The sequence below is a fragment of the Ictalurus punctatus genome, chromosome 9, assembly GCF_001660625.3.
Source record: "Ictalurus punctatus breed USDA103 chromosome 9, Coco_2.0, whole genome shotgun sequence".
In the NCBI taxonomy this organism is placed as follows: domain Eukaryota; kingdom Metazoa; phylum Chordata; class Actinopteri; order Siluriformes; family Ictaluridae; genus Ictalurus; species Ictalurus punctatus.
The window spans coordinates 30384109-30456197 of record NC_030424.2 but is presented as its reverse complement, the minus strand read 5'-3'; the positions used below and the strand labels follow the sequence as shown (position 1 = coordinate 30456197).

Below are 72089 nucleotides of genomic sequence, written 5' to 3'. Positions count from 1 at the left end.
AAAAAATATATTTGTTTTCATAAAGTAGACTCTGAAGTACAGTGGCTATTAAAAGTCTACACACCCCTGTTACAATGGCAGTTTTTTATGATGAAAAGCAAATGAAACCAGGATAAATCATGTTAGAACTTTTTCCACCCTCAATGTGAAATTATGATGTATAAAAACCTGAATGAAAAACAATCAGAAACATTTTAGGGATTTTCTTCACAACCCACTACTGAAGCCATGGTCCACAAAAAGCTTACAAGACACGCACAGTGTCGATCAGGAGTGGGGTTATTAAAGAATTTCTAAAACATTAAATGTACCATGGAACACCATTAAAGGCCATCATCAGCATGTGGAGAAAATGGAACACTGCAGTGACATCACCCCAGCACATCCCTCCAACATTTATAAAAGGACAAGACAAAAGCTTACCAGGGAGGCTGCCAAAACACCAACAGCAACATTAAAGGAGCTGCAGGAATATCTGACAAGTACTGATTACACTCTGCACATGACAACAATCTCTCATTCTTCACATGTCTGGGCTGTGGGGTATGGCGCCTAGACGGAAGCGCTTTCTCACAAAAAAACATCCAAGCTCAACTAAATCCCCCATACCAAGTGGCAAAAATGTATGTATGGCCTGATGAGACCAATTCCAAAAGGTATATTTGGTGCAAACAAAAGGCACATCACCAAAAGAGCACCGTAGCTACGGTGAAGCACGGTGGTGGCAGCATCATGCATTACGGCTGTTTTTCTTCAGCCAGAAGCAGGGCATTTATCAAGGTGGAGGGAATCATGAATAGCTACAAATACCGGCCGATCTTAGATAGATGCAAAACCTTCAGGTGTCTGCTAGTAAGCTGAACATGAAAAGGAATTTCACCTTTCAGCAGGACAATGACCCAAAGTATACATCCAAATCAAAAATGTTGTTGTTTTGTGTTGACTCGCCGTGTTAGCCGTTATTTTTGCGCTGTTCACAATAAAATTCTGCACTTGCATCCATCTTCACCTCCGTAACTTGACAATGGGAGAGCTCTATTTTTCGTCATTTTTGGCTGTTTCGCTGAATTCGGCCCTGTTATTTAAAAGGTATGTCTTTGAATTTAGATGTGTACATGCCACGGACAGTCCTTAAAGCGTGTAGCAAAGATTTAGCAGGTTAGCAGGTGGAGAGGGTGGCCCGACATGGACGGCCTAAAGATCAATGAGATTACTGAGGATGGTACCACTTAAAAACCATAAGGAAGGCTTTGGACTACTATTGATATGAGCAGGTCATATATGACCTGTGACAGCTCTCTGACCAGAGAAGGCTGAAAACGTGGAATGGCCTTGGCCAGGGCAGGCCCTACAGTAGCACTGGGGGCTAAGTGCCCTAACAACCTCATGTCCCCTGATACGTCCCTCCACGGCCCCTCAGGACCGTTCCTTCCTTGCCTGCTTTGCTTTTATGATCATTCTTAGATCAGGCCTCTTAGCAGGCTGTGGCCGCCCGGTCCCCCTGGCTCTCTGCGCAGGGGAGGCAGCCCGCCACACTCGCCTTCTGTGCCTCCCTCACACAAACAACAGACATGCAGTCCCGCTGAAGATAATAAGGCTGGTGGCGTGGTTCAGAGGTGCCACATATATATATATATATATATATATATATATATGTCATGCGATGCGCTTAATTGCCACGTCACCTGATCATGGCAGGCCTATAAGTAGAGGCATGATTTTACACAAGCTTCAGATACCGGTCACGCGCACAAGGCGTTCCCATACTGTTATGCTAAACGCAACGTCAAAGTTCCCTTTGAAAGGGAACACAGTATCAGTGTTATAAACACAGTAAAAGTGTGAAAGTTTCATTTGGTTTGAGAAAATATCATAATGTATTTTAAAGATCAATACGTTACTAAAAAGTTACTCCTCAGACGGGGGAACAGTTCTGTTCATCATTTTACACACTTTCTTTTTCACTCTTCTGAACAAAATGACGGTCTCCTTCGCTGTGACCTGTTTTCTGTGATGGATTTTGAAATGTATTCATCCTGAATCAGAACCCTGAGAAGAAAGTTCTCCTAATGCTACAGTCTTCAACAGACCATTGAAGTGGCGTTGCTGTTACCACCCCGAAGTTGATTATTTTCCTTTTAACCGCATGTTCGGTAGTGGTTTCTACCACGGCCATTGGTAAATGCATATTATTTATTTATTTATTGATTGATTTTTATCACATTTATTTTTATCACTTTTTCACTGAACTGTCCATAAACAAAATGAATGGAGTTGAAATGAGATTAAATAACACTTACCTATGAAAGCCCATTGTGCTCGAAAACCTTGTGGAGTCACGCTGCCATCACTGGAGAAAACGACGGTCATGTATCTGCTGCTGGAGTTGAAGGTAGCTCTCTGATTTCCACTCAAAGTACCCAAACTTGAATGCTGAGCAGTCGGACCGTTGTACACGCGGATAAAGTCCCAGCCTGACTCCAAACTGAAGAAAGTGTAACGAAACTAGCCTTACAGACTAACCACAAACAAATATTCTTAAATAATAAAGATATAAAAATAAATAAATAAATAAATAAAAGTCAGGTATGATTTATCAGCAGGTGAGGAACAGGAAGGTGATTTCTTACGCAACGAACGTGAAGTTTAACGAAACCACCTGCAGTTCTCCAGCCAGCAGGCTCCATGTGCAGTGTGCATTATTGGGATAATTATTGGGATAATTGGGGCTGAAAAATTCCCCACGTGACTGAGTCAGATTTCCACCACATGGAGCTCCACCTGAAAAACACCACGGTTTTAAACACTATCACACATATAAGTACCCCTATAAGATGGCTAACGTAATCTAAAAAAAAAAAAAAAAAAAAAAAAAAGGCAAATCAAATGAAATAAATTAAACTAAACAAATCTGACATTTAATAATAGATCAACTCAAAATCAATTCATTCCTTTAATATTCATGATTGCTGATTCAGTACATCAGTATTCGGTACTGAAACATTACCTGCTGTCAGTGAGCTTTCTGTCGTCGTGGAGTCTTAAACAGAGTGAGAAAATATTCAGTTCCCTTTCAAAGGGAACTTCGTCGTTGCGTTTAGCATAACACTCTGGGAACGCCTTGCGCGCATGACCGGTATCTGAAGCTTGTGTAAAATCATACCTCTACTTATAGGCCTGCCATGATCAGGTGACGTGGCAGTTAGGCGCGTCGCATGATATATATATGGCACCTGTGAACCACGCCATCAGCCTTATTATCTTCAGCGAGACTGCATGTCTGTTTGTGTGACAAAAACGCTTCATTCCTAATCGATATTTTCTCAAAATCTCTTAACTTTTCTATCCTTTTTAGAGTAAAAGAGAGGTAAGTAATGAATTCGAGAAGTGTGTTACGGCTTGCTCCCGTTTCATCACGGGGAAAAGTGCACACTTTCTGGGTGAAGTGTTAGCGGTGTAGTATGCGATGGCAGCCTCGAGAGGCTGTGCATGTTAATGCCTACATTAAGCAGCGCGGCTCGCGACTCGCACTCTTCAAGAAAAAAAACGGAAGCCGAAGCGAGCTGGGTTTCAGAGCCTCGCAGATCTGGGCCGGCCGCTGCTGAGTTAGCTAGCCGTCTCGGGTTCGGGGGATCTCTTACAGATCCGGAAGAGGAGCCGGAGACGAGCGCTGCTCTATCTCTTGCTCGGTCTTCCAGGTTCGGCTCTCCGCTGGATTTTGGAGCTCGCGTCACCACTCCTCCTTCCGCTATAGAAAGCCAAAAGGTAATAATTCCTCTCTGACTCCGAGGAGTTAGAAGGATGTGTTAAAAACTGAGAGCAGCATATAAAGAGTTGCTTGAAGTGATTACCCAGTGAAAGTGAATCCCTCACACTGCAGAAACTCCCCTGTCTTCCAGAAGTACATGACAAAATCTCAGGCTTCTGGGGGAAAACCACGCATAAGCCATATTCATAACCCCACGATGTTGGATTATTCGGCCATTGTGGGAATGAACGGCATGGCTATTTAGCTATGCTCAAGGTGGAGGAGGCGCTTGCGAGCTACCTCTCTCCACCGACGGCAGGTAATTACGGGGGCCGGCTAGCATCCAAGCCATGTAAGGCCACCGTGGCATTGGTGGGCAAGCCTATGCAGTAGTATTCTTGCTTGTGGGTCACTGCAGACAATGACAGGTTTGCAGGCCTACCAAGCAGACCTGCTGAGTGAGCTCGACATATGGCGGCATTCAAAAAAAAGCCAGTTCCTTCCCTGTTGTCTCGAGCTCACCTGGGCGTCCACGAGTGGAGCCTGGGCCAGCACTAATGGGAGGGAGACCCAGAAGGCGAGTATGGCAGCCGGCCAACCCCCGCAGACAGCCAGGGAAACCGGGCAGCCACAGTCGCGGTCTGCTACTAGGCCTGATCTGAGAATGGTCATAAAGGCCAAGCAGGCAAAGAAGAGCGGTCCTGAGGGGCCGTGGAGGGATGTATCTGGGGACATGAGGTTGTTAGGGCAGGTAGCCCCCAGTGCTACTGTAGGGCCTCCCCTAGCCAAGGCAGTCCCCAAGTTTTCAGTGTTCTATGGTCAGCGAGCTGTCACAGGGCAAGGAAAATCTGATGCTTTCCCTCCAATAGAATGCGGAATAGTTAACGTCACCAAAAGACCATCGGGCAGCATGCAAACTACTGCCAAATGTGTCTCCGTGGGTTCTGTCTACCGTAGAAAGGGTTACCGGGTCCAGTTTATAGCTCGACGCCCCCCCGCCCCCGCCCCATTCACAGGTGTGCTCACCACAGCAGTCAGCACATACCAGAGCCCGACGTTAGCGCAGGAAGTAAGTTCCCTTTTGGACAGTGGGGCTATAGAACATGTACCCCGTTCCTGAAGGGAGGGAGGTTTACAGACATTATTTCCTGTTCCGTAAAAAAGTGGGAGTATGCGACCAATTTTAGATCTGCGTCATCTGAACCGTACTCTTCGGACATGACGGGTTCAGAGGCTGACGCTCAAACTTATCGTGCCACAGATTCAGTTCCAGAACTGGTTTGTGGCGATAGATCTAAAAGGTGCATATTTCCACATAGGAATATCGCTAGCTTTATCCCCTCGCACCCTCACAAAGTGCATGGATGTCACTCTGGCTCCATTGGGACTCCAGGGCATCTGTGTACCAAACTACCTGGACGACTGGTTAATTCTAGCACGATCCAGGGAGCTGGCAGTTCAACATCGAGATGTTGTTCTCGCCCACATGAAGAGCTTGGGGCTCAGGTTGAATCTCAGAAAAGTTTGCTTTCCCCGGTGCAGTGGACAACTTTTCTAGGGGTTATAGGATTGTACTTCGATGAGGGCGTTTCTATCCCCAACATGCGTAGTGTCAATCCAGTCAACACTGAGCAAGATAAACTTGGATCTTGGGAGACTTTTGGGGTGGAGTCCACACATGTGGCCGAGGTCGCATCTGTATGCTGCTCCCCCATCGCTCTGCTCCCACAAGCTCTAGCGAGAGTTCGCCAAAACAGTCTGCTAGTAGCACCTTTTTGGCAACTCGAACATGGCTCTGAGGGATAATATCCCTGCGAGATGGCACTCCTTGGGAGATTCCCATCCGCAGGGATCACACTGTAGACCCAGTAAACTGCGCAATAGCTACAGTCCTGGAGCTCCTACAAAAACATTTCTCAGCAGGGTGGGCTCCTTCTACAATCAGGGTTACAAGGCCACCATTTTGGCCAGCCACACCCCGGTTGAGGGAGCCTCTGTGGGGCAACGTCCTCTAACTTCGAGGTTCATGCGTGGTGTCAGACAGCTGAGGCCCTGGTGCCCCATTTGAGCCCTTAGAGTCAGCCTCTGAGAAGCTTCTGACTCTAAAGGTAGCTCTTTTACTGGCCCTGACATCTCTCAAGCGAGTGGGAGGTCTACAAGCTCTCTCTGTTACCCCTGGACTAGCCAAGGCCTTCCTGTATCCTAGGCCGGATTATAATCCTAAAGTGCCTACATCGGCTGCCCACCCTGTGGTGTTGCAGGCTTTCTGCCCTCCTCTGTTCCTCACACCGGAACAAGAGAGGATGCACCTGCTGTGTCCAGTAAGGGCTCTCTGTACTTACGTCCTCCGCTCCGGCCAGCGGCGTAAGTCGGAGCAGCTACTGGTCTGCTTTGGCAGCGCAGGAAAGGTGATGCTGTGTCAAAGCAGCGCATCTCTAATTGGATAGTGGAAGCAATCTCTAGGGCTTACGACACGCGCTCTCGCCACGCCTCTGGGCATAAGAGCTCATTCCACTAGGGCGGTCGCCTCCTCGGAGGCTTTGTCCAAAGGGGTATCCTTGCAGGATTTGTGTGCGGCTGCAGGGTGGTCTACACCACACACATTCATTTGTTATTACAGCCTGGATATTCGTTCCACCCCGGGCTCGAGTGTCTTGCAGTGACCCTCGGGCTTGGGTATTCTTGAACAGGCCGTACCCTCGGTATGACGGAGTGGGTATTCCCGTTCCCATACTGTTATGCTAAATGCAACGTCTCGTTCCCTTCTCAGGGAACAGGGTTACGCATGTAACCCTGACGTTAGAGACATTTAAGTAAATAGGAAACTAAAGAATGGAAGAAGTTCTAGAATGGAGAAACAGAAACGATTTCTAGATCCAAATAAAGAGAAATAATGGAGGAGACAGAGCAGTTTTACTGAGAATACACCGGTTAAAGAGAACTACATTTTTACCTTGTGTTGTTGTTGTTGTTGCTGTTGTTGTTGTTGTTGTGGTGGTGGTGGTGGTGTTGGTGGGGAAACAATAATCTATATGAAAAATGGTAAAAAGTTCACACTGTATGTATTAAACATCACATGTCTGTGAGTCTGCATTTTTTTAAAAACATTACTACTGATTTCACACTGTCACTAGTTCTTTCCATCTGTTTATAACTCTGCATCCTATCAACAAGGGAAAGAACGCAAAGAAAAAAAAAATGAATACAAAAGTAAAAGTAAAATCTTTTTTTTTTAATTTACCGATTGAAACATTTCATTATAAATAGTAATGTTAATTTAGGACTAAAAAATTACACATATCTTACATTAAATAGATTTTTTCTTAAACTATTACATTAACTAGATTTTTAAAAAATAGTTCTCACCGTAATAATCATTGCAGCAGTTTCCATAGGACTGACAGGAGCTGGTGCAGGAACAGAGCGTACCGTTATAACCACAATGATCCCTGCAGCTAATGAAATCTAAAAAAAAAAAAAAAAAAGTCAAATCAAATGAAATAAATTAAACTAAACAAATCTGACAATTAATAATATATCAATTCAAAATCAATTCATTCATTTAACATTAATATGATTGCTGATTCATTACGTCATACAGACCATCATATACATTCACATAATCACAGTTGAAGCAACGGTCCAGACTACACACACACACACACACACACACACACACACACACACAGGCTGTAGGAGTTAGTTTTTTGTTATTAAGTCATTTAAAAAATGTTAACTTTATGTGCTGTCATCTGTATTTAGATAGAACGCCTTATACAACATCATTTTGAAAAAATATATTTGTTTTCATAAAGTAGACTCTGAAGTACAGTGGCTATTAAAAGTCTACACACCCCTGTTACAATGGCAGTTTTTTATGATGAAAAGCAAATGAAACCAGGATAAATCATGTTAGAACTTTTTCCACCCTCAATGTGAAATTATGATGTATAAAAACCTGAATGAAAAACAATCAGAAACATTTTAGGGATTTTCTTCACAACCCACTACTGAAGCCATGGTCCACAAAAAGCTTACAAGACACGCACAGTGTCGATCAGGAGTGGGGTTATTAAAGAATTTCTAAAACATTAAATGTACCATGGAACACCATTAAAGGCCATCATCAGCATGTGGAGAAAATGGAACACTGCAGTGACATCACCCCAGCACATCCCTCCAACATTTATAAAAGGACAAGACAAAAGCTTACCAGGGAGGCTGCCAAAACACCAACAGCAACATTAAAGGAGCTGCAGGAATATCTGACAAGTACTGATTACACTCTGCACATGACAACAATCTCTCATTCTTCACATGTCTGGGCTGTGGGGTATGGCGCCTAGACGGAAGCGCTTTCTCACAAAAAAACATCCAAGCTCAACTAAATCCCCCATACCAAGTGGCAAAAATGTATGTATGGCCTGATGAGACCAATTCCAAAAGGTATATTTGGTGCAAACAAAAGGCACATCACCAAAAGAGCACCGTAGCTACGGTGAAGCACGGTGGTGGCAGCATCATGCATTACGGCTGTTTTTCTTCAGCCAGAAGCAGGGCATTTATCAAGGTGGAGGGAATCATGAATAGCTACAAATACCGGCCGATCTTAGATAGATGCAAAACCTTCAGGTGTCTGCTAGTAAGCTGAACATGAAAAGGAATTTCACCTTTCAGCAGGACAATGACCCAAAGTATACATCCAAATCAAAAATGTTGTTGTTTTGTGTTGACTCGCCGTGTTAGCCGTTATTTTTGCGCTGTTCACAATAAAATTCTGCACTTGCATCCATCTTCACCTCCGTAACTTGACAATGGGAGAGCTCTATTTTTCGTCATTTTTGGCTGTTTCGCTGAATTCGGCCCTGTTATTTAAAAGGTATGTCTTTGAATTTAGATGTGTACATGCCACGGACAGTCCTTAAAGCGTGTAGCAAAGATTTAGCAGGTTAGCAGGTGGAGAGGGTGGCCCGACATGGACGGCCTAAAGATCAATGAGATTACTGAGGATGGTACCACTTAAAAACCATAAGGAAGGCTTTGGACTACTATTGATATGAGCAGGTCATATATGACCTGTGACAGCTCTCTGACCAGAGAAGGCTGAAAACGTGGAATGGCCTTGGCCAGGGCAGGCCCTACAGTAGCACTGGGGGCTAAGTGCCCTAACAACCTCATGTCCCCTGATACGTCCCTCCACGGCCCCTCAGGACCGTTCCTTCCTTGCCTGCTTTGCTTTTATGATCATTCTTAGATCAGGCCTCTTAGCAGGCTGTGGCCGCCCGGTCCCCCTGGCTCTCTGCGCAGGGGAGGCAGCCCGCCACACTCGCCTTCTGTGCCTCCCTCACACAAACAACAGACATGCAGTCCCGCTGAAGATAATAAGGCTGGTGGCGTGGTTCAGAGGTGCCACATATATATATATATATATATATATGTCATGCGATGCGCTTAATTGCCACGTCACCTGATCATGGCAGGCCTATAAGTAGAGGCATGATTTTACACAAGCTTCAGATACCGGTCACGCGCACAAGGCGTTCCCATACTGTTATGCTAAACGCAACGTCAAAGTTCCCTTTGAAAGGGAACACAGTATCAGTGTTATAAACACAGTAAAAGTGTGAAAGTTTCATTTGGTTTGAGAAAATATCATAATGTATTTTAAAGATCAATACGTTACTAAAAAGTTACTCCTCAGACGGGGGAACAGTTCTGTTCATCATTTTACACACTTTCTTTTTCACTCTTCTGAACAAAATGACGGTCTCCTTCGCTGTGACCTGTTTTCTGTGATGGATTTTGAAATGTATTCATCCTGAATCAGAACCCTGAGAAGAAAGTTCTCCTAATGCTACAGTCTTCAACAGACCATTGAAGTGGCGTTGCTGTTACCACCCCGAAGTTGATTATTTTCCTTTTAACCGCATGTTCGGTAGTGGTTTCTACCACGGCCATTGGTAAATGCATATTATTTATTTATTTATTGATTGATTTTTATCACATTTATTTTTATCACTTTTTCACTGAACTGTCCATAAACAAAATGAATGGAGTTGAAATGAGATTAAATAACACTTACCTATGAAAGCCCATTGTGCTCGAAAACCTTGTGGAGTCACGCTGCCATCACTGGAGAAAACGACGGTCATGTATCTGCTGCTGGAGTTGAAGGTAGCTCTCTGATTTCCACTCAAAGTACCCAAACTTGAATGCTGAGCAGTCGGACCGTTGTACACGCGGATAAAGTCCCAGCCTGACTCCAAACTGAAGAAAGTGTAACGAAACTAGCCTTACAGACTAACCACAAACAAATATTCTTAAATAATAAAGATATAAAAATAAATAAATAAATAAATAAAAGTCAGGTATGATTTATCAGCAGGTGAGGAACAGGAAGGTGATTTCTTACGCAACGAACGTGAAGTTTAACGAAACCACCTGCAGTTCTCCAGCCAGCAGGCTCCATGTGCAGTGTGCATTATTGGGATAATTATTGGGATAATTGGGGCTGAAAAATTCCCCACGTGACTGAGTCAGATTTCCACCACATGGAGCTCCACCTGAAAAACACCACGGTTTTAAACACTATCACACATATAAGTACCCCTATAAGATGGCTAACGTAATCTAAAAAAAAAAAAAAAAAAAAAAAAAAGGCAAATCAAATGAAATAAATTAAACTAAACAAATCTGACATTTAATAACAGATCAACTCAAAATCAATTCATTCCTTTAATATTCATGATTGCTGATTCAGTACATCAGTATTCGGTACTGAAACATTACCTGCTGTCAGTGAGCTTTCTGTCGTCGTGGAGTCTTAAACAGAGTGAGAAAATATTCAGTTCCCTTTCAAAGGGAACTTCGTCGTTGCGTTTAGCATAACACTCTGGGAACGCCTTGCGCGCATGACCGGTATCTGAAGCTTGTGTAAAATCATACCTCTACTTATAGGCCTGCCATGATCAGGTGACGTGGCAGTTAGGCGCGTCGCATGATATATATATGGCACCTGTGAACCACGCCATCAGCCTTATTATCTTCAGCGAGACTGCATGTCTGTTTGTGTGACAAAAACGCTTCATTCCTAATCGATATTTTCTCAAAATCTCTTAACTTTTCTATCCTTTTTAGAGTAAAAGAGAGGTAAGTAATGAATTCGAGAAGTGTGTTACGGCTTGCTCCCGTTTCATCACGGGGAAAAGTGCACACTTTCTGGGTGAAGTGTTAGCGGTGTAGTATGCGATGGCAGCCTCGAGAGGCTGTGCATGTTAATGCCTACATTAAGCAGCGCGGCTCGCGACTCGCACTCTTCAAGAAAAAAAACGGAAGCCGAAGCGAGCTGGGTTTCAGAGCCTCGCAGATCTGGGCCGGCCGCTGCTGAGTTAGCTAGCCGTCTCGGGTTCGGGGGATCTCTTACAGATCCGGAAGAGGAGCCGGAGACGAGCGCTGCTCTATCTCTTGCTCGGTCTTCCAGGTTCGGCTCTCCGCTGGATTTTGGAGCTCGCGTCACCACTCCTCCTTCCGCTATAGAAAGCCAAAAGGTAATAATTCCTCTCTGACTCCGAGGAGTTAGAAGGATGTGTTAAAAACTGAGAGCAGCATATAAAGAGTTGCTTGAAGTGATTACCCAGTGAAAGTGAATCCCTCACACTGCAGAAACTCCCCTGTCTTCCAGAAGTACATGACAAAATCTCAGGCTTCTGGGGGAAAACCACGCATAAGCCATATTCATAACCCCACGATGTTGGATTATTCGGCCATTGTGGGAATGAACGGCATGGCTATTTAGCTATGCTCAAGGTGGAGGAGGCGCTTGCGAGCTACCTCTCTCCACCGACGGCAGGTAATTACGGGGGCCGGCTAGCATCCAAGCCATGTAAGGCCACCGTGGCATTGGTGGGCAAGCCTATGCAGTAGTATTCTTGCTTGTGGGTCACTGCAGACAATGACAGGTTTGCAGGCCTACCAAGCAGACCTGCTGAGTGAGCTCGACATATGGCGGCATTCAAAAAAAAGCCAGTTCCTTCCCTGTTGTCTCGAGCTCACCTGGGCGTCCACGAGTGGAGCCTGGGCCAGCACTAATGGGAGGGAGACCCAGAAGGCGAGTATGGCAGCCGGCCAACCCCCGCAGACAGCCAGGGAAACCGGGCAGCCACAGTCGCGGTCTGCTACTAGGCCTGATCTGAGAATGGTCATAAAGGCCAAGCAGGCAAAGAAGAGCGGTCCTGAGGGGCCGTGGAGGGATGTATCTGGGGACATGAGGTTGTTAGGGCAGGTAGCCCCCAGTGCTACTGTAGGGCCTCCCCTAGCCAAGGCAGTCCCCAAGTTTTCAGTGTTCTATGGTCAGCGAGCTGTCACAGGGCAAGGAAAATCTGATGCTTTCCCTCCAATAGAATGCGGAATAGTTAACGTCACCAAAAGACCATCGGGCAGCATGCAAACTACTGCCAAATGTGTCTCCGTGGGTTCTGTCTACCGTAGAAAGGGTTACCGGGTCCAGTTTATAGCTTGACGCCCCCCCGCCCCCGCCCCATTCACAGGTGTGCTCACCACAGCAGTCAGCACATACCAGAGCCCGACGTTAGCGCAGGAAGTAAGTTCCCTTTTGGACAGTGGGGCTATAGAACATGTACCCCGTTCCTGAAGGGAGGGAGGTTTACAGACATTATTTCCTGTTCCGTAAAAAAGTGGGAGTATGCGACCAATTTTAGATCTGCGTCATCTGAACCGTACTCTTCGGACATGACGGGTTCAGAGGCTGACGCTCAAACTTATCGTGCCACAGATTCAGTTCGAGAACTGGTTTGTGGCGATAGATCTAAAAGGTGCATGTTTCCACATAGGAATATCGCTAGCTTTATCCCCTCGCACCCTCACAAAGTGCATGGATGTCACTCTGGCTCCATTGGGACTCCAGGGCATCTGTGTACCAAACTACCTGGACGACTGGTTAATTCTAGCACGATCCAGGGAGCTGGCAGTTCAACATCGAGATGTTGTTCTCGCCCACATGAAGAGCTTGGGGCTCAGGTTGAATCTCAGAAAAGTTTGCTTTCCCCGGTGCAGTGGACAACTTTTCTAGGGGTTATAGGATTGTACTTCGATGAGGGCGTTTCTATCCCCAACATGCGTAGTGTCAATCCAGTCAACACTGAGCAAGATAAACTTGGATCTTGGGAGACTTTTGGGGTGGAGTCCACACATGTGGCCGAGGTCGCATCTGTATGCTGCTCCCCCATCGCTCTGCTCCCACAAGCTCTAGCGAGAGTTCGCCAAAACAGTCTGCTAGTAGCACCTTTTTGGCAACTCGAACATGGCTCTGAGGGATAATATCCCTGCGAGATGGCACTCCTTGGGAGATTCCCATCCGCAGGGATCACACTGTAGACCCAGTAAACTGCGCAATAGCTACAGTCCTGGAGCTCCTACAAAAACATTTCTCAGCAGGGTGGGCTCCTTCTACAATCAGGGTTACAAGGCCACCATTTTGGCCAGCCACACCCCGGTTGAGGGAGCCTCTGTGGGGCAACGTCCTCTAACTTCGAGGTTCATGCGTGGTGTCAGACAGCTGAGGCCCTGGTGCCCCATTTGAGCCCTTAGAGTCAGCCTCTGAGAAGCTTCTGACTCTAAAGGTAGCTCTTTTACTGGCCCTGACATCTCTCAAGCGAGTGGGAGGTCTACAAGCTCTCTCTGTTACCCCTGGACTAGCCAAGGCCTTCCTGTATCCTAGGCCGGATTATAATCCTAAAGTGCCTACATCGGCTGCCCACCCTGTGGTGTTGCAGGCTTTCTGCCCTCCTCTGTTCCTCACACCGGAACAAGAGAGGATGCACCTGCTGTGTCCAGTAAGGGCTCTCTGTACTTACGTCCACCGCTCCGGCCAGCGGCGTAAGTCGGAGCAGCTACTGGTCTGCTTTGGCAGCGACAGGAAAGGTGATGCTGTGTCAAAGCAGCGCATCTCTAATTGGATAGTGGAAGCAATCTCTAGGGCTTACGACACGCGCTCTCGCCACGCCTCTGGGCATAAGAGCTCATTCCACTAGGGCGGTCGCCTCCTCGGAGGCTTTGTCCAAAGGGGTATCCTTGCAGGATTTGTGTGCGGCTGCAGGGTGGTCTACACCACACACATTCATTTGTTATTACAGCCTGGATATTCGTTCCACCCCGGGCTCGAGTGTCTTGCAGTGACCCTCGGGCTTGGGTATTCTTGAACAGGCCGTACCCTCGGTATGACGGAGTGGGTATTCCCGTTCCCATACTGTTATGCTAAATGCAACGTCTCGTTCCCTTCTCAGGGAACAGGGTTACGCATGTAACCCTGACGTTAGAGACATTTAAGTAAATAGGAAACTAAAGAATGGAAGAAGTTCTAGAATGGAGAAACAGAAACGATTTCTAGATCCAAATAAAGAGAAATAATGGAGGAGACAGAGCAGTTTTACTGAGAATACACCGGTTAAAGAGAACTACATTTTTACCTTGTGTTGTTGTTGTTGTTGTTGCTGTTGTTGATGTTGTTGTGGTGGTGGTGGTGGTGTTGGTGGGGAAACAATAATCTATATGAAAAATGGTAAAAAGTTCACACTGTATGTATTAAACATCACATGTCTGTGAGTCTGCATTTTTTTAAAAACATTACTACTGATTTCACACTGTCACTAGTTCTTTCCATCTGTTTATAACTCTGCATCCTATCAACAAGGGAAAGAACGCAAAGAAAAAAAAATGAATACAAAAGTAAAAGTAAAATCTTTTTTTTTTAATTTACCGATTGAAACATTTCATTATAAATAGTAATGTTAATTTAGGACTAAAAAATTACACATATCTTACATTAAATAGATTTTTTCTTAAACTATTACATTAACTAGATTTTTTAAAAATAGTTCTCACCGTAATAATCATTGCAGCAGTTTCCATAGGACTGACAGGAGCTGGTGCAGGAACAGAGCGTACCGTTATAACCACAATGATCCCTGCAGCTAATGAAATCTATAAAAAAAAAAGTCAAATCAAATGAAATAAATTAAACTAAACAAATCTGACATATAATAATATATCAATTCAAAATCAATTCATTCATTTAACATTAATATGATTGCTGATTCATTACGTCATACAGACCATCATATACATTCACATAATCACAGTTGAAGCAACGGTCCAGACTACACACACACACACACACACACACACACACACACACAGGCTGTAGGAGTTAGTTTTTTGTTATTAAGTCATTTAAAAAATGTTAACTTTATGTGCTGTCATCTGTATTTAGATAGAACGCCTTATACAACATCATTTTGAAAAAATATATTTGTTTTCATAAAGTAGACTCTGAAGTACAGTGGCTATTAAAAGTCTACACACCCCTGTTACAATGGCAGTTTTTTATGATGAAAAGCAAATGAAACCAGGATAAATCATGTTAGAACTTTTTCCACCCTCAATGTGAAATTATGATGTATAAAAACCTGAATGAAAAACAATCAGAAACATTTTAGGGATTTTCTTCACAACCCACTACTGAAGCCATGGTCCACAAAGAGCTTACAAGACACGCACAGTGTCGATCAGGAGTGGGGTTATTAAAGAATTTCTAAAACATTAAATGTACCATGGAACACCATTAAAGGCCATCATCAGCATGTGGAGAAAATGGAACACTGCAGTGACATCACCCCAGCACATCCCTCCAACATTTATAAAAGGACAAGACAAAAGCTTACCAGGGAGGCTGCCAAAACACCAACAGCAACATTAAAGGAGCTGCAGGAATATCTGACAAGTACTGATTACACTCTGCACATGACAACAATCTCTCATTCTTCACATGTCTGGGCTGTGGGGTATGGCGCCTAGACGGAAGCGCTTTCTCACAAAAAAACATCCAAGCTCAACTAAATCCCCCATACCAAGTGGCAAAAATGTATGTATGGCCTGATGAGACCAATTCCAAAAGGTATATTTGGTGCAAACAAAAGGCACATCACCAAAAGAGCACCGTAGCTACGGTGAAGCACGGTGGTGGCAGCATCATGCATTACGGCTGTTTTTCATCAGCCAGAAGCAGGGCATTTATCAAGGTGGAGGGAATCATGAATAGCTACAAATACCGGCCGATTTTAGATAGATGCAAAACCTTCAGGTGTCTGCTAGTAAGCTGAAGATGAAAAGAAATTTCACCTTTCAGCAGGACAATGACCCAAAGCATACATCCAAATCAAAAATGTTGTTGTTTTGTGTTGACTCGCCGTGTTAGCCGTTATTTTTGCGCTGTTCACAATAAAATTCTGCACTTGCATCCATCTTCACCTCCGTAACTTGACAATGGGAGAGCTCTATTTTTCGTCATTTTTGGCTGTTTCGCTGAATTCGGCCCTGTTATTTAAAAGGTATGTCTTTGAATTTAGATGTGTACATGCCACGGACAGTCCTTAAAGCGTGTAGCAAAGATTTAGCAGGTTAGCAGGTGGAGAGGGTGGCCCGACATGGACGGCCTAAAGATCAATGAGATTACTGAGGATGGTACCACTTAAAAACCATAAGGAAGGCTTTGGACTACTATTGATATGAGCAGGTCATATATGACCTGTGACAGCTCTCTGACCAGAGAAGGCTGAAAACGTGGAATGGCCTTGGCCAGGGCAGGCCCTACAGTAGCACTGGGGGCTAAGTGCCCTAACAACCTCATGTCCCCTGATACGTCCCTCCACGGCCCCTCAGGACCGTTCCTTCCTTGCCTGCTTTGCTTTTATGATCATTCTTAGATCAGGCCTCTTAGCAGGCTGTGGCCGCCCGGTCCCCCTGGCTCTCTGCGCAGGGGAGGCAGCCCGCCACACTCGCCTTCTGTGCCTCCCTCGCACAAACAACAGACATGCAGTCCCGCTGAAGATAATAAGGCTGGTGGCGTGGTTCAGAGATGCCATATATATATATATATATATATATATATATATATGTCATGCGATGCGCTTAATTGCCACGTCACCTGATCATGGCAGGCCTATAAGTAGAGGCATGATTTTACACAAGCTTCAGATACCGGTCACGCGCACAAGGCGTTCCCATACTGTTATGCTAAACGCAACGTCAAAGTTCCCTTTGAAAGGGAACACAGTATCAGTGTTATAAACACAGTAAAAGTGTGAAAGTTTCATTTGGTTTGAGAAAATATCATAATGTATTTTAAAGATCAATACGTTACTAAAAAGTTACTCCTCAGACGGGGGAACAGTTCTGTTCATCATTTTACACACTTTCTTTTTCACTCTTCTGAACAAAATGACGGTCTCCTTCGCTGTGACCTGTTTTCTGTGATGGATTTTGAAATGTATTCATCCTGAATCAGAACCCTGAGAAGAAAGTTCTCCTAATGCTACAGTCTTCAACAGACCATTGAAGTGGCGTTGCTGTTACCACCCCGAAGTTGATTATTTTCCTTTTAACCGCATGTTCGGTAGTGGTTTCTACCACGGCCGTTGGTAAATGCATATTATTTATTTATTTATTGATTGATTTTTATCACATTTATTTTTATCACTTTTTCACTGAACTGTCCATAAACAAAATGAATGGAGTTGAAATGAGATTAAATAACACTTACCTATGAAAGCCCATTCTGCTCGAAAACCTTGTGGAGTCACGCTGCCATCACTGGAGAAAACGACGGTCATGTATCTGCTGCTGGAGTTGAAGGTAGCTCTCTGATTTCCACTCAAAGTACCCAAACTTGAATGCTGAGCAGTCGGACCGTTGTACACGCGGATAAAGTCCCAGCCTGACTCCAAACTGAAGAAAGTGTAACGAAACTAGCCTTACAGACTAACCACAAACAAATATTCTTAAATAATAAAGATATATAAATAAATAAATAAATAAATAAAAGTCAGGTATGATTTATCAGCAGGTGAGGAACAGGAAGGTGATTTCTTACGCAACGAACGTGAAGTTTAACGAAACCACCTGCAGTTCTCTGGCCAGCAGGCTCCATGTGCAGCGTGCATTATTGGGATAATTATTGGGATAATTGGGGCTGAAAAATTCCCCACGTGACTGAGTCAGATTTCCACCACATGGAGCTCCACCTGAAAAACACCACGGTTTTAAACACTATCACACATATAAGTACCCCTATAAGATGGCTAACGTAATCTAAAAAAAAAAAAAAAAAAAAAAAAAAGGCAAATCAAATGAAATAAATTAAACTAAACAAATCTGACATTTAATAATAGATCAACTCAAAATCAATTCATTCCTTTAATATTCATGATTGCTGATTCAGTACATCAGTATTCGGTACTGAAACATTACCTGCTGTCAGTGAGCTTTCTGTCGTCGTGGAGTCTTAAACAGAGTGAGAAAATATTCAGTTCCCTTTCAAAGGGAACTTCGTCGTTGCGTTTAGCATAACACTCTGGGAACGCCTTGCGCGCATGACCGGTATCTGAAGCTTGTGTAAAATCATACCTCTACTTATAGGCCTGCCATGATCAGGTGACGTGGCAGTTAGGCGCGTCGCATGATATATATATGGCACCTGTGAACCACGCCATCAGCCTTATTATCTTCAGCGAGACTGCATGTCTGTTTGTGTGACAAAAACGCTTCATTCCTAATCGATATTTTCTCAAAATCTCTTAACTTTTCTATCCTTTTTAGAGTAAAAGAGAGGTAAGTAATGAATTCGAGAAGTGTGTTACGGCTTGCTCCCGTTTCATCACGGGGAAAAGTGCACACTTTCTGGGTGAAGTGTTAGCGGTGTAGTATGCGATGGCAGCCTCGAGAGGCTGTGCATGTTAATGCCTACATTAAGCAGCGCGGCTCGCGACTCGCACTCTTCAAGAAAAAAAACGGAAGCCGAAGCGAGCTGGGTTTCAGAGCCTCGCAGATCTGGGCCGGCCGCTGCTGAGTTAGCTAGCCGTCTCGGGTTCGGGGGATCTCTTACAGATCCGGAAGAGGAGCCGGAGACGAGCGCTGCTCTATCTCTTGCTCGGTCTTCCAGGTTCGGCTCTCCGCTGGATTTTGGAGCTCGCGTCACCACTCCTCCTTCCGCTATAGAAAGCCAAAAGGTAATAATTCCTCTCTGACTCCGAGGAGTTAGAAGGATGTGTTAAAAACTGAGAGCAGCATATAAAGAGTTGCTTGAAGTGATTACCCAGTGAAAGTGAATCCCTCACACTGCAGAAGCTCCCCTGTCTTCCAGAAGTGCATGACAAAATCTCAGGCTTCTGGGGGAAAACCACGCATAAGCCATATTCATAACCCCACGATGTTGGATTATTCGCCCATTGTGGGAATGAACGGCATGGCTATTTAGCTATGCTCAAGGTGGAGGAGGCGCTTGCGAGCTACCTCTCTCCACCGACGGCAGGTAATTACGGGGGCCGGCTAGCATCCAAGCCATGTAAGGCCACCGTGGCATTGGTGGGCAAGCCTATGCAGTAGTATTCTTGCTTGTGGGTCACTGCAGACAATGACAGGGTTGCAGGCCTACCAAGCAGACCTGCTGAGTGAGCTCGACATATGGCGGCATTCAAAAAAAAGCCAGTTCCTTCCCTGTTGTCTCGAGCTCACCTGGGCATCCACGAGTGGAGCCTGGGCCAGCACTAATGGGAGGGAGACCCAGAAGGCGAGTATGGCAGCCGGCCAACCCCCGCAGACAGCCAGGGAAACCGGGCAGCCACAGTCGCGGTCTGCTACTAGGCCTGATCTGAGAATGGTCATAAAGGCCAAGCAGGCAAAGAAGAGCGGTCCTGAGGGGCCGTGGAGGGATGTATCTGGGGACATGAGGTTGTTAGGGCAGGTAGCCCCCAGTGCTACTGTAGGGCCTCCCCTAGCCAAGGCAGTCCCCAAGTTTTCAGTGTTCTATGGTCAGCGAGCTGTCACAGGGCAAGGAAAATCTGATGCTTTCCCTCCAATAGAATGTGGAATAGTTAACGTCACCAAAAGACCATCGGGCAGCATGCAAACTACTGCCAAATGTGTCTCCGTGGGTTCCGTCTACCGTAGAAAGGGTTACCGGGTCCAGTTTATAGCTCGACGCCCCCCCGCCCCCGCCCCATTCACAGGTGTGCTCACCACAGCAGTCAGCACATACCAGAGCCCGACGTTAGCGCAGGAAGTAAGTTCCCTTTTGGACAGTGGGGCTATAGAACATGTACCCCGTTCCTGAAGGGAGGGAGGTTTACAGACATTATTTCCTGTTCCGTAAAAAAGTGGGAGTATGCGACCAATTTTAGATCTGCGTCATCTGAACCGTACTCTTCGGACATGACGGGTTCAGAGGCTGACGCTCAAACTTATCGTGCCACAGATTCAGTTCGAGAACTGGTTTGTGGCGATAGATCTAAAAGGTGCATATTTCCACATAGGAATATCGCTAGCTTTATCCCCTCGCACCCTCACAAAGTGCATGGATGTCACTCTGGCTCCATTGGGACTCCAGGGCATCTGTGTACCAAACTACCTGGACGACTGGTTAATTCTAGCACGATCCAGGGAGCTGGCAGTTCAACATCGAGATGTTGTTCTCGCCCACATGAAGAGCTTGGGGCTCAGGTTGAATCTCAGAAAAGTTTGCTTTCCCCGGTGCAGTGGACAACTTTTCTAGGGGTTATAGGATTGTACTTCGATGAGGGCGTTTCTATCCCCAACATGCGTAGTGTCAATCCAGTCAACACTGAGCAAGATAAACTTGGATCTTGGGAGACTTTTGGGGTGGAGTCCACACATGTGGCCGAGGTCGCATCTGTATGCTGCTCCCCCATCGCTCTGCTCCCACAAGCTCTAGCGAGAGTTCGCCAAAACAGTCTGCTAGTAGCACCTTTTTGGCAACTCGAACATGGCTCTGAGGGATAATATCCCTGCGAGATGGCACTCCTTGGGAGATTCCCATCCGCAGGGATCACACTGTAGACCCAGTAAACTGCGCAATAGCTACAGTCCTGGAGCTCCTACAAAAACATTTCTCAGCAGGGTGGGCTCCTTCTACAATCAGGGTTACAAGGCCACCATTTTGGCCAGCCACACCCCGGTTGAGGGAGCCTCTGTGGGGCAACGTCCTCTAACTTCGAGGTTCATGCGTGGTGTCAGACAGCTGAGGCCCTGGTGCCCCATTTGAGCCCTTAGAGTCAGCCTCTGAGAAGCTTCTGACTCTAAAGGTAGCTCTTTTACTGGCCCTGACATCTCTCAAGCGAGTGGGAGGTCTACAAGCTCTCTCTGTTACCCCTGGACTAGCCAAGGCCTTCCTGTATCCTAGGCCGGATTATAATCCTAAAGTGCCTACATCGGCTGCCCACCCTGTGGTGTTGCAGGCTTTCTGCCCTCCTCTGTTCCTCACACCGGAACAAGAGAGGATGCACCTGCTGTGTCCAGTAAGGGCTCTCTGTACTTACGTCCTCCGCTCCGGCCAGCGGCGTAAGTCGGAGCAGCTACTGGTCTGCTTTGGCAGCGCAGGAAAGGTGATGCTGTGTCAAAGCAGCGCATCTCTAATTGGATAGTGGAAGCAATCTCTAGGGCTTACGACACGCGCTCTCGCCACGCCTCTGGGCATAAGAGCTCATTCCACTAGGGCGGTCGCCTCCTCGGAGGCTTTGTCCAAAGGGGTATCCTTGCAGGATTTGTGTGCGGCTGCAGGGTGGTCTACACCACACACATTCATTTGTTATTACAGCCTGGATATTCATTCCACCCCGGGCTCGAGTGTCTTGCAGTGACCCTCGGGCTTGGGTATTCTTGAACAGGCCGTACCCTCGGTATGACGGAGTGGGTATTCCCGTTCCCATACTGTTATGCTAAATGCAACGTCTCGTTCCCTTCTCAGGGAACAGGGTTACGCATGTAACCCTGACGTTAGAGACATTTAAGTAAATAGGAAACTAAAGAATGGAAGAAGTTCTAGAATGGAGAAACAGAAACGATTTCTAGATCCAAATAAAGAGAAATAATGGAGGAGACAGAGCAGTTTTACTGAGAATACACCGGTTAAAGAGAACTACATTTTTACCTTGTGTTGTTGTTGTTGTTGTTGCTGTTGTTGTTGTTGTTGTGGTGGTGGTGGTGGTGTTGGTGGGGAAACAATAATCTATATGAAAAATGGTAAAAAGTTCACACTGTATGTATTAAACATCACATGTCTGTGAGTCTGCATTTTTTTAAAAACATTACTACTGATTTCACACTGTCACTAGTTCTTTCCATCTGTTTATAACTCTGCATCCTATCAACAAGGGAAAGAACGCAAAGAAAAAAAAAATGAATACAAAAGTAAAAGTAAAATCTTTTTTTTTTAATTTACCGATTGAAACATTTCATTATAAATAGTAATGTTAATTTAGGACTAAAAAATTACACATATCTTACATTAAATAGATTTTTTCTTAAACTATTACATTAACTAGATTTTTTAAAAATAGTTCTCACCGTAATAATCATTGCAGCAGTTTCCATAGGACTGACAGGAGCTGGTGCAGGAACAGAGCGTACCGTTATAACCACAATGATCCCTGCAGCTAATGAAATCTATAAAAAAAAAAAGTCAAATCAAATGAAATAAATTAAACTAAACAAATCTGACATATAATAATATATCAATTCAAAATCAATTCATTCATTTAACATTAATATGAGTGCTGATTCATTACGTCATACAGACCATCATATACATTCACATAATCACAGTTGAAGCAACGGTCCAGACTACACACACACACACACACACACACACACACACACACACACACACACAGGCTGTAGGAGTTAGTTTTTTGTTATTAAGTCATTTAAAAAATGTTAACTTTATGTGCTGTCATCTGTATTTAGATAGAACGCCTTATACAACATCATTTTGAAAAAATATATTTGTTTTCATAAAGTAGACTCTGAAGTACAGTGGCTATTAAAAGTCTACACACCCCTGTTACAATGGCAGTTTTTTATGATGAAAAGCAAATGAAACCAGGATAAATCATGTTAGAACTTTTTCCACCCTCAATGTGAAATTATGATGTATAAAAACCTGAATGAAAAACAATCAGAAACATTTTAGGGATTTTCTTCACAACCCACTACTGAAGCCATGGTCCACAAAAAGCTTACAAGACACGCACAGTGTCGATCAGGAGTGGGGTTATTAAAGAATTTCTAAAACATTAAATGCACCATGGAACACCATTAAAGGCCATCATCAGCATGTGGAGAAAATGGAACACTGCAGTGACATCACCCCAGCACATCCCTCCAACATTTATAAAAGGACAAGACAAAAGCTTACCAGGGAGGCTGCCAAAACACCAACAGCAACATTAAAGGAGCTGCAGGAATATCTGACAAGTACTGATTACACTCTGCACATGACAACAATCTCTCATTCTTCATATGTCTGGGCTGTGGGGTATGGCGCCTAGACGGAAGCGCTTTCTCACAAAAAAACATCCAAGCTCAACTAAATCCCCCAAACCATGTGGCAAAAATGTATGTATGGCCTGATGAGACCAATTCCAAAAGGTATATTTGGTGCAAACAAAAGGCACATCACCAAAAGAGCACCGTAGCTACGGTGAAGCACGGTGGTGGCAGCATCATGCATTACGGCTGATTTTCTTCAGCCAGAAGCAGGGCATTTATCAAGGTGGAGGGAATCATGAATAGCTACAAATACCGGCCGATTTTAGATAGATGCAAAACCTTCAGGTGTCTGCTAGTAAGCTGAACATGAAAAGGAATTTCACCTTTCAGCAGGACAATGACCCAAAGTATACATCCAAATCAAAAATGTTGTTGTTTTGTGTTGACTCGCCGTGTTAGCCGTTATTTTTGTGCTGTTCACAATAAAATTCTGCACTTGCATCCATCTTCACCTCCGTAACTTGACAATGGGAGAGCTCTATTTTTCGTCATTTTTGGCTGTTTTGCTGAATTCGGCCCTGTTATTTAAAAGGTATGTCTTTGAATTTAGATGTGTACATGCCACGGACAGTCCTTAAAGCGTGTAGCAAAGATTTAGCAGGTTAGCAGGTGGAGAGGGTGGCCCGACATGGACGGCCTAAAGATCAATGAGATTACTGAGGATGGTACCACTTAAAAACCATAAGGAAGGCTTTGGACTACTATTGATATGAGCAGGTCATATATGACCTGTGACAGCTCTCTGACCAGAGAAGGCTGAAAACGTGGAATGGCCTTGGCCAGGGCAGGCCCTACAGTAGCACTGGGGGCTAAGTGCCCTAACAACCTCATGTCCCCTGATACGTCCCTCCACGGCCCCTCAGGACCGTTCCTTCCTTGCCTGCTTTGCTTTTATGATCATTCTTAGATCAGGCCTCTTAGCAGGCTGTGGCCGCCCGGTCCCCCTGGCTCTCTGCGCAGGGGAGGCAGCCCGCCACACTCGCCTTCTGTGCCTCCCTCGCACAAACAACAGACATGCAGTCCCGCTGAAGATAATAAGGCTGGTGGCGTGGTTCAGAGGTGCCACATATATATATATATATATATATATATGTCATGCGATGCGCTTAATTGCCACGTCACCTGATCATGGCAGGCCTATAAGTAGAGGCATGATTTTACACAAGCTTCAGATACCGGTCACGCGCACAAGGCGTTCCCATACTGTTATGCTAAACGCAACGTCAAAGTTCCCTTTGAAAGGGAACACAGTATCAGTGTTATAAACACAGTAAAAGTGTGAAAGTTTCATTTGGTTTGAGAAAATATCATAATGTATTTTAAAGATCAATACGTTACTAAAAAGTTACTCCTCAGACGGGGGAACAGTTCTGTTCATCATTTTGCACACTTTCTTTTTCACTCTTCTGAACAAAATGACGGTCTCCTTCGCTGTGACCTGTTTTCTGTGATGGATTTTGAAATGTATTCATCCTGAATCAGAACCCTGAGAAGACAGTTCTCCTAATGCTACAGTCTTCAACAGACCATTGAAGTGGCGTTGCTGTTACCACCCCGAAGTTGATTATTTTCCTTTTAACCGCATGTTCGGTAGTGGTTTCTACCACGGCCATTGGTAAATGCGCATTATTTATTTATTGATTGATTGATTGATTGATTTTTATCACATTTATTTTCATCATTTTTTCACTGAACTGTCCATAAAAAAAATGAATGGAGTTGAAATGAGATTAAATAACACTTACCTATGAAAGCCCATTCTGCTCGAAAACCTTGTGGAGTCACGCTGCCGTCACTGGAGAAAACGACGGTCATGTATCTGCTGCTGGAGTTGAAGGTAGCTCTCTGATTTCCACTCAAAGTACCCAAACTTGAATGCTGAGCAGTCGGACCGTTGTACACGCGGATAAAGTCCCAGCCTGACTCCAAACTGAAGAAAGTGTAATGAAACTAGCCTTACAGACTAACCACAAACAAATATTCTTAAATAATAAAGATATAAAAATAAATAAATAAATAAATAAAAGTCAGGTATGATTTATCAGCAGGTGAGGAACAGGAAGGTGATTTCTTACGCAACGAACGTGAAGTTTAACGAAACCACTTGCAGTTCTCCGGCCAGCAGGCTCCATGTGCAGTGTGCATTATTGGGATAATTATTGGGATAATTGGGGCTGAAAAATTCCCCTTGTGACTGAGTCAGATTTCCACCACATGGAGCTCCACCTGAAAAACACCACGGTTTTAAACACTATCACACATATAAGTACCCCTATAAGATGGCTAACGTAATCTAAAAAAAAAAAAAAAAAAAAAAAAAAAAGGCAAATCAAATGAAATAAATTAAACTAAACAAATCTGACATTTAATAACAGATCAACTCAAAATCAATTCATTCCTTTAATATTCATATGATTGCTGATTCAGTACATCAGTATTCGGTACTGAAACATTACCTGCTGTCAGTGAGCTTTCTGTCGTCGTGGAGTCTTAAACAGAGTGAGAAAATATTCAGTTCCCTTTCAAAGGGAACTTCGTCGTTGCGTTTAGCATAACACTCTGGGAACGCCTTGCGCGCGTGACCGGTATCTGAAGCTTGTGTAAAATCATACCTCTACTTATAGGCCTGCCATGATCAGGTGACGTGGCAGTTAGGCGCGTCGCATGATATATATATGGCACCTGTGAACCACGCCATCAGCCTTATTATCTTCAGCGAGACTGCATGTCTGTTTGTGTGACAAAAACGCTTCATTCCTAATCGATATTTTCTCAAAATCTCTTAACTTTTCTATCCTTTTTAGAGTAAAAGAGAGGTAAGTAATGAATTCGAGAAGTGTGTTACGGCTTGCTCCCGTTTCATCACGGGGAAAAGTGCACACTTTCTGGGTGAAGTGTTAGCGGTGTAGTATGCGATGGCAGCCTCGAGAGGCTGTGCATGTTAATGCCTACATTAAGCAGCGCGGCTCGCGACTCGCACTCTTCAAGAAAAAAAACGGAAGCCGAAGCGAGCTGGGTTTCAGAGCCTCGCAGATCTGGGCCGGCCGCTGCTGAGTTAGCTAGCCGTCTCGGGTTCGGGGGATCTCTTACAGATCCGGAAGAGGAGCCGGAGACGAGCGCTGCTCTATCTCTTGCTCGGTCTTCCAGGTTCGGCTCTCCGCTGGATTTTGGAGCTCGCGTCACCACTCCTCCTTCCGCTATAGAAAGCCAAAAGGTAATAATTCCTCTCTGACTCCGAGGAGTTAGAAGGATGTGTTAAAAACTGAGAGCAGCATATAAAGAGTTGCTTGAAGTGATTACCCAGTGAAAGTGAATCCCTCACACTGCAGAAACTCCCCTGTCTTCCAGAAGTACATGACAAAATCTCAGGCTTCTGGGGGAAAACCACGCATAAGCCATATTCATAACCCCACGATGTTGGATTATTCGGCCATTGTGGGAATGAACGGCATGGCTATTTAGCTATGCTCAAGGTGGAGGAGGCGCTTGCGAGCTACCTCTCTCCACCGACGGCAGGTAATTACGGGGGCCGGCTAGCATCCAAGCCATGTAAGGCCACCGTGGCATTGGTGGGCAAGCCTATGCAGTAGTATTCTTGCTTGTGGGTCACTGCAGACAATGACAGGTTTGCAGGCCTACCAAGCAGACCTGCTGAGTGAGCTCGACATATGGCGGCATTCAAAAAAAAGCCAGTTCCTTCCCTGTTGTCTCGAGCTCACCTGGGCGTCCACGAGTGGAGCCTGGGCCAGCACTAATGGGAGGGAGACCCAGAAGGCGAGTATGGCAGCCGGCCAACCCCCGCAGACAGCCAGGGAAACCGGGCAGCCACAGTCGCGGTCTGCTACTAGGCCTGATCTGAGAATGGTCATAAAGGCCAAGCAGGCAAAGAAGAGCGGTCCTGAGGGGCCGTGGAGGGATGTATCTGGGGACATGAGGTTGTTAGGGCAGGTAGCCCCCAGTGCTACTGTAGGGCCTCCCCTAGCCAAGGCAGTCCCCAAGTTTTCAGTGTTCTATGGTCAGCGAGCTGTCACAGGGCAAGGAAAATCTGATGCTTTCCCTCCAATAGAATGCGGAATAGTTAACGTCACCAAAAGACCATCGGGCAGCATGCAAACTACTGCCAAATGTGTCTCCGTGGGTTCTGTCTACCGTAGAAAGGGTTACCGGGTCCAGTTTATAGCTCGACGCCCCCCCGCCCCCGCCCCATTCACAGGTGTGCTCACCACAGCAGTCAGCACATACCAGAGCCCGACGTTAGCGCAGGAAGTAAGTTCCCTTTTGGACAGTGGGGCTATAGAACATGTACCCCGTTCCTGAAGGGAGGGAGGTTTACAGACATTATTTCCTGTTCCGTAAAAAAGTGGGAGTATGCGACCAATTTTAGATCTGCGTCATCTGAACCGTACTCTTCGGACATGACGGGTTCAGAGGCTGACGCTCAAACTTATCGTGCCACAGATTCAGTTCCAGAACTGGTTTGTGGCGATAGATCTAAAAGGTGCATATTTCCACATAGGAATATCGCTAGCTTTATCCCCTCGCACCCTCACAAAGTGCATGGATGTCACTCTGGCTCCATTGGGACTCCAGGGCATCTGTGTACCAAACTACCTGGACGACTGGTTAATTCTAGCACGATCCAGGGAGCTGGCAGTTCAACATCGAGATGTTGTTCTCGCCCACATGAAGAGCTTGGGGCTCAGGTTGAATCTCAGAAAAGTTTGCTTTCCCCGGTGCAGTGGACAACTTTTCTAGGGGTTATAGGATTGTACTTCGATGAGGGCGTTTCTATCCCCAACATGCGTAGTGTCAATCCAGTCAACACTGAGCAAGATAAACTTGGATCTTGGGAGACTTTTGGGGTGGAGTCCACACATGTGGCCGAGGTCGCATCTGTATGCTGCTCCCCCATCGCTCTGCTCCCACAAGCTCTAGCGAGAGTTCGCCAAAACAGTCTGCTAGTAGCACCTTTTTGGCAACTCGAACATGGCTCTGAGGGATAATATCCCTGCGAGATGGCACTCCTTGGGAGATTCCCATCCGCAGGGATCACACTGTAGACCCAGTAAACTGCGCAATAGCTACAGTCCTGGAGCTCCTACAAAAACATTTCTCAGCAGGGTGGGCTCCTTCTACAATCAGGGTTACAAGGCCACCATTTTGGCCAGCCACACCCCGGTTGAGGGAGCCTCTGTGGGGCAACGTCCTCTAACTTCGAGGTTCATGCGTGGTGTCAGACAGCTGAGGCCCTGGTGCCCCATTTGAGCCCTTAGAGTCAGCCTCTGAGAAGCTTCTGACTCTAAAGGTAGCTCTTTTACTGGCCCTGACATCTCTCAAGCGAGTGGGAGGTCTACAAGCTCTCTCTGTTACCCCTGGACTAGCCAAGGCCTTCCTGTATCCTAGGCCGGATTATAATCCTAAAGTGCCTACATCGGCTGCCCACCCTGTGGTGTTGCAGGCTTTCTGCCCTCCTCTGTTCCTCACACCGGAACAAGAGAGGATGCACCTGCTGTGTCCAGTAAGGGCTCTCTGTACTTACGTCCACCGCTCCGGCCAGCGGCGTAAGTCGGAGCAGCTACTGGTCTGCTTTGGCAGCGACAGGAAAGGTGATGCTGTGTCAAAGCAGCGCATCTCTAATTGGATAGTGGAAGCAATCTCTAGGGCTTACGACACGCGCTCTCGCCACGCCTCTGGGCATAAGAGCTCATTCCACTAGGGCGGTCGCCTCCTCGGAGGCTTTGTCCAAAGGGGTATCCTTGCAGGATTTGTGTGCGGCTGCAGGGTGGTCTACACCACACACATTCATTTGTTATTACAGCCTGGATATTCGTTCCACCCCGGGCTCGAGTGTCTTGCAGTGACCCTCGGGCTTGGGTATTCTTGAACAGGCCGTACCCTCGGTATGACGGAGTGGGTATTCCCGTTCCCATACTGTTATGCTAAATGCAACGTCTCGTTCCCTTCTCAGGGAACAGGGTTACGCATGTAACCCTGACGTTAGAGACATTTAAGTAAATAGGAAACTAAAGAATGGAAGAAGTTCTAGAATGGAGAAACAGAAACGATTTCTAGATCCAAATAAAGAGAAATAATGGAGGAGACAGAGCAGTTTTACTGAGAATACACCGGTTAAAGAGAACTACATTTTTACCTTGTGTTGTTGTTGTTGTTGCTGTTGTTGTTGTTGTTGTGGTGGTGGTGGTGGTGTTGGTGGGGAAACAATAATCTATATGAAAAATGGTAAAAAGTTCACACTGTATGTATTAAACATCACATGTCTGTGAGTCTGCATTTTTTTAAAAAACATTACTACTGATTTCACACTGTCACTAGCTCTTTCCATCTGTTTATAACTCTGCATCCTATCAACAAGGGAAAGAACGCAAAGAAAAAAAAATGAATACAAAAGTAAAAGTAAAATCTTTTTTTTTTAATTTACCGATTGAAACATTTCATAATAAATAGTAATGTTAATTTAGGACTAAAAAATTACACATATCTTACATTAAATAGATTTTTTCTTAAACTATTACATTAACTAGATTTTTTTAAAATAGTTCTCACCGTAATAATCATTGCAGCAGTTTCCATAGGACTGACAGGAGCTGGTGCAGGAACAGAGCGTACCGTTATAACCACAATGATCCCTGCAGCTAATGAAATCTAAAAAAAAAAAGTCAAATCAAATTAAATAAATTAAACTAAACAAATCTGACATTTAATAATAGATCAACTCAAAATCAATTCATTCCTTTAACATTAATATGAGTGCTGATTCATTACGTCATACAGACCATCATATACATTCACATAATCACAGTTGAAGCAACGGTCCAGACTACACACACACACACACACACACACACACACACACACACACACACACACACACACACACACACAGGCTGTAGGAGTTAGTTTTTTGTTATTAAGTCATTTAAAAAATGTTAACTTTATGTGCTGTCATCTGTATTTAGATAGAACGCCTTATACAACATCATTTTGAAAAAATATATTTGTTTTCATAAAGTAGACTCTGAAGTACAGTGGCTATTAAAAGTCTACACACCCCTGTTACAATGGCAGTTTTTTATGATGAAAAGCAAATGAAACCAGGATAAATCATGTTAGAACTTTTTCCACCCTCAATGTGAAATTATTATGTATAAAAACCTGAATGAAAAACAATCAGAAACATTTTAGGGATTTTCTTCACAACCCACTACTGAAGCCATGGTCCACAAAAAGCTTACAAGACACGCACAGTGTCGATCAGGAGTGGGGTTATTAAAGAATTTCTAAAACATTAAATGTACCATGGAACACCATTAAAGGCCATCATCAGCATGTGGAGAAAATGGAACACTGCAGTGACATCACCCCAGCACATCCCTCCAACATTTATAAAAGGACAAGACAAAAGCTTACCAGGGAGGCTGCCAAAACACCAACAACAACATTAAAGGAGCTGCAGGAATATCTGACAAGTACGGATTACACTCTGCACATGACAACAATCTCTCATTCTTCACATGTCTGGGCTGTGGGGTATGGCGCCTAGACGGAAGCGCTTTCTCACAAAAAAACATCCAAGCTCAACTAAATCCCCCAAACCATGTGGCAAAAATGTATGTATGGCCTGATGAGACCAATTCCAAAAGGTATATTTGGTGCAAACAAAAGGCACATCACCAAAAGAACACCGTAGCTACGGTGAAGCACGGTGGTGGCAGCATCATGCATTACGGCTGATTTTCTTCAGCCAGAAGCAGGGCATTTATCAAGGTGGAGGGAATCATGAATAGCTACAAATACCGGCCGATTTTAGATAGATGCAAAACCTTCAGGTGTCTGCTAGTAAGCTGAACATGAAAAGGAATTTCACCTTTCAGCAGGACAATCACCCAAAGTATACATCCAAATCAAAAATGTTGTTGTTTTATGTTGACTCGCCGTGTTAGCCGTTATTTTTGCGCTGTTCACAATAAAATTCTGCACTTGCATCCATCTTCACCTCCGTAACTTGACAATGGGAGAGCTCTATTTTTCGTCATTTTTGGCTGTTTTGCTGAATTCGGCCCTGTTATTTAAAAGGTATGTCTTTGAATTTAGATGTGTACATGCCACGGACAGTCCTTAAAGCGTGTAGCAAAGATTTAGCAGGTTAGCAGGTGGAGAGGGTGGCCCGACATGGACGGCCTAAAGATCAATGAGATTACCGAGGATGGTACCACTTAAAAACCATAAGGAAGGCTTTGGACTACTATTGATATGAGCAGGTCATATATGACCTGTGACAGCTCTCTGACCAGAGAAGGCTGAAAACGTGGAATGGCCTTGGCCAGGGCAGGGCCTACAGTAGCACTGGGGGCTAAGTGCCCTAACAACCTCATGTCCCCTGATACGTCCCTCCACGGCCCCTCAGGACCGTTCCTTCCTTGCCTGCTTTGCTTTTATGATCATTCTTAGATCAGGCCTCTTAGCAGGCTGTGGCCGCCCGGTCCCCCTGGCTCTCTGCGCAGGGGAGGCAGCCCGCCACACTCGCCTTCTGTGCCTCCCTCGCACAAACAACAGACATGCAGTCCCGCTGAAGATAATAAGGCTGGTGGCGTGGTTCAGAGGTGCCACATATATATATATATATATATATATATATATATATATATATATATATATATATATATATATATATATATGTCATGCGATGCGCTTAATTGCCACGTCACCTGATCATGGCAGGCCTATAAGTAGAGGCATGATTTTACACAAGCTTCAGATACCGGTCACGCGCACAAGGCGTTCCCATACTGTTATGCTAAACGCAACGTCAAAGTTCCCTTTGAAAGGGAACACAGTATCAGTGTTATAAACACAGTAAAAGTGTGAAAGTTTCATTTGGTTTGAGAAAATATCATAATGTATTTTAAAGATCAATACGTTACTAAAAAGTTACTCCTCCATCGGGGGAACAGTTCTGTTCATCATTTTACACACTTTCTTTTTCACTCTTCTGAACAAAATGACGGTCTCCTTCGCTGTGACCTGTTTTCTGTGATGGATTTTGAAATGTATTCATCCTGAATCAGAACCCTGAGAAGACAGTTCTCCTAATGCTACAGTCTTCAACAGACCATTGAAGTGGCGTTGCTGTTACCACCCCGAAGTTGATTATTTTCCTTTTAACCGCATGTTTGGTAGTGGTTTCTACCACGGCCATTGGTAAATGCACATTATTTATTTATTTATTTATTGATTGATTGATTTTTATCACATTTATTTTCATCACTTTTTCACTGAACTGTCCATAAACAAAATGAATGGAGTTGAAATGAGATTAAATAACACTTACCTATGAAAGCCCATTCTGCTCGAAAACCTTGTGGAGTCACGCTGCCGTCACTGGAGAAAACGACGGTCATGTATCTGCTGCTGGAGTTGAAGGTAGCTCTCTGATTTCCACTCAAAGTACCCAAACTTGAATGCTGAGCAGTCGGACCGTTGTACACGCGGATAAAGTCCCAGCCTGACTCCAAACTGAAGAAAGTGTAACGAAACTAGCCTTACAGACTAACCACAAACAAATATTCTTAAATAATAAAGATATAAAAATAAATAAATAAATAAATAAAAGTCAGGTATGATTTATCAGCAGGTGAGGAACAGGAAGGTGATTTCTTACGCAACGAACGTGAAGTTTAACGAAACCACCTGCAGTTCTCCGGCCAGCAGGCTCCATGTGCAGCGTGCATTATTGGGATAATTATTGGGATAATTGGGGCTGAAAAATTCCCCTCGTGACTGAGTCAGATTTCCACCACATGGAGCTACACCTGAAAAACACCACGGTTTTAAACACTATCACAAATATGAGTACCCCTATAAGATGGCTAATGTAATCTAAAAAAAAAAAAAAAAAAAAAAAAAAGGCAAATCAAATGAAATAAATTAAACTAATCAAATCTGACATTTAATAACAGATCAACTCAAAATCAATTCATTCCTTTAATATTCATATCATTGCTGATTCAGTACATCAGTATTCGGTACTGAAACATTACCTGCTGTCAGTGAGCTTTCTGTCGTCGTGGATTCTTAAACAGAGTGAGAAAATATTCAGTTAGAGACGTTTAAGTAAATTGGAAACTACAGAATGGAAGAAGGTCTAGAATGGAGAAACCCGCTAGCTTTGGGATGGGAAGTTTTTTTTGTGTGCTCTGCCATATTTTGTGCGCAGGTCTGAATTCCCTTTCAGAGTTCCAGCCTGCCCTAGCCTACTTTGCTCCCGTCTCCCAGGATGACATCACTAATTGACGATCATATTTAAAGAGGAAGCGGAGTGAGAATGGTGTGGGATGTTGGAGGTGGTTACGTGTGAGCTGTTGTTGTTAGGAGATTGTTTGGTTCGTGTTGCTCGCCCTTGTGACTATCGAATTCTGTATTCTGACTGCTCTTCTGGTTTTGACTCTTGCCTGATTTTTGACATTGAGTTTGGTTGTCCCTGCTTCTGTTTATGTGTATACTCTTCACGACTGTATATATTTTGCACTTGGCACTTGGCAGTAGGGGTGTGGCTGACATTTCTTTTGGGAGGGGATCCCTTTGTCTCTGTTTTTGGCTTAGGTAGTTAGGGAAGTATTTGTATTTTCTTTGTTATTTTCCTTTTAGGTAAGCTAGCTACCTAACAGTAGAATTCTTTTGTTTATTATTTTGGCCTTGGCCCACCCTGAAGTTATGCCTGGTTTGTTCATTTGTACAGTTATATGTATATAATTGTGTGTTACAATGTACCACAACTTTTGAACAATTGTTTTCCTGTAACAGCATTACATGGAGTGTTTTATTGCATAATATGTATAACATCAGAGTTACTTTTAAAGTAGTGAACAAAAGGATGATGAACAGATTCTCATCAATTAAAATGCACAATGCTTTTATTTTTGCTACTCTAAATAAAACATAAAGCAAGTAATTATTCAAAAGATTAATTGCAGACTTACGTGTTGTGAATCCAGAGCTGTGCCCGAAAAGAGCAGAGCTGAGCAAAAATATCACGAATCCAAACTCCATCTTGTCTCACCTGCAGAATTTCTGTCCTCACAGAGGTTTATATAGACACAAAAGGAGAAATAAACCACTTCCTTATGACGCTCATGTCCTGGAATATGCTGTAATAGAGAGATACATGTGGGAATGCAGGAATGGGGTTTAATATTATTTGTTGATCTCATCTATCTGCATTCCAGACATTTGTGTTAAGCAGGGTTATACTATAGACAATGGCCTTTATAACCTGTTTAACTGTGGTCTGTAGTACATGTAGTACAAAACACACACACACACCCACCCACACACATACTCACACGCACACACACACACACACACACACACACACACACACACACACACATACTCGCGCACGCACACACACACACACACACACACACACACACACACACACACACACACACACACACACACAGACACACTTACTGTTCCACCATCAGAATTAAAACTTCAAACTGAACTCAAAGGTGTTAACACAAAACCAAAATACTGGGTTAAACAAAACAAATTAATTTACAATTAATGAAATTAAGGAATAACTTCTGACCAGAATCCAGACTTCAACAGACAGTGGAATAATAATTACTATTGTTTCCCTTCAATAAAATGCTATTCAAAACTACTTTCTGCACATTGTTGCTATTTCCTTATGCTATACCAGCATTATCTCTTGCTAAAAATATATGTATACATCTATGCAGTAGCTTTAGCGAATTAATTAATTAATTAATTAATTAATTAATTAATTAATTAATAATAATAATAATAATATGTTGCAACCACCATTTTCGGGGGCCATGAACCCAGACTCGGTGAGCCGCACATTCATCAACACATCAACATTCATCAATTTCACAACTTTTTACAAGATGGTTCTTTGGGCTGTCGTATACACCCTAGCCAGAAGCAGAAGATGAAGAAAAGGTACAATAACAATAGGGTGCCTACACACATTCAGTGCTTCATCTACTTTAGTTGTCTTCTGTGGTCTTCCAGGCCTTTTGGTGTTGCTGATATCACCAGTGCATTCCTTTAAAAATGTGCCAAATTGTTGCTTTGGCCACTCATACTGTTTCTGTTCCTGTGTTTGTTTTTTCAGCCTAATGATGACCTCATTCACTTGCACTGGCACCTCTTTGGACCGCATATTGAGAGTTCCCATGAACAGCTACCAAATGCAAATTCAACACTTGGAATCAACTCCAGACCTTTAATCTCCTTAATTTGTCATGAAACAACGAGGATACAGGCCACACCTTGTCACAAAAATGCCTATAAGTCAATTAAGCATTCAATGAAGCAATCTCTTCATTCTATGAAGAGAGACAGCAATTTTTGAACTCAGATATGTACCTCTATGTTTAATTTACAATTTAACATACAACTTTGTTAATAAAAGGTTATCCATAGAACACACATCACACAAACACAAGATCCTGGTCTTTTTAGAACTTAGAGAAGGACAGTCTGGATCTGAACCAGGGTGAATTATGTGGTGCAGCCTGTTGAGGTCTGGAATGCAAAGACAGCTGACGTAGGGGAGGTGCGTGAGAGAACCTCAGGACATGAATACAGCATACAAACAGAGACCAGTGAGAAGAGAGTTGCAGAAGTTTGCAGGATCAGGTGACTGATGTGATCATCTATAATCACACAACAGTTTTTAGGGTAAGGGCGTAATATGATATGACTGAAAGGCCATCAAGTGGTACTACATACTCAGAAAGATTACTTCTATCTGTCTGTGGCTATAGTAGAAGTACTTCTGTCTTGTCAGAGTTACTGAGAAGAAGTTCCAGCATCCAGTGTCTAATGTCATTTACACATTCCGCAAATTTATTAAGCTGATGTCTGTCATCTAAGTCAACAAAGGAATAGCTTCAGAAGGAGAAGATCATCGGTTTGGAATGGCCCAGGCCAAGCCCAGATGTAAATCCTGTTGAAAACCTGTGGAACGACTTTAAAGAGTTCTGTGCACAGGAGATCAAATTGCAGTTTGATAGATCTAGATCAGGCGTGTCCGATCTTATCCGGAAAGGGCCGGTGTGGGTGCAGGTTTTCATTCCAACCAAGCAGGAGCCACAGCTGATTCCACCTGTTTAATCAGGTGATCTTGTCTTGGAACATTTTTGCAATGAAACGTGTATTAAAATTGCCAAATGACGATGTGCTACCTTGGTAGACTCAACTTTAGACTCAAAATCACTGAGTGCTGTATTACAAGCAAAATGTGCTTTAATTAAGTATTAGTTAAGGGGTGTGCATACTTATGCAACCAGGTTATTATAAGTTTTTTCTTTTCTTTAAGTTTTTTTTGTCTTGTTTACCTCAAGAGAGAGATAAAGAGAGGTTGGTGAGGGAACAACTTTTTCTAGCTGCTATAACATAATTGAGAACATCAACTAACTTGATTTGTGGCCATTCTACAACATTAAACCTAACAATAAATAGATAAAAAGTAGGACATTCTTTAATAAATGAGGTGGTAACATCACACCATTCTGTTGTTGTTGTTGTTGTTGATTTCCCTATGACATAGAGTGTTTTCTTTGTTAAATTTTATCATCGTTCTGTGTGAACAACGAATCTTGTGTTTGTCATTTCAGCTAGTGTTGCTATAAGATTTTCATTGCTAGAACTGTCTTCTCATAACCAGTGGTATCTGGTGGTGTAGCACAATACGTTTAATCTACTGCTCTACAGTCACTTTCTTTTAGGTACTGTGTATATATAAGTTCTTCAGATTTTAACAGATAAATATAATAATTTTCTGATCATAACACCAATGACACCACACCAGCTTGCCTTTAGATAATGCTTTAATAGAGGAAGCTTATTCAGATTATTATTCAGTGTTAACTATATTTAAGTTATTAATTAATCAGTCAGTGTGAGTTCACTCCTTTTCCTCAGTCTTGGCCTCAGCCTCCTCTGGACCTGTAAATAAATAAATAAATAAATAAATAATATTCTGAATACATAATAAGCCTGCTTTTCTGTTTATCGCAGTTTATGATACATCACATCCTTAAAATGTCTGTCCACCATATTTTGTAGTAAACAGAATTATGGGATTGTCCTCTACACTTTTGTGCATAATAAGAGTCTTTCAAAGTCCCTACTCAAAATTCACAAGTTGTCCTCTGACCTTTGAGTGTGATTGGCCCAAGGGTGAGGACCTCAGTGTGGTGATCAGAGCTAGTGCTTCGTTTCCTGCGATAACGGCATCCTTGGCGACATCGTGAGTTGTAGTCGTTGTCAGGGCAGATAATGACATCACACTTGAGGAACACCTGGTTGTGTGTGCGCAGGAACTTGAATGCGCTGAAGCTGAACTGAGCGAAGTAACGATTTCCATTTCTGTATATGTTTACCGTGTTGTCTCTCTGACAGCTGAAATGATAAAGACAAAAATAAATACATCATTGTTACATGAACTGCCTAAATAGAGACAGCACATAGCAAGCACTGGTCTGAAAGAGTTCATGGATATTATGACACCTTATACAACTTCATTTACATTCCTAGGCAGCTTTGTAAAGTTACAGATGTCTACCAAAGAGAGAACAACTACCTGTACAACAAGGAATAGGATCTACTGTGGGCAACAAAAACACCTCTCAGAGAAGCTGAAGGGTAAACAGTTCCTGATTGAGGTTTACTCAGGAGAGGAAATCAGTGCTGCTGTAGGAAAACCTGCTGGAGGGGTAAAAGTCTTTGATGGTATTTGAACTGTTTCACTGATGTTTACAATTGTGATCTGCTATTGTGAGTGCCCCGACCATAGACACACAATCTAGGGGTATTTGAGCAGTCAAAAGAAACTTCTCTGAAGAGCTGAAAGACTTAACGTGTAACCCAGTATCAGCATGGAAAACCATCACTAATAACAAGAAATACTGACTATAATTTCAAGGCACCTGTGGAGCCTACACTTGGGAACTATCGGTAGACTTCAGCTCAACCTTAACTACAATCATTACTGATCTCCTCCACTACATTTTCCCAACATACTATGCCTGCCTAGTTGGATCTAGGGATCACTAACTTCCTGACTCGTAGGAGGTAGCAGGTGGGGCACTCATCCTACTGGAATAACTGCAGTTCACATATGAAACAGGAAGGTGATTTCTTACTCGACGAACGGGAAGTTTAACGAAACCACCTGCAGTTCTCCAGCCAGCAGGCTCCATGTGCAGTGTGCATTATTGGGATAATAATTGGGATAATTGGGGCTGAAAAATTCCCCTCGTGACTGAGTCAGAGTTCCACCACATGGAGCTCCACCTGAAACACACCACGGTTTTAAACACTATCACACATATAAGTATCGCTATAAGATGGCCATCGTCACACTGCCTAAAATTAATCAACACCTTCTGACCAATCACAAATCCAGAACTGAACAGTGCTGTGGTATATTATGTATGTAGACTGTGTTAAGTAAAGCAGTTATTAATGATGGAGTGCATTTAATGACGCCTTCTCACTGAACATGCATTCAAGACATTTTTACATCACCTCTGTATCAGTTAATCATGTTTCTCTGTCATAAATTATCACCAGTACAACGGTATTGAATAATAAACATGCACCTGCTGTTGTTTTCAGCATATCTTCTGTGGTCATGTCATAACCTATTTAAACAGAGTAAATATGAAATACGGCCTCATCTTAACGTCACTGTAGTGTAAACAGAGGACTGAAGGTTTTACAGAGGACCTGTACCTGTTGTTGTGGGAAAACAATAATCTATACGAGAGACACAAAGAAAATCAAATACATTAGCACAGATAAAAACATGCCGTGTTTTAATATGTGTATAATATATTTGTGAAATATGTGTTTTTATATATTTATGGGAATTAATAACTATGAATAAATATTTTTCCTCACCGTAATAATCATTGCAGCAGTTTCCATAGGACTGACAGGAGCTGGTGCAGGAACAGAGCGCACCATTAAAACCACAACGATCCCTGCAGCTAATATAATCTATAAATAAAATTTTTTTTAAAAAGTCAAATCAAATGAAATAAATTAAACTAAACAAATCTGACAAATAATAATTTATCAACTCAAAATCAATTCATTCATTTAACATTAACATGATTGCTGATTCAGTACGTCAGTATTTGTTACTGAAACATTACCTTCTGTCAGAAAGCTTTCGGCCGTCGTGGGTTCTTAAACACAGTGAGAAAATATTCAGTTAGGGACGTTTAAGTAAATAGGAAACTAAAGAATGGAAGAAGGTCTAGAATGGAGAAACAGAAACGATTTCTAGATCCAAATAAAGAGAAAAAATGGAGGAGACAGAGCAGTTTTACTGAGAATACACCGGTTAAAGACAATTACATTTTTACCTGGTGTTGTTGTTGGTGTTGTTGTGGGGGTGAAACAATAATCTATATGAAAAATGGTAAAAAGTTCACACTGTATGTATTAAACATCACATTTCTGTGAGTCTGCATTTTTGTAAACACTACTACTGATTTCACACTGTCACTAGCTCTTTCCATCTGTTTATAACTCTGCATCCTATCAACAAGGGAAAGAACGAAAAGAAAAAAAATACAAAAGTAAAAGTAAAATCTTTTTTTTTTTTAATTTACCGATTGAAACATTTCATAATAAATAGTAATGTTAATTTAGGACTAAAAAAATACATATATCTTACGTTAACTAGATTTTTTAAACTTTATTACATTAACTAGATTTAAAATAAATAAATAAATAAATAAATAGTTCTCACTGTAATAATCGTGACAGCAGTTTCCGTAGTACTGACAGGAGCTGGAGCAGGAACACCAACCCAAATTGTAGCCGCAGTTATACCGGCAGGAATAATGACCTACAACAGACAATAATAATTATAACTCATACCATTATTACAATTAAATGACATTGAGGTGAAATGGCAATGGTAGTGCAGTGGTTAAGATGTTGGTTTGTAAATTGTTGGTTTGGAAGGTCATGAGTTTAAATCCCAGCAACGCTAGAGCACTATCTCACTGCAGTTCTTGCTTGGTGTCCTACTGAAGCTAAGCAGGGTTGAGCCTGGCTTGTACCTCGATGAGAGACTTCCTGGGGAAAGCTAAGTTTGCTGCTGGAAATGGTATTTATTAGTGAGGCCAGCAGGGGATGCTCACCCTGTGGTCTGTGTGAGGGGTAATGGCTCAGTATACTGATGTGGACTCTAAACTGTAAAAACAGCGACGTCTTTTGTAGATGTTAAACCGAGGTCCTGACTCTCTGTGGTCATTACAAATCCCGCGACACTTATGGTAAAAGAGTAGGGGTATAACCCTGGTGTCCTGGTGAAATTCCCCCACTGGCCCTTCTCTATCACGGCCCCCTAATAATCCCCATCTCTGAATTGGCTACATCATGCTCTCCTCTCCACTAATAACTGGTGTGTGGTGGGAGATCTGGAGCACTATGGCTGCCGTCGCATCATCCAGTTGGACGCTACACACTAGTGGTGTTTGAGGAGATCCCTCCCCCCACCATACTATGAAAAGCGCTTTGAGTGCATAGAAAAGTGCTATGTAACTGTATCTGTAACTAACTGCCAAGCAATCACTGCTGGGCCCTTCAGCAAGGCCCTCAACTGCTCAGTTGTGCAAATGTAAGTTGCTCTGGATAAAGTTGGTCTGCGAAACTCTGTAAATGTAATGTCACTACATTATAGTACTCTGAATCTCTGGCCCTTATAATGGAGTTATAAAGCGTTTCTTTAATTGTTAATTTTTTCTCAGAACTTTTTTTTTTCCATTTTATAGACTTCATTACTCAGTTGTGAAATTCTGAGATTAGCACCAGTGTTTAATAATTTAATGGTTTAATAATTTAAATATTTAATAATGAAACCTCACCTGTTGTCTGGACAACGTACACACGTGCTGAGTCACTGGTGCTATAAGAGACATCCTAACACTCAGCTATTGTAGTGGATCGCTCATCTATATTTACCATCTACATACCTGCTGTTATGTCCCAGTACGGTGTGGCATCAGCTATTTAAAAAGACAAAATAAAAATGAAATATTAGGGAAAGAGGAATAAAACACTGCTTCATCACACCAACACATTGCTGATTATTTTCCTGTAACAGCATGACATGGAGTGTTTTATTCCATAATATGTATAATATCAGATACACTTTTAAGTGGTGAACAAAAGGATGATGAACAGATTCTCATCAATTAAAATGCACAATGCTTTTTTTTGCTACTCTAAATAAAGCATAAAGCAATTATTCAGAAGACTAATGAGAATTAAATGTTCGGCACTTTTCTGATTGTAGACTTACGTGTTGTGAATCCAGAGCTGTGCCCGAAAAGAGCAGAGCTAAGCAAAAATATCACGAATCCAAACTCCATCTTGTCTCACCTGCAGAATTTCTGTCCTCACAGATGTTTATATAGACACAAAAAGAGAAGTAAACCACTTCCTCATGACGCTCATGTCCTGGAATATGCTGTAAAAGAGATATACCTGTGGGAATGGAGCGGGGGGATTAATGGTACTTATTGATCTCACCTGTGCTTAGCAGGGTTATACAATACACAATGGCCTTTATATCCCATTTAACTGCAGTCTGTAGTACATGTAGTATAAAAGAGCGGCATGCATGTAAATGTAAAATAACTAAAGCAATAATAATAATTGTTTTAATATATTATTATTACTGCATAGGCTCCATATTTTATAGATGTGTACATTGTGTAGAACACAGAGGCATTATATAGAAATGTATTATCTAAAAATGTATGTATACATATATGCAGTAGCTTTAGCAATAATAATAATAATAATAATAATAATAATAATAATAATAATAATAATAATATGTTGCAAGCAGCATTTTCGGGGGCCAAATACCCAGACTTGGTGAGCCACACATTCATTGGCATGCTAAAATTGTTGCAGAAATTAGAGTAGTAGTTGGTACTGGCACAAAATTTGTTGCGTAGCCTCAGGTCATGGTCCTGAAGGTGCCTACCAGGTTTTATGTCAGTGCACAAAGTCATTTGGTGGCTTCGCTGTCAGATTTGTTGGCCCGTTATAGATGTTGGCCCTTTACAGACATTACAACTGTTTGGATATTCAAAATTCTTTTGATAACTTTTGTGAGGCTTAATCTGAAGATGATGTGTTCCAAATTTGGTAATGATTAGACTCAATTTGCTGGAGGAGTAGTGAAAAGAACTAGTAGTTTTTGACCAAAAAAAAAAGTAGTTTTTGACCAAATCCAAGATGGTGGAATTTGGGTGCACTGAACTGGTCTCGAAACAGGGATCCAGGGATGCTTGGATTTTACATTTTGACACATGGTTCAAAAGTTATGATACAAACGTACAACCAAATTAGCCCCAAATTTGTCCCAAAGGTGGCACTTGGCCCAAATTTGGTGAGAACATTCCTTAGACCCTGTCCAGTCAATGTGCCAAATTTCACAACTTTTTACAAGATGGTTCTTTGGGCTGTCGTAGACACCCTAGCCAGAAGCAGAAGATGAAGAAAATCTACAATAACAATAGGGTGCCTACACACATTCAGTGCTTCATCTACTTTAGTTGTCTTCTGTGGTCTTCCAGGCCTTTTGGTGTTGCTGATATCACCAGTGCATTCCTTTAAAAATGTGCCAAATTGTTGCTTTGGCCACTCATACTGTTTCTGTTCCTGTGTTTGTTTTTTCAGCCTAATGATGACCTCATTCACTTGCTCTGGCACCTCTTTGGACCGCATATTGAGAGTTCCCATGAACAGCTACCAAATGCAAATTCAACACTTGGAATCAACTCCAGACCTTTAATCTCCTTAATTTGTCATGAAACAACGAGGACACAGGCCACACCTGGTCACAAAAATGCCTATAAGTCAATTGTCCGATTACTTTTGAGCCTTTTTAAAATGGCGGGACTCTGTTTGAATGGCTGTAATTTCAAAACTTTTGATGCAATATTTTTGTTAAACCCTTTGAATTAAAGCTGAAGTTCTACACTTCGATCACATCTTGATTGCTTCGTTTCAGATCCTCTGTGGTGGTGTACAGGGGCAAAATGATGAAAATTGTGCCACTATCCAAATACTTATGGACCTGACTGTAAATCATAGTCAAGAAACAATGCTCCAAACTCCAAGGGTGGATTTATATTTAAGTAAATGTATAGATAATGTGTCAAAATATTATTCACTTCAAAATGCCTTTATCTAGACGAAAGTCTTCAACTGGAACCTCAAAAAGTTTCTATTTTTTAATATTATGTAATTTAATGAATGGGATGTTATATTATGAAAACTACCTTATATCACTGATCTAAAACTTTTTGAAATGAGCAAATATGGCGTTTTTCTCTAAAATAAAACATTCCTCTCAGATGTGGTGCAATGAACATGAACACTGTGGATTATTTACTCTCTCGTTCTTTTTTTTTTCACCATAAGACCTTGTGATATAAAGCATTGCTCAACCATAACTTTTGCTGACCTATTGACAGATATTAGATTTTAGCCCTTCGGATAACCTCACCATCAGCCGTCACTGCTCTGAATTATAACCCCTTCCTTTGTGCATGCATGGAGTGTGTTAAATAATAATCTTTCTGACGCATGCCCTTTTATAATCTGCCACCAATAAAACCCTTGTGTGAATGCTGAGCTCGTTCCCATGAACAGCACTAACTACATATTTCAATAAGGGCACCCCTCTTCAAAAATAAGACCTTTCAGAAAATAATCGAAAAATTGTTCAGCGTAGGACAAGGACATTTTTTCCCCCTTGTATATTCAATTAATAAAATGCAATGAAAACAAAAATCATTTCTAATAACTAACTGGAAACACCTTCATTGATTATTAAAGCTAAAACAAATATAGCTCTCTTCAAAACATGTTAAAGCTTATTAGCCAATGAAGACACTATACTGTATCTCTCCCAGTCAAGAAATGGAGAAAGTTGTCTTCACTATGAAGAGAGACAGTAATTTTTGAACTCAGATATGTACCTCTATGTTTAATTTACAATTTAACATACAACTTTGTTAATAAAAGGTTATCGATAGAACACACATCACACAAACACAAGATCCTGGTCTTTTTAGAACTTAGAGAAGGACAGTCTGGATCTGAACCAGGGTGAATTATGTGGTGCAGCCTGTTGAGGTCTGGAATGCAAAGACAGCTGACGTAGGGGAGGTGCGTGAGAGAACCTCAGGACATGAATACAGCATACAAACAGAGACCAGTGAGAAGAGAGTTGCAGAAGTTTGCAGGATCAGGTGACTGATGTGATCATCTATAATCACACAACAGTTTTTAGGGTAAGGGCGTAATATGATATGACTGAAAGGCCATCAAGTGGTACTACATACTCAGAAAGATTACATCTATCTGTCTGTGGTTCTAGTAGAAGTACTTCTGTCTTGTCAGCGTTACTGAGAAGAAGTTCCAGCATCCAGTATCTAATGTCATTTACACATTCCGCAACTTTATTAAGCTGATGTCTGTCATCTAAGTCAACAAAGGAATGGCTTCAGAAGAAGAAGATCATCGGTTTGGAATGGCCCAGGCCAAGCCCAGATGTAAATCCTTTTGAAAACCTGTGGAACGACTTTAAAGAGTTCTGTGCACAGGAGATCAAATTGCAGTTTGATAGATCTAGATCAGGCGTGTCCGATCTTATCTGGAAAGGGCCGGTGTGGGTGCAGGTTTTCATTCCAACCATGCAGGAGCCTCACCTGATTCCACCTGTTTAATCAGGTGATCTTGTCTTGGAACATTTTTGCAATGAAACGTGTATTAAAATTGCCAAATGACGATGTGCTACCTTGGTAGACTCAACTTTAGACTCAAAATCACTGAGTGCTGTATTACAAGCAAAATGTGCTTTAATTAAGTATTAGTTAAGGGGTGTGCATACTTATGCAACCAGGTTATTATAAGTTTTTTCTTTTCTTTAAGTTTTTTTTGTCTTGTTTACCTCAAGAGAGAGATAAAGAGAGGTTGGTGAGGGAACAACTTTTTCTAGCTGCTATAACATAATTGAGAACATCAACTAACTTGATTTGTGGCCATTCAACAACATTAAACCTAACAATAAATAGAAAAAAAGTAGGACATTCTTTAATAAATGAGGTGGTAACATCACACCATTCTGTTGTTGTTGTTGTTGTTGTTGTTGATTTCCCTATGACATAGAGTGTTTTCTTTGTTAAATTTGATCATCGTTCTGTGTGAACAAAGAACCTTGTGTTTGTCATTTCAGCTAGTGTTGCTATAAGATTTTCATTGCTAGAACTGTCTTCTCATAACCAGTGGTATCTGGTGGTGTAGCACAATACGTTTAAACTACTGCTCTACAGTCACTTTCTTTTAGGTACTGTGTATATATAAGTTCTTCAGATTTTAACAGATAAATATAATAATTTTCTGATCATAACACCAATGACACCACACCAGCTTGCCTTTAGATAATGCTTTAATAGAGGAAGCTTATTCAGATTATTATTCAGTGTTAACTATATTTAAGTTATTAATTAATCAGTCAGTGTGAGTTCACTCCTTTTCCTCAGTCTTGGCCTCAGCCTCCTCTGGACCTGTAAATAAATAAATAAATAAATACTATTCTGAATACACAATAAGCCTGCTTTTCTGTTTATCGCAGTTTATGATACATCACATCCTTAAAATGTCTGTCCACCATATTTTGTAGTAAACAGAATTACGGGATTGTCTTCTACACTTTTGTGCATAATAAGAGTCTTTCAAAGTCCCTACTCAAAATTCACAAGTTGTCCTCTGACCTTTGAGTGTGATTGGCCCAAGGGTGAGGACCTCAGTGTGGTGATCAGAGCTAGTGCTTCGTTTCCTGCGATAACGGCATCCTTGGCGACATCGTGAGTTGTAGTCGTTGTCAGGGCAGATAACGACATCACACTTGAGGAACACCTGGTTGTGTGTGCGCAGGAACTTGAATGCGCTGAAGCTGAACTGAGCGAAGTAACGATTTCCATTTCTGTATATGTTTACCGTGTTGTCTCTCTGACAGCTGAAATGATAAAGACAAAAATAAATACATCATTGTTACATGAACTGTCTAAATAGAGACAGCACATAGCAAGCAGTGGTCTTAAAGAGTTCATGGATATTATTGCGTCTTATACAACTTCATTTACATTCCTAGGCAGCTTTGTAGGTTACAGATGTCTACCAAAGAGAGAACAACTACCTGTACAACAAGGAATAGGATCTACTGTGGGCAACAAAAACACCTCTCAGAGAAGCTGAAGGGTAAACAGTTCCTGATTGAGGTTTACTCAGGAGAGGAAATCAGTGCTGGTGTAGGAAAACCTGCTGGAGGGGTAAAAGTCTTTGATGGTGTTGAACCACTTCAGCATTAACTACAATCATTAATGATCTCCTCCACTACATTTTCCTAACTTACTATGCCTGCCGAGGTGGAAGATCACTAACTTCCTGACTTGTAGGAGGTAGCAGGTAGGGCACTCATCTTACTTGAATAACTGCAGTTCACCTTCAATACAACCATTTGTGTTGAACCAACTTTGTGTTGCCTTTAAAAGGTGGGTCCACTGAGATATAGTTATTGGTTTACAGGGACAAGAACAATAGTGTAAGCATGTTTGTTTACCAGTATTGTTTGTGTCAGTATGCTTGAAATATTTCTTAATGAGTGTGTGTGTGTTGTACCCATTGCGTATAAGGTCATAGGTGCGGCTGCTGTAGTCGTGGTTTGGCGAGGCCACACAGGAATCCATGAACAGGTGGAGGCTTGGTTCGGCTTGGGTTAGCTGCACCTGCACGTACAGTTGCTGATTGAGGTTCACTCGGTACGGGGAATCGGTGATGGGGTAGTAAAAGTTGCTGGATGGGTAAAAGGCCATGGTGGTGTTGAACCGACCCGTTCCACTGATAGTTGCATTTGTAATCTCTTTGGCTTCATAAAGAATCCCGACTGAAGAATCACGCTCCATCACACATCTCACAACCAACAGGAACTCTGTATCATGTCGGGTGATCTCACCCGACGTTGACTGAGCTGCTCGCACATTATTGGTGTAGCTAATTCGTCCATTCTCGGTCTGGGGGGAAGTGCACATAAATACGTATATATGAGTGCATAAAATTAAGCACAATTAGCTAAAGTTTGACCGATAACACATTTATCCTTCAGAGTTGCAATGTTATTTTTTTCTCATTTTCTACTTAAATTGGTCTCCAATTCCCACCCACCATCCAGTCCATGTTGTTATATGATTTATCTAACAGCAGCTCAGACCTCCTTCTACAAGGAAAAGCTGGAAGCCTCTGTACATTATCCTCACACACTCCACAACATCTTTACTTCTTTTACCCACCACAATTTGAAAAGTGGTCAAATCTGCCAGTCTTCACTCCTGCCCCTATTCCTACAATTCACATTCAGGACTCCTCTCCTATTTCTTTGGTCTTGTCCTGCAATTCTCCTTGCCTTCATTCTTCTATAATCAATGACTCCATAGCATCTGGTCATGTACCAACTGCATTCGAGACATCATCATCAAGAGTATTATTTCTCTCCAAAGAGACAATCAATTATCTTTCTGTCTGACCCAGAATAACATCCAAATCCTTAAGTCTGGCTTCAAAGTGGCTGAGAAGTACTGAGAAGCTTCATGCTGCTAGATCAGGTAAGTCTTTGATCAAGATCAGTCATCAGTTATCCCCTTTACAACGTCATGGCAGCTATTTGCTTTTTACCTGGATGGATGGTCATATCAGGTAGGGACAGGGAGGGGATCCAGATCTGCCCCATGCAGGCTCTCCACTGGTGTCCCACAAAGCTCAGTGCTGGGTCTTTTCTGTTCTCCCTCTATACCTGCTCTCTTGGTGAAGTCATATCCTCTCATGGGTTTTCATACCACTGCTATGCTGATGACACTCAACTCATCCTGTCCTTTCCTTCCTCAGACACTCATGTGTTGGCATGGATCTCAGCATGTCTGGCAGACATCTCATCATGAAACTAAAGCTGAAATGAAATTCTAGTAAAACTGAGCTGCTGTGCATCTCTGGTGATGCGTCCCAATGTCAAGTTCTGGACAACTCTCACAATCTGTCACTGTTTGTAACCTTGTTGTAACCATGGACAACCTGTCCTTCTCACCTCACATCACTAAACTGACTCCTTCATGCCTGTTCCTTCTTTACAACGTCAGGAGGATCCAGGCATTCATATCCAAAGAGGCCACCCAGGTGCTAGTTCAGTCTTGTGTCATTGCGAGACTGGACTATTGCAACTCACTCCTGGCAGGTCTTCCCCTGTGTTGCATTCAACCTCTGCAACTAATCCAGAATACAGCTTCATGACTTGTTTTTAACCTCCCCAGTTTCTCCCACACCACCCCACTGCTACACTCCCTCCACTGGCTTTATGACTCTCTGCGCATCAGATTTAAAACACAGATGCTTGCATAAAAAGCTAAAAATGGACCAGTACACACTTATGTTAAAGCACTTATCACACCCTGCTCTGCATGATGCTCCCTCTGATTGTCTAGTACTGTGTAATTGGACCCATCATCTCTCAGGGTACAAGGAAGGCATGCATCAAAGCTATTTTCTGTCCTGGCACCCAGGTGTTGGAATAAACTGTCCGAACAGCTGAGTCACAGACTGTCTTTAAATGAATACTAAAGACATAACTTTAGTCTTTAGTACTTTTTTATTTAAAAATAATGATACATTTTTAAAAATCCCTGTTTTGTGGTTTTCGTCACATTGTCCTCTTCAACAGGGTTTTTAGACTGCCGGTACACAATTCAGTTGTGCATCGTAGTGCATTGTGGGTAATTCAGTACCTGAGAGTGTACATTGTGTGATTCATGACATTATCCTACAGCAGTGCTTTGTGGGATTTCACTGGATCACTGGATGTTATGTAATATTGTATAAAGTGTAGTGTTACCTTTCTCCTGGTGCTGCAGCTATGGAGAGGGAAGTTGAAGGTGACATAGTAGTTGTCAGTTGAAGCTCTGCAGCGATGGTCATCCAGATAAAGGTCATACCAGCTGAAGCCCAGTGAGTCCAGGTAGGATTTACGGATGGCAATGTTCATCGAGTCAGAGGAGCAATCCACACGGCCTGCACGACATTCAACGTTTGACATAAAACTCTAAACATGCATCTAGTTATTGTGTTCAGTGTTTTCATTACCAATCTCTATAGTGTTCACTACATAGCAATGCTGAGTCCCACTGGTCCAGACCATGTTTATATTTTATAGCTTTATTGTGAAATCCACAATTTATTAGCAATAATAATAATAATAATAATAATAATAATAATAATAATAATAATAATAATAATATACCCCAAGACACGGAAGACACGGAACCCCAAGTTGCTCCCGATGGCAAGCTAACACCGTGCATGGCAGCTCTGTTACCACTGGTGTGTTTGTGAATGTGTGAATGAGAACCAGTGTAAAGTGTCAACTGTTAAGGCTAGAAAAGTACTATATAAGTGCAGACCATTTTTCATTTGGAAAAATTTATAGTTGGAAGGATTTTGGATACATCACCAGGTACAGAATTGTCTGTATGGCTGTACTTAAGACCAGCATTGCCAACTCCTTCATTTGGAAAAATTTATAGTTGGAAGGATTTTGGATACATCACCAGGTACAGAATTGTCTGTATGGCTGTACTTAAGACCAGCATTGCCAACTCCAAGACAAGTTTAAGACCAGGATCAAGATCTAGTCAAAACTGGACTTAAGGGAGTCAAGGCCAAGTCAAGATCAAATCAACATCTCTGCATACATGAGAGAGATTATGCCTCTCCCATCCAAAGAGCATGACTAAATTTTGTTCTTGGCTCATAGGGTGAATCCTTATCTGTTGCACACCTCAGGAGACTGATATGGCTCTTTTCTTCGAGACGAAATAATTAGGTCTCTTCAAACTTCTGAAAAATCCAGGTTCATGCAGAAAACATCTTGAGACCAGACTCAGGTCCTACAGCCGCAAGTGTCTGCGCGACTGAGTAACAATGACATGGCGGTTTTATAATGGACTGTGTACCTGTGTTTTGGGTGAGGGAGGAACTGAAGTAGGCTTTAAAGCCACGCCCAACCCCAGAGTAGTCACTCCTGAACATCACGGTCATGTAGGACGAGGACGACTGGAAGTCCAGGTGGCTTGTGCTATTCTGACAGAGCTTTCCTATCAAGCGGGACGCGGTGGATGGACCATCATACACACTCACATAATCACAGTAGCAGCAGCGGTCCAGACTACACACACACACACACACACACACACACACACACACACACACACACACACACACACAGATATAGATAGACAGATAGATAAATAAGTAGAGAGCTTGATGGATTTACTAAGGATTAAAACACATGATTAAATTCATTTCTACAATTAACACAAATGTTTAAAAGATAAACTAAAACAAATCATACATTTAAAAAGTCATAGCAAGATGTGTTTTACTTCTGAAATACCCCGCTTTTAATTAAAGTATATTGTATAATGTTTTAATATTTGTAGCATTATTTAACAAGTATTTAATACATGGCATTAAACTAACAAAATATAAAATTGAAAGAAATATAAGATACGTAAAAATAGATTTAATTATTCAGATAATTGCATTGATGTGATTAAATGGTGTTAAAGGTCAATTATTAATTACACATATTGTTAAATATTGTAAAAGTATATGTTAAATATAATATACATTTATATTGAATATAAATATATTAATTCACTCAGCAAAGGGAACCATCATTAAAATAGTGTTTTTATGAAAAAAGCATTTATGAATTTATTATAAATAAATAAATAAATAAGTGATTTATCGTGATATTTCAGATGTAATTTGAACAAGTAGCAGATGTATACAGTGAAAGTAAAATTTGGGAAATGGACTGACTCTAAGTCCTGGAACGAGAGGAAGACGGTCTGTCCTGCCGGAGCCGAGAGCTGCCACACACAATACGCGTTGTCATGGTAATAACTGGGGTAGTAAGGGCTGGAGATGGAGCCTGAGCCCTGAAGACTCCCCCCACAGGCTGTAGAGTGTAAACCCACACACACACACACACACACACACACACACATCGCTCTGCTAATTTTTCCAAACTATAATAGTAATAATAAAAATAAAAATAAAAACACCAACATGAAGTATATAATAAAGCATATTTTATGAAATATACAAATACGTATAATTAAATTTATCATTCAAATATCCAATAATTATGACAAATATAATCAATATTCTGGGATCAAATGATAAATATAAATAAAATATGTAATAAAAATGTCTGTAATGTAAATAAGAGTTTTACAAGTAAGGCAAGATGTTACTGTTAGTTAGTTAGTTAGTTAGTTAGTTAGTTAGTTAGTTAGTTAGTTAAATCAATTGGAATTGTAAAAGAGGCCACATGCTGACCCAAGCTAAGGTAAAGAGCTCACCTGGTACAGGAGTTGGCGTCACATAGTAACAATAATCTGAAAAATTAAATAAATACAATAAACACTAGAACTTTCATTTCATACCCCAAACTCCTACATGTCTACACAGACAGACAGACAGACAGACAGATCGAGAGACAAACAGGAAGACCAAGGGACAGGCAGACAGACAGACAGACAGACAGACAGACAGATCGAGAGACAAACAGGAAGACCAAGGGACAGGCAGACAGACAGACTATTTAAAAATAATAAATGGACATGTTCGTTACCATAATAATCGTGACAGCATCTTCCATATCGTTCACATGAACTCTCACAGGAGCAACTGCTGTAGCTGCTGCCACATCGGTCCTTACACATTGGAGCAGCTGTACACACACACACACACACACGCACACACACACACAAACACACATTTCAAAATTATCATTTCAAAGGTATGTCTTTGAATTTATATATCACAGACATTCCTTACAGCATGTAGCAATGACATTAGCAGGTTAATGTGTGCTGGACAGTTGGATAGATGAGTTCTGCTCACACAAACACAAACTGAAATTGAATTTAAATAAGTTGAACAAATACGTACATTTGAAAGCCCATTCAGCCCGAAAACCTTGTCGAGTCACGCTGCCGTCAGTGGAGAAAACGACGGTCATGTATCTGCTGCTGGAGTTGAAGGTAGCTCTCTGATTTCCAGTCACAGAACCCAAAAGTGAATGCTGAGCAGTCGGACCGTCGTACACCCGGATAAAGTCACAGCCTGACTCCAAACTGAAGAAAGTGTAATGAAACTAGCCTTACAGACTAACCACAGACAAATATTCTTAAATGATAAAGATCTAAACAAAGTCAGGTATGATTTATCAGCAGGTGAGAAACAGGAAGGTGATTTCTTACTCGACGAACGGGAAGTTTAACGAAACCACCTGCAGTTCTCCAGCCAGCAGGCTCCATGTGCAGTGTGCATTATTGGGATAATTATTGGGATAATTGGGGCTGAAAAATTCCCCTCGTGACTGAGTCAGAGTTCCACCACATGGAGCTCCACCTGAAACACACCACGGTTTTAAACACTATCACACATATAAGTACCCCTATACGATGGCCATCGTCACACTGCCTAAAATTAATCAACACCTTCTGACCAATCACAAATCCAGAACTGAACAGTGCTGTGGTATATTATGTATGTAGACTGTGTTAAGTAAAGCAGTTATTAATGATGGAGTGCATTTAATGACGCCTTCTCACTGAACATGCATTCAAGACATTTTTACATCACCTCTGTATCAGTTAATCATGTTTCTCTGTCATAAATTATCACCAGTACAACGGTATTGAATAATAAACATGCACCTGCTGTTGTTTTCAGCATATCTTCTGTGGTCATGTCATAACCTATTTAAACAGAGTAAATATGAAATACAGCCTCATCTTAACGTCACTGTAGTGTAAACAGAGGACTGAAGGTTTTACAGAGGACCTGTACCTGTTGTTGTGGGAAAACAATAATCTATACGAGAGACACAAAGAAAATCAAATACATTAGCACAGATAAAAACATGCCGTGTTTTAATAAGTGTATAATATATATGTGAAATATGTGTTTTTATATATTTATGGGAATTAATAACTATGAATAAATATTTTTCCTCACCGTAATAATCATTGCAGCAGTTTCCATAGTAACGACAGGAGCTGGTGCAGGAACAGAGCGCACCATTAAAACCACAACGATCCCTGCAGCTAATATAATCTATAAATAAATAAAAAAGTCAAATCAAATGAAATAAATTAAACTAAACAAATCTGACATTTAATAATATATCAACTCAAAATCAATTCATTCATTTAACATTAACATGATTGCTGATTCAGTACGTCAGTATTTGTTACTGAAACATTACCTTCTGTCAGAAAGCTTTCGGTCGTCGTGGGTTCTTAAACACAGTGAGAAAATATTCAGTTAGAGACGTTTAAGTAAATAGGAAACTAAAGAATGGAAGAAGGTCTAGAATGGAGAAACAGAAACGATTTCTAGATCCAAATGAAGAGAAATAATGGAGGAGACAGAGCAGTTTTACTGAGAATACACCGGTTAAAGACAATTACATTTTTACCTGGTGTTGTTGTTGGTGTTGTTGTGGGGGTGAAACAATAATCTATATGAAAAATGGTAAAAAGTTCACACTGTATGTATTAAACATCACATTTCTGTGAGTCTGCATTTTTGTAAACACTACTACTGATTTCACTGTCACTAGCGCTTTCCATCTGTTTATAACTCTGCATCCTATCAACAAGGGAAAGAACGAAAAGAAAAAAAATAAATACAAAAGTAAAAGTAAAATCTTTTTTTTTTTTAATTTACCGATTGAAACATTTCATAATAAATAGTAATGTTAATTTAGGACTAAAAAAATACATATATCTTACGTTAACTAGATTTTTTAAACTTTATTACATTAACTAGATTTAAAATAAATAAATAAATAAATAGTTCTCACTGTAATAATCGTGACAGCAGTTTCCGTAGTACTGACAGGAGCTGGAGCAGGAACACCAACCCAAATTGTAGCCGCAGTTATACCGGCAGGAATAATGACCTACAACAGACAATAATAATTATAACTCATACCATTATTACAATTAAATGACATTGAGGTGAAATGGCAATGGTAGCGCAGTGGTTAAGATGTTGGTTTGTAAATTGTTGGTTTGGAAGGTCATGAGTTTAAATCCCAGCAACGCTAGAGCACTATCTCACTGCAGTTCTTGCTTGGTGTCCTACTGAAGCTAAGCAGGGTTGAGCCTGGCTTGTACCTCGATGAGAGACTTCCTGGGGAAAGCTAAGTTTGCTGCTGGAAATGGTATTAGTGAGGCCAGCAGGGGATGCTCACCCTGTGGTCTGTGTGAGGGGTAATGGCTCAGTATACTGATGTGGACTCTAAACTGTAAAAACAGCGACGTCTTTTGTAGACGTTAAACCGAGGTCCTGACTCTCTGTGGTCATTACAAATCCCGCGACACTTATGGTAAAAGAGTAGGGGTATAACCCTGGTGTCCTGGTGAAATTCCCCCACTGGCCCTTCTCTATCACGGCCCCCTAATAATCCCCATCTCTGAATTGGCTACATCATGCTCTCCTCTCCACTAATAACTGGTGTGTGGTGGGAGATCTGGAGCACTATGGCTGCCGTCGCATCATCCAGTTGGACGCTACACACTAGTGGTGTTTGAGGAGATCCCTCCCCCCACCATACTATGAAAAGCGCTTTGAGTGCATAGAAAAGTGCTATGTAACTGTATCTGTAACTAACTGCCAAGCAATCACTGCTGGGCCCTTCAGCAAGGCCCTCAACTGCTCAGTTGTGCAAATGTAAGTTGCTCTGGATAAAGTTGGTCTGCGAAACTCTGTAAATCTAATGTCACTACATTATAGTACTCTGAATCTCTGGCCCTTATAATGGAGTTATAAAGGGTTTCTTTAATTGTGAATTTTTTCTCAGAACTTTTTTTTTTCCATTTTATAGAGTTCATTACTCAGTTGTGAAATTCTGAGATTAGCACCAGTGTTTAATAATTTAATGGTTTAATAATTTAAATATTTAATAATGAAACCTCACCTGTTGTCTGGACAACGTACACACGTGCTGAGTCACTGGTGCTATAAGAGACATCCTAACACTCAGCTATTGTAGTGGATCGCTCATCTATATTTACCATCTACATACCTGCTGTTATGTCCCAGTACGGTGTGGTATCAGCTATTTAAAAAGACAAAATAAAAATGAAATATTAGGGAAAGAGGAATAAAACACTGCTTCATCACACCAACACATTGCTGATTATTTTCCTGTAACAGCATGACATGGAGTGTTTTATTCCATAATATGTATAATATCAGATACACTTTTAAGTGGTGAACAAAAGGATGATGAACAGATTCTCATCAATTAAAATGCACAATGCTTTTTTTTGCTACTCTAAATAAAGCATAAAGCAATTATTCAGAAGACTAATGAGAATTAAATGTTCGGCACTTTTCTGATTGTAGACTTACGTGTTGTGAATCCAGAGCTGTGCCCGAAAAGAGCAGAGCTGAGCAAAAATATCACGAATCCAAACTCCATCTTGTCTCACCTGCAGAATTTCTGTCCTCACAGATGTTTATATAGACACAAAAAGAGAAGTAAACCACTTCCTCATGACGCTGGAATGTCCTGGAATATGCTGTAAAAGAGATATACCTGTGGGAATGGAGCGGGGGGATTAATGGTACTTATTGATCTCACCTGTGCTTAGCAGGGTTATACAATACACAATGGCCTTTATATCCCATTTAACTGCAGTCTGTAGTACATGTAGTATAAAAGAGCGGCATGCATGTAAATGTAAAATAACTAAAGCAATAATAATAATTGTTTTAATATATTATTATTACTGCATAGGCTCCATATTTTATAGATGTGTACATTGTGTAGAACACAGAGGCATTATATAGAAATGTATTATATAAAAATGTATGTATACATATATGCAGTAGCTTTAGCAATAATAATAATAATAATAATAATAATAATAATAATAATAATAATAATAATAATAATAATAATAATATGTTGCAAGCAGCATTTTCGGGGGCCAAATACCCAGACTTGGTGAGCCACACATTCATTGGCATGCTAAAATTGTTGCAGAAATTAGAGTAGTAGTTGGTACTGGCACAAAATTTGTTGCGTAGCCTCAGGTCATGGTCCTGAAGATGCCTACCAGGTTTTATGTCAGTGCACAAAGTCATTTGGTGGCTTCGCTGTCAGATTTGTTGGCCCGTTATAGATGTTGGCCCTTTACAGACATTACAACTGTTTGGATATTCAAAATTCTTTTGATAACTTTTGTGAGGCTTAATCTGAAGATGATGTGTTCCAAATTTGGTAATGATTAGACTCAATTTGCTGGAGGAGTAGTGAAAAGAACTAGTAGTTTTTGACCAAAAAAAAAAGTAGTTTTTGACAAATCCAAGATGGTGGAATTTGGGTGCACTGAACTGGTCTCGAAACAGGGATCCAGGGATGCTTGGATTTTACATTTTTACACATGGTTCAAAAGTTATGATACAAACGTCCAACCAAACTAGCCCCAAATTTGTCCCGAAGGTGGCACTTGGCCCAAATTTGGTGAGAACATTCCATAGACCCTCCCCAGTCAATGTGCCAAATTTCACAACTTCTTACAAGATGGTTCTTTGGGCTGTAGTAGACACCCTAGCCAGAAGCAGAAGATGAAGAAAAGGTACAATAACAATAGGGTGCCTACACACATTCAGTGCTTCATCTACTTTAGTTGTCTTCTGTGGTCTTCCAGGCCTTTTGGTGTTGCTGATATCACCAGTGCATTCCTTTAAAAATGTGCCAAATTGTTGATTTGGCCACTCGTACTGTTTCTGTTCCTGTGTTTGTTTTTTCAGCCTAATGATGACCTCATTCACTTGCTCTGGCACCTCTTTGGACCGCATATTGAGAGTTCCCATGAACAGCTACCAAATGCAAATTCAACACTTGGAATCAACTCCAGACCTTTAATCTCCTTAATTTGTCATGAAACAACGAGGACACAGGCCACACCTGGTCACAAAAATGCCTATAAGTCAATTGTCCGATTACTTTTGAGCCTTTTTAAAATGGCGGGACTCTGTTTGAATGGCTGTAATTTCAAAACTTTTGATGCAATATTTTTGTTAAACCCTTTGAATTAAAGCTGAAGTTCTACACTTCGATCACATCTTGATTGCTTCGTTTCAGATCCTCTGTGGTGGTGTACAGGGGCAAAATGATGAAAATTGTGCCACTATCCAAATACTTATGGACCTGACTGTAAATCATAGTCAAGAAACAATGCTCCAAACTCCAAGGGTGGATTTATATTTAAGTAAATGTATAGATAATGTGTCAAAATATTATTCACTTCAAAATGCCTTTATCTAGACGAAAGTCTTCAACTGGAACCTCAAAAAGTTTCTATTTTTTAATATTATGTAATTTAATGAATGGGATGTTATATTATGAAAACTACCTTATATCACTGATCTAAAACTTTTTGAAATGAGCAAATATGGCGTTTTTCTCTAAAATAAAACATTCCTCTCAGATGTGGTGCAATGAACATGAACACTGTGGATTATTTACTCTCTCGTTCTTTTTTTTTTCACCATAAGACCTTGTGATATAAAGCATTGCTCAACCATAACTTTTGCTGACCTATTGACAGATATTAGATTTTAGCCCTTCAGAAAACCTCACCATCAGCCGTCACTGCTCTGAATTATAACCCCTTCCTTTGTGCATGCATGGAGTGTGTTAAATAATAATCTTTCTGACGCATGCCCTTTTATAATCTGCCACCAATAAAACCCTTGTGTGAATGCTGAGCTCGTTCCCATGAACAGCACTTACTACATATTTCAATAAGGGCACCCCTCTTCAAAAATAAGACCTTTCAGAAAATAATCGAAAAATTGTTCAGCGTAGGACAAGGACATTTTTTCCCCCTTGTATATTCAATTAATAAAATGCAATGAAAACAAAAATCATTTCTAATAACTAACTGGAAACACCTTCATTGATTATTAAAGCTAAAACAAATATAGCTCTCTTCAAAACATGTTAAAGCTTATTAGCCAATGAAGACACTATACTGTATCTCTCCCAGTCAAGAAATGGAGAAAGTTGTCTTCACTATGAAGAGAGACAGTAATTTTTGAACTCAGATATGTACCTCTATGTTTAATTTACAATTTAACATACAACTTTGTTAATAAAAGGTTATCGATAGAACACACCTCACACAAACACAAGATCCTGGTCTTTTTAGAACTTAGAGAAGGACAGTCTGGATCTGAACCAGGGTGAATTATGTGGTGCAGCCTGTTGAGGTCTGGAATGCAAAGACAGCTGACGTAGGGGAGGTGCGTGAGAGAACCTCAGGACATGAATACAGCATACAAACAGAGACCAGTGAGAAGAGAGTTGCAGAAGTTTGCAGGATCAGGTGACTGATGTGATCATCTATAATCACACAACAGTTTTTAGGGTAAGGGCGTAATATGATATGACTGAAAGGCCATCAAGTGGTACTACATACTCAGAAAGATTACATCTATCTGTCTCTGGCTCTAGTAGAAGTACTTCTGTCTTGTCAGTTACTGAAGAAATTCCAGCATCCAGTGTCTAATGTCATTCACACATTCCGCAAATTTATTAAGCTGATGTCTGTCATCTAAGTCAACAAAGGAATGGCTTCAGAAGAAGAAGATCATCGGTTTGGAATGGCCCAGGCCAAGCCCAGATGTAAATCCTGTTGAAAACCTGTAGAACGACTTTAAAGAGTTCTGTGCACAGGAGATCAAATTGCAGTTTGATAGATCTAGATCAGGCGTGTCCGATCTTATCCGGAAAGGGCCGGTGTGGGTGCAGGTTTTCATTCCCAACCAAGCAGGAGCCACACCCGATTCCACCTGTTTAATCAGGTGATCTTGTCTTGGAACATTTTTGCAATGAAGTGTGTAATAAAATTGCCAGATGACGATGTGCTACCTCGGTAGACTCAACTTTAGACTCAAAATCACTGAGTGCTGTATTACAAGCAAAATGTGCTTTAATTAAGTATTAGTTAAGGGGTGTGCATACTTATGCAACCAGGTTATTATAAGTTTTTTCTTTTCTTTAAGTTTTTTTTGTCTTGTTTACCTCAAGAGAGAGATAAAGAGAGGCTGGTGAGGGAACAACTTTTTATAGCTGCTATAACATAATTGAGAACATCAACTAACTTGATTTGTGGCCATTCTACAACATTAAACCTAACAATAAATAGATCAAAAGTAGGACATTCTTTAATAAATGAAGTGATAACATCACACCATTCTGTTGTTGTTGTTGTTGTTGTTGATTTCCCTATGACATAGAGTGTTTTCTTTATTAAATTTTATCAACGTTCTGTGTGAACAAAGAACCTTGTGTTTGTCATTTCAGCTAGTGTTGCTATAAGATTTTCATTGCTAGAACTGTCTTCCCATAACCAGTGGTATCTGGTGGTGTAGCACAATACGTTTAATCTACTGCTCTACAGTCACTTTTTTTTTTTTTTTTTAGGTACTGTGTGTGTATATATATATATATATATATATATATATATATATATATATATATATATATATATATATATATATATATATATATATATATATATATATATATATATATATATATATATATATATATATATATATATATATATATATATATATATATATATATATATATATATATATATATATATATATATATATATTCTTCAGATTTTAACAGATAAATATAATTATTTTCTTATCATAACACCAATGACACCACACCAGCTTGCCTTTAGATAATGCTTTAATAGAGGAAGGTTAGTCAAATTATTCAGTGTTTTTTTTTTCTTCCCATATTTATTTATTCATTTACATGTGATTCATTTTCATGTGATTCATTTTCATGTGATTCATTTACTGATTTGCTTCTCTTTAAATCCAGTTTTAGACTGTGATATTACAAAGGTCTTTCCAGATTATTACTTGCCACACTACATGAGATAACCCCAGTCAAATTGCGTGAATTGTATAATATAATTTGTTCACCATGTTAGGTTTAAATCCTCTAAAAACAGATTCGCAATTGAATAACATTATTCTGTTCCAATTCACATCCTTCAAAGCACTGACATGTTTTGTCTACTTTCACAATTGCCACTACTGTATTTTAGCTGGTTCTAGAGTTTTACCTCATCCTATGCTGTCTTGTAATTATTATATTTTAGATCAGCATTGTATTAAATTAATTCACAGTTTTTTTCTTTTTATGCAAACAAAGGAAAACAAAATTAAAAAGTACAATCACCGAAAACACACCCCGCCACCGGCTCATCATGGCTATCCAATAACTATCGCTGGTTATATAGATATTTTAAAACCCAACCACAGGCACAAAAATTTAAGTAGGAAGTGTCTGTGTCTGCCAAAAGAAGAGAATTAAATCTCCGAGGTGATGGGACACGTTTATAAATGGAAAGATGAATATCTAATTGTAGAGGAGCGTGATCAGAAATTACAATACCCAGATAGTCAGAAGAAACTACACACGAATCAAGAGTGCTGTCTATAAAAAAATAATCAATCCTCGAATAGGAACGATGCACCTGGGAGAAGAAAGAAAACTTTTTTAGAGAGGGGTTACGGAATCTCCAGGGATCAACAAAACTGTTCTGACACATAGAATCGGAAAATGTTTTAGACATAGCAGATTGATTCAGATTACGGGGATTAGACAGTTCTAAATTTAGGTCAAAAACACAGTTTAAATCCCCCCCAAAAATCAACAGGTGAGTATTTAAGAAAGGGAGATTGCTCAACAAGCTATTAGCAAATTTATTCAGTGTTAACTATATTTAAGTGATTAATTAATCAGTCAGTGTGAGTTCACTCCTTGTCCTCCGTCTTGGCCTCAGCCTCCTCTGGACCTGTAAATGAATAAATAAATTGAAAAAATATTGAATACACAATAAGCCTGCTTTTCTGTTTATCACATTTTATGATACATCGCCTCCTTAAAATGTCTGTCCACCATATTATGTAGTAAACAGAATTATGGGATTGTCTTCTACACTTTTTGCATAATAAGAGTCTTTCAAAGTCCCTACTCAAAATTCACAAGTTGTCCTCTGACCTTTGAGTGTGATTGGCCCAAGGGTGAGGACCTCAGTGTGGTGATCAGAGCTAGTGCTTCGTTTCCTGCGATAACTGCATCCTTGGTGACACGATTTATAGATCCAAATGAAGAGAAATAATAGAGGAGACAGAGCAGTTTTACTGAGAATACACCAGTTAAAGACAATTACATTTTTACCTGGTGTTGTGGTGGTGGTGGTGGTGGTGGTCGTGTTGAAACAATAATCTAAATGAAAAATGGTAAAAAGTTCACACTGTATGTATTAAACATCACATTTCTGTGAGTCTGCATTTTTGTAAACACTACTACTGATTTCACACTGTCACTAGCTCTTTCCATCTGTTTATAACTCTGCATCCTATCAACAAGGGAAAGAACGAAAGAAGAAAAATGAATACAAAAGTAAAAGTAAAATCTTTTCTTTTTAATTTACCGATTGAAACATTTCATAATAAATAGTAATGTTAATTTAGGTCTAAAAAATTACATATACAGTGAGGGAAAAAAGTATTTGATCCCCTGCTGATTTTGTACTTTTGCCCACTGACAAAGAAATGATCAGTCTATAATTTTAATGGTAGATTTATTTGAACAGTGAGAGACAGAATAACAACAAAAAAATCCAGAAAAACGCATGTCAAAAATGTTATAAATTGATTTGCATTTTAATGAGGGAAATAAGTATTTGACCCCTCTGCAAAACATGACTTAGTACTTGGTGGAAAAAACCCCTGTTGGCAATCACAGAGGTCAGACGTTTCTTGTAGTTGGCCACCAGGTTTGCACACATCTCAGGAGGGATTTTGTCCCACTCCTCTTTGCAGATCTTCTCCAAATCATTAAGGTTTCGAGGCTGACGTTTGGCAACTCGAACCTTCAGCTCCCTCCACAGATTTTCTATGGGATTAAGGTCTGGAGACTGGCTAGGCCACTCCAGGACCTTTATGTGCTTCTTCTTGAGCCACTCCTTTGTTGCCTTGGCCATGTGTATTGGGTCATTGTCATGCTGGAATACCCATCCACGACCCATTTTAAATGCCCTGGCTGAGGGAAGGAGGTTTTCACCCAAGATTTGACGGTACATGGCCCCGTCCATCGTCCCTTTGATGCGGTGAAGTTGTCCTGTCCCCTTAGCAGAAAAACACCCCCAAAGCATAATGTTTCCACCTCCATGTTTGACGGTGGGGATGGTGTTCTTGGGGTCATAGGCAGCATTCCTCCTCCTCCAAACACGGCGAGTTGAGTTGATGCCAAAGAGCTCCATTTTGGTCTCATCTGACCACAACACTTTCACCCAGTTGTCCTCTGAATCATTCAGATGTTCAGTGGCAAACTTCAGACGGGCGTGTATATGTGCTTTCTTGAGCAGCGGACCTTGCGGGCGCTGCAGGATTTCAGTCCTTCACGGCGTAGTGTGTTACCAATTGTTTTCTTGGTGACTATGGTCCCAGCTGCCTTGAGATCATTGACAAGATCCTCCCGTGTAGTTCTGGGCTGATTCCTCACTGTTCTCATGATCATTGCAACTCCACGAGGTGAGATCTTGCATGGAGCCCCAGGCCGAGGGAGACTGACAGTTCTTTTGTGTTTCTTCCATTTGCGAATAATCGCACCAACTGTTGTCCCCTTCTCACCAAGCTGCTTGGCAATGGTCTTGTAGCCCATTCCAGACTTGTGTAGGTCTACAGTCTTGTCCCTGACATCCTTGGAGAGCTCTTTGGTCTTGGCCATGGTGGAGAGTTTGGAATCTGATTGATTGATTGCTTCTGTGGACAGGTGTCTTTTATACAGGTAACAAGCTGAGATTAGGAGCACTCCCTTTAAGAGTGTGCTCCTAATCTCAGCTCATTACCTGTATAAAAGACACCTGGGAGCCAGAAATCTTTCTGATTGAGAGGGGGTCAAATACTTATTTCCCTCATTAAAATGCAAATCAATTTATAACATTTTTGACGTGCGTTTTTCTGGATCTTCTTGTTGTTATTCTGTCTCTCACTGTTCAAATAAATCTACCATTAAAATTATAGACTGCTCATTTCTTTGTCAGTGGGCAAACGTACAAAATCAGCAGGGGATCAAATACTTCTTTCCCTCACTGTATCTTACGTTAAATGGATATTTTTTAAAACTATTACATTAACTAGATTTTTAAAAAAATAGTTCTCACCGTTATAATCATTGCAGCAGTTTCCATAGGACTGACAGGAGCTGGTGCAGGAACAGAGCGTACCGTTATAACCACAATGATCCCTGCAGCTAATGAAATCTAAAAAAAAAAAAAAAAAGTCAAATCAAATGAAATAAATTAAACTAAACAAATCTGACATTTAATAATAAATCAACTCAAAATCAATTCATTCATTTAACATTAATATGATTGCTGATTCATTACGTCATACAGACCATCATATACATTCACATAATCACAGTTGAAGCAACGGTCCAGACTACACACACACACACACACACACACACACACACACACACACACACACACACACACACACACACACACACAGGCTGTAGGAGTTAGTTTTTTGTTATTAAGTCATTTAAAAATGTTAACTTTATGTGCTGTCGTATGTATTTAGATAGAACGCCTTACACAACATCATTCTGAAAAATTATATTTGTTTTCATAAAGTACAGTCTGAAGTACAATGAGTATTAAAAGTCTACACACCCCTGTTACAATGGCAGTTTTTATGATGAAAAGCAAATGAAACCAGGATAAATCATGTTAGAACTTTTTCCACCCTCAATGTGAAATTATTATGTATAAAAACCTGAATGAAAAACAATCAGAAACATTTTAGGGATTTTCTTCACAACCCACTACTGAAGCCATGGTCCACAAAAAGCTTACAAGACACGCACAGTATCGATCAGGAGAGGGGTTATAAAAGAATTTCTAAAACATTAAACGCACCATGGAACACCGTAAAGGCCATCATCAGCATGTGGAGAAAATGGAACACTACAGTGACATCACCCCAGCACATCCCTCCAACATTTATAAAAGGACAAGACAAAAGCTTACCAGGGAGGCTGCCAAAACACCAACAGCAACATTAAAGGAGCTGCAGGAATATCTGACAAGTACTGATTACACTCTGCACATGACAACAATCTCTCATTCTTCACATGTCTGGGCTGTGGGGTATGGCGCCTAGACGGAAGCGCTTTCTCACAAAAAAACATCCAAGCTCAACTAAATCCCCCAAACCATGTGGCAAAAATGTATGTATGGCCTGATGAGACCAATTCCAAAAGGTATATTTGGTGCAAACAAAAGGCACATCACCAAAAGAGCACCGTAGCTACGGTGAAGCACGGTGGTGGCAGCATCATGCATTACGGCTGATTTTCTTCAGCCAGAAGCAGGGCATTTATCAAGGTGGAGGGAATCATGAATAGCTACAAATACCGGCCGATTTTAGATAGATGCAAAACCTTCAGGTGTCTGCTAGTAAGCTGAAGATGAAAAGAAATTTCACCTTTCAGCAGGACAATGACCCAAAGTATACATCCAAATCAAAAATGTTGTTGTTTTGTGTTGACTCGCCGTGTTAGCCGTTATTTTTGCGCTGTTCACAATAAAATTCTGCACTTGCATCCGTCTTCGCCTCCGTAACTTGACAATGGGAGAGCTCTATTTTTCGTCATTTTTGGCTGTTTTGCTGAATTCGACCCTGTTATTTAAAAGGTATGTCTTTGAATTTAGATGTGTACATGCCACGGACAGTCCTTAAAGCGTGTAGCAAAGATTTAGCAGGTTAGCAGGTGGAGAGGATGGCCCGACATGGACGGCCTAAAGATCAATGAGATTACCGAGGATGGTACCACTTAAAAACCATAAGGAAGGCTTTGGACTACTATTGATATGACCAGGTCATATGACCTGTGACAGCTCTCTGACCAGAGAAGTCAAACATGGTGGTGGGAGTGTCATGGTCTGGAGCTGCATGAGTGCTGCCGGCACTGGGGAGCTACAGTTCATTGAGGGAACCATGAATACCAACATGTACTGTGACATACTGAAGCAGAGCATGATCCCCTCCCTCCGGAGACTGGGCCGGAGGGCAGTATTCCAGCATGATACCGACCCCAAACACACCTCCAAGTCGACCATTGCCTTGCTAAAGAAGCTTAGGCTGAAGGTGATGGACTAAACCCTATTGAGCATCTGTGGGGCATCCTGGGGCATGTCGTGGGTTCTTAAACACAGTGAGAAAATATTCAGTCAGAGACGTTTAAGTAAATAGGAAACTAAAGAATGGAAGAAGGTCTAGAATGGAGAAACAGAAACGATTTCTAGATCCAAATGAAGAGAAATAATGGAGCAGACAGAGCAGTTTTACTGAGAATACACCAGTTAAAGACAATTACATTTTTACCTGGTGTTGTGGTGGTGGTGGTGGTGGTGGTGGTGGTGGTGGTCGTGTTGAAACAATAATCTATAGGAAAAATGGTAAAAAGTTCACACAGTATGTATTAAACATCACATTTCTGTGAGTCTGCATTTTTGCAAACACTACTACTGATTTCACTGTCACTAGCGCTTTCCATCTGTTTATAACTCTGCATCCTATCAACAAGGGAAAGAACGAAAAGAAGAAAAAAAAATACAAAACTAAAAGTAAAATCTTTTTTTTTTAATTTACCGATTGTTACATTTCATAATAAATAGTAATGTTAATTTAGGTCTAAAAAAATACATATACAGTGAGGGAAAAAAGTATTTGCTCCAATGATGATTTTGTACTTTTGCCCACTGACAAAGAAATGATCAGTCTATAATTTTAATGGTAGATTTATTTGAACAGTGAGAGACAGAATAACAACAAAAAAATCCAGAAAAACGCAGATCAAAAATGTTATAAATTAATTTGCATTTTAATGAGGGAAATAAGTATTTGACCCCTCTGCAAAACATGACTTAGTACTTGGTGGAAAAAACCCTTGTTGGCAATCACAGAGGTCAGACGTTTCTTGTAGTTGGCCACCAGGTTTGCACACATCTCAGGAGGGATTTTGTCCCACTCCTCTTTGCAGATCTTCTCCAAGTCATTAAGGTTTCGAGGCTGACGTTTGGCAACTCGAACCTTCAGCTCCCTCCACAGATTTTCTATGGGATTAAGGTCTGGAGACTGGCTAGGCCACTCCAGGACCTTTATGTGCTTCTTCTTGAGCCACTCCTTTGTTGCCTTGGCCATGTGTTTTGGGTCATTGTCATGCTGGAATACCCATCCACGACCCATTTTCAATGCCCTGGCTGAGGGAAGGAGGTTCTCACCCAAGATTTGACGGTACATGGCCCCGTCCATCGTCCCTTTGATGCGGTGAAGTTGTCCTGTCCCCTTAGCAGAAAAACACCCCCAATGCATAATGTTTCCACCTCCATGTTTGACGGTGGGGATGATGTTCTTGGGGTCATAGGCAGCATTCCTCCTCCTCCAAACACGGCGAGTTGAGTTGATGCCAAAGAGCTCCATTTTGGTCTCATCTGACCACAACACTTTCACCCAGTTGTCCTCTGAATCATTCAGATGTTCAGTGGCAAACTTCAGACGGGCGTGTATATGTGCTTTCTTGAGCAGCGGACCTTGCGCGCGCTGCAGGATTTCAGTCCTTCACGGCGTAGTGTGTTACCAATTGTTTTCTTGATGACTATGGTCCCAGCTGCCTTGAGATCATTGAGAAGATCCTCCCGTGTAGTTCTGGGCTGATTCCTCACTGTTCTCATGATCACTGCAACTCCACGAGGTGAGATCTTGCATGGAGCCCCAGGCCGAGGGAGATCGACAGTTCTTTTGTGCTTCTTCCATTTGCGAATAATCGCACCAACTGTTGTCCCCTTCTCACCAAGCTGCTTGGCAATGGTCTTGTAGCCCATTCCAGACTTGTGTAGGTCTACAGTCTTGTCCCTGACATCCTTGGAGAGCTCTTTGGTCTTGGCCATGGTGGAGAGTTTGGAATCTGATTGATTGATTGCTTCTGTGGACAGGTGTCTTTTATACAGGTAACAAGCTGAGATTAGGAGCACTCCCCTTAAGAGTGTGCTCCTAATCTCAGCTCGTTACCTGTATAAAAGACACCTGGGAGTCAGAAATCGTTCTGATTGAGAGGGGGTCAAATACTTATTTCCCTCATTAAAATGCAAATCAATTTATAACATTTTTGACATGCGTTTTTCTGGATCTTCTTGTTGTTATTCTGTCTCTCACTGTTCAAATAAATCTACCATTAAAATTATAGACTGATCATTTCTTTGTCAGTGGGCAAACGTACAAAATCAGCAGGGGATCAAATACTTTTTTCCCTCACTGTATCTTACGTTAAATAGATATTTTTTAAACCTATTACATTAACTAGATTTTTAAAAAATAGTTCTCACCGTAATAATCATTGCAGCAGTTTCCATAGGACTGACAGGAGCTGGTGCAGGAACAGAGCGTACCGTTATAACCACAATGATCCCTGCAGCTAATGAAATCTAAAAAAAAAAAAGAAAAGTCAAATCAAATGAAATAAATTAAACTAAACAAATCTGACATTTAATAATAGATCAACTCAAAATCAATTCATTCATTTAACATTAATATGATTGCTGATTCATTACGTCATACAGACCATCATATACATTCACATAATCACAGTTGAAGCAGCGGTCCAGACTACACACACACACACACACACACACACACACACACACACACACACACACACACACACACACACACACACACACACACACACACAGGCTGTAGGAGTTAGTTTTTTGTTATTAAGTCATTTAAAAATGTTAACTTTATGTGCTGTCGTATGTATTTAGATAGAACGCCTTACACAACATCATTTTGAAAAAATATATTTGTTTTCATAAAGTAGAGTCTGAAGTACAGTGGCTATTAAAAGTCTACACACCCCTGTTACAATGGCAGTTTTTATGATGAAAAGCAAATGAAACCAGGATAAATCATGTTAGAACTTTTTCCACCCTCAATGTGAAATTATGATGTATAAAAACCTGAATGAAAAACAATCAGAAACATTTTAGGGATTTTCTTCACAACCCACTACTGAAGCCATGGTCCACGAAAAGCTTACAAGACACGCACAGTATCGATCAGGAGAGGGGTTATTAAAGAATTTCTAAAACATTGAATGTACCATGGAACACCGTAAAGGCCATCATCAGCATGTGGAGAAAATGGAACACTGCAGTGACATCACCCCAGCACATCCCTCCAACATTTATAAAAGGACAAGACAAAAGCTTACCAGGGAGGCTGCCAAAACACCAACAGCAACATTAAAGGAGCTGCAGGAATATCTGACAAGTACTGATTACACTCTGCACATGACAACAATCTCTCATTCTTCACATGTCTGGGCTGTGGGGTATGGTGCCTAGACGGAAGCGCTTTCTCACAAAACATCCAAGCTCAACTAAATCCCCCAAACCATGTGGCAAAAATGTATGTATGGCCTGATGAGACCAATTCCAAAAGGTATATTTGGTGCAAACAAAAGGCACATCACCAAAAGAGCACCGTAGCTACGGTGAAGCACGGTGGTGGCAGCATCATGCATTACGGCTGTTTTTCCTCAGCCAGAAGCAGGGCATTTATCACGGTGGAGGGAATCATGAATAGCTACAAATACCGGCCGATTTTAGATAGATGCAAAACCTTCAGGTGTCTGCTAGTAAGCTGAACATGAAAAGAAATTTCACCTTTCAGCAGGACAATGACCCAAAGTATACATCCAAATCAAAAATGTTGTTGTTTTGTGTTGACTCGCCGTGTTAGCCGTTATTTTTGCGCTGTTCACAATAAAATTCTGCACTTGCATCCGTCTTCGCCTCCGTAACTTGACAATGGGAGAGCTCTATTTTTCGTCATTTTTGGCTGTTTTGCTGAATTCGGCCCTGTTATTTAAAAGGTATGTCTTGGAATTTAGATGTGTACATGCCACGGACAGTCCTTAAAGCGTGTAGCAAAGATTTAGCAGGTTAGCAGGTGGAGAGGATGGCCCGACATGGACGGCCTAAAGATCAATGAGATTACTGAGGATGGTACCACTTAAAAACCATAAGGAAGGCTTTGGATTACTATTGATATGAGCAGGTCATATATGACCTGTGACAGCTCTCTGACCAGAGAAGGCTGAAAACGTGGAATGGCCTTGGCCAGGGCAGGCCCTACAGTAGCACTGGGGGCTAAGTGCCCGACCAACCTCATGTCCCCTGATACGTCCCTCCACGGCCCCTCAGGACCGTTCCTTCCTTGCCTGCTTTGCTTTTATGATCATTCTTAGATCAGGCCTCTTAGCAGGCTGTGGCCGCCCGGTCCCCCTGGCTCTCTGCGCAGGGGAGGCAGCCCGCCACACTCGCCTTCTGTGCCTCCCTCGCACAAACAACAGACATGCAGTCCCGCTGAAGATAATAAGGCTGGTGGCGTGGTTCAGAGGTGCCATATATATATATATATATATATATATATATATATATATATGTCATGCGATGCGCTTAATTGCCACGTCACCTGATCATGGCAGGCCTATAAGTAGAGGCATGATTTTACACAAGCTTCAGATACCGGTCACGCGCACAAGGCGTTCCCATACTGTTATGCTAAACGCAGCGTCAAAGTTCCCTTTGAAAGGGAACACAGTATCAGTGTTGTAAACACAGTAAAAGTGTGAAAGTTTCATTTGGTTTGAGAAAATATCATAATGTATTTTAAAGATCAATACGTTACTAAAAAGTTACTCCTCCATCGGGGGAACAGTTCTGTTCATCATTTTACACACTTTCTTTTTCACTCTTCTGAACAAAATGACGGTCTCCTTCGCTGTGACCTGTTTTCTGTGATGGATTTTGAAATGTATTCATCCTGAATCAGAACCCTGAGAAGAAAGTTCTCCTAATGCTACACTCTTCAACAGACCATTGAAGTGGCGTTGCTGTTACCACCCCGAAGTTGATTATTTTCCTTTTAACCGCATGTTCGGTAGTGGTTTCTACCACCGCCATTGGTAAATGCGCATTATTTATTTATTTATTGATTGATTGATTGATTGATTTTTATCACATTTATTTTTATCACTTTTTCACTGAACTGTCCATAAACAAAATGAATGGAGTTGAAATGAGATTAAATAACACTTACCTATGAAAGCCCATTCTGCTCGAAAACCTTGTGGAGTCACGCTGCCGTCACTGGAGAAAACGACGGTCATGTATCTGCTGCTGGAGTTGAAGGTAGCTCTCTGATTTCCACTCAAAGTACCCAAAAGTGAATGCTGAGCAGTCGGACCGTCGTACACGTGGATAAAGTCATAGCCTGACTCCACACTGAAGAAAGTGTAACGAAACTAGCCTTACAGACTAACCACAGACAAATATTCTTAAATAATAAAGATATAAAAATAAATAAATAAATAAATAAAAGTCAGGTATGATTTATCAGCAGGTGAGAAACAGGAAGGTGATTTCTTACTCGACGAACGTGAAGTTTAACGAAACCACCTGCAGTTCTCCGGCCAGCAGGCTCCATGTGCAGCGTGCATTATTGGGATAATTACTGGGGTAATTGGGGCCAAAAAATTCCCCACGTGACTGAGTCAGATTTCCACCACATGGAGTTACACCTTAAAAACACCACAGTTTTAAACACTATCACACATATAAGTACCCCTATAAGATGGCTAATGTAATCTAAAAAAAAAAAAAAAAAAAAAAAAGGCAAATCAAATGAAATAAATTAAACTAAACAAATCTGACATTTAATAAAAGATCAACTCAAAATCAATTCATTCCTTTAATATTCATATGATTGCTGATTCAGTACATCAGTATTCGGTACTGAAACATTACCTGCTGTCAGTGAGCTTTCTGTCGTCGTGGATTCTTTAACAGAGTGAGAAAATATTCAGTTCCCTTTCAAAGGGAACTTTGACGCTGCGTTTAGCATAACACTCTGGGAACGCCTTGCGCGCATGACCGGTATCTGAAACTTGTGTAAAATCATACCTCTACTTATAGGCCTGCCATGATCAGGTGACGTGGCAGTTAGGCGCGTCGCATGATATATATATTGCACCTGTGAACCACGCCATCAGCCTTATTATCTTCAGCGAGACTGCATGTCTGTTTGTGTGACAAAAACACAAACATTTTGGCTGTTTTGCTGAATTCGGCCCTGTTATTTAAAAGGTATGTCTTGGAATTTAGATGTGTACATGCCACGGACAGTCCTTAAAGCGTATAGCAAAGATTTAGCAGGTTAGCAGGTGGAGAGGATGGCCCGACATGGACGGCCTAAAGATCAATGAGATTACTGAGGATGGTACCACTTAAAAACCATAAGGAAGGCTTTGGACTACTATTGATATGAGCAGGTCATATATGACCTGTGACAGCTCTCTGACCAGAGAAGGCTGAAAACGTGGAATGGCCTTGGCCAGGGCAGGCCCTACAGTAGCACTGGGGGCTAAGTGCCCGAACAACCTCATGTCCCCTGATACGTCCCTCCACGGCCCCTCAGGACCGTTCCTTCCTTGCCTGCTTTGCTTTTATGA

At 41.4% G+C, this 72089-nt stretch overlaps 2 protein-coding genes and 1 long non-coding RNA gene across 4 annotated transcripts; all 3 read right to left on the bottom strand.

Moving 5' to 3' along the window:
- Positions 1–38939: 38939 nt before the first annotated feature.
- On the bottom strand, positions 38940–41619 carry LOC108261781 (uridylate-specific endoribonuclease). The gene is made up of 7 exons (XM_053682950.1): positions 41544–41619; positions 41215–41247; positions 39984–40082; positions 39595–39636; positions 39382–39414; positions 39125–39223; positions 38940–38980 (listed from the first exon to the last, which is right to left on the bottom strand). Exons 1-7 carry the CDS (start codon positions 41611–41613, stop codon positions 38940–38942), a joined length of 417 nt encoding a protein of 138 aa, XP_053538925.1. The 5' UTR covers positions 41614–41619.
- A 4076-nt stretch (positions 41620–45695) lies between these two features.
- LOC128633619 (deleted in malignant brain tumors 1 protein) lies at positions 45696–55890 on the bottom strand. The gene is made up of 16 exons (XM_053682949.1): positions 55805–55890; positions 55476–55508; positions 54249–54347; positions 53862–53903; positions 53649–53681; positions 53399–53497; positions 52639–52789; positions 52328–52512; positions 52008–52106; positions 51736–51771; positions 51191–51329; positions 50320–50531; positions 49203–49378; positions 46946–47337; positions 46039–46283; positions 45696–45831 (listed from the first exon to the last, which is right to left on the bottom strand). Exons 1-16 carry the CDS (start codon positions 55872–55874, stop codon positions 45791–45793), a joined length of 2052 nt encoding a protein of 683 aa, XP_053538924.1. The 5' UTR covers positions 55875–55890; the 3' UTR covers positions 45696–45790.
- Positions 55891–60161: 4271 nt separating this feature from the next.
- On the bottom strand, positions 60162–63904 carry LOC108261916 (uncharacterized). Of its 2 annotated transcripts, XR_008396963.1 has the most exons (4): positions 63670–63904; positions 61680–61727; positions 61500–61580; positions 60162–61293 (listed from the first exon to the last, which is right to left on the bottom strand). It is a non-coding gene; the product is annotated as an uncharacterized LOC108261916 (long non-coding RNA). The 2 variants fall into 2 exon arrangements; XR_008396962.1 differs by having other exon boundaries at positions 61500–61727.
- Between the last annotated feature and the right edge of the window lie 8185 nt (positions 63905–72089).

What these genes read in the sequence shown, in the direction of transcription:
- LOC108261781 (XM_053682950.1), bottom strand. Translation starts at nt 41,613, where the DNA reads ATGGAGTTTGGATTCGTGATATTTTTGCTTAGCTCTGCTCTTTTCGGG. An exon ending in CAGCTCTGGATTCACAACAC is followed by an intron (nt 41,248 to 41,543) that starts GTAAGTCTACAA and finishes CTTTTTAAATAG; the next exon opens with CTGATGCCACACCGTACTGG. An exon ending in AACACCAACAACAACACCAG is followed by an intron (nt 39,415 to 39,594) that starts GTAAAAATGTAA and finishes ACTGTGTTTAAG; the next exon opens with AACCCACGACGGCCGAAAGC.
- LOC128633619 (XM_053682949.1), bottom strand. Translation starts at nt 55,874, where the DNA reads ATGGAGTTTGGATTCGTGATATTTTTGCTCAGCTCTGCTCTTTTCGGG. An exon ending in CTGCTGCAATGATTATTACG is followed by an intron (nt 52,790 to 53,398) that starts GTGAGGAAAAAT and finishes GGTGTGTTTCAG; the next exon opens with GTGGAGCTCCATGTGGTGGA. An exon ending in CTCCCTCACCCAAAACACAG is followed by an intron (nt 49,379 to 50,319) that starts GTACACAGTCCA and finishes AATGTCGTGCAG; the next exon opens with GCCGTGTGGATTGCTCCTCT.